Source organism: Nicotiana tomentosiformis, chromosome 1 (genome assembly GCF_000390325.3).
Source record: "Nicotiana tomentosiformis chromosome 1, ASM39032v3, whole genome shotgun sequence".
Lineage (NCBI taxonomy): Eukaryota > Viridiplantae > Streptophyta > Magnoliopsida > Solanales > Solanaceae > Nicotiana > Nicotiana tomentosiformis.
Genome location: NC_090812.1, coordinates 155,903,334 through 155,975,422, shown reverse-complemented (window position 1 = coordinate 155,975,422; position 72,089 = coordinate 155,903,334). Strand labels below are relative to the sequence as shown.

The following is a 72,089-nucleotide window of genomic DNA, read 5'->3' as shown; positions in this document are numbered from 1 at the left end:
TAATGTTGTGTGTGCGTGTTTTTTTTAATTTTCGTTTTATTGCAGAGTCGAAAGGATGTGGAAGGATCTTTGTTTGTTGTGAAGAGGTAAGTATTTTGCGTTTTTGGAGTTGTAACTCTTTTAGGCATTTTTTCCCTGATTTGTTTTAGGGTTCATTATCTAATATTGGCATGAAATGAGTTTAAATGGAATAACGTGGTCAGCGGTGAGGATTCGTATAGCCAATCCCAACATGTTTGGGAGTAAGACTTAATTGTTGCTTTTGAGTTTTGATTAATTAGTGACCTTTTTGAGGTGGATCATTTCTTTAGTTCAAAAGATTTTAGATATAATATGGTCAGAAACTTGTACAACAGAGGGATAGGTATGAGCTTTAAAGAAGCTGCAAGTTTGTAGAAATAATCTGCCTTAATAGTCAAATGATTTACCAGTATTGAGATTAAGATGAGCAGAAATTGAGTCAGAAAATGTAGAAGATTCAGATAGCCGACCCTAACTGGCTTGAGACTGAGACTAAGTTGATTAATTGATTGAACAGTTTCCTTTTTTGTATGGCAGTGTTGTTGGGCCAGCTCATGCGCATCTTTAATTCTATCAGGTACCTGCTATCTCTCAAGTCTCACTAGCACAAGCACATGTACCGGGTAACTCTGAGTCACCAAGTCTTAAGCAGATGGGAAGAAATCACCTAGTGGTTTTTGTCCCCGGGGATTTCAACCTAAGACCTCATGGTTGCCTCTCACTTCATTGGCCATTAGGACACAAAACTTGGGTGCAAAATAAAGTAGGCACAAGCACTGATGGGGTCTCATATTGATTGAAAAGTTTCTACACTTAATGCATTATTATTTGAATGGGCACCCAAGGGTGTGGCCTAGTGATCAATGAAGTGGGTGAGAACCATGAGGTCTCAGGTTCAAATCTCAGTGGAGGCAAAAAACACTAAGTGATTTCTTCCCATCTATTCAAGCCTTGGTGGATAGAGTTACCTGGTACCCGTTGCTGATGGGAGGTGACTGGTATCCCGTGGAATTAGTCGAGGTGCGCACAAGCTGGCGCCGGACACTACGGTTATCCAAAATAAAAGAGTTGATTTGAATGGCGTGCCTCTTTGAGATATTTATTGTTTCTTTGGTGGGTGTTACAGGAGTGCTCAACCTCGGTTTCAGTTCATTGTTATGAACCGCAGAAATACGGGTTAGTTATTTGGTTTATGTTCTAAAACTTTCTGCTAGGACTGTATCTTTCATGGAACTTTTGCAAGGTTCTTTGATGCTTTAGGTTCTCCATCGTAATTATCTAGATGTTTGACATTTCTAAGCTGGACTAGAGAAACATACATTCTATGGTTAGTTTTTGTGTTTGTTCTCTTTTCCTGTGGAAAAAGTGCATAAACTAGTAGTCATGCACGACTGACCTTTTGATTTGAAAATTGAACCATAGCAATATAATTCATGCTGTTTGTAATCTTATTGATGAATCTCAAGGGGGGTTAAGTAATTTTGGAGAATTCTGAAGTAGTAAACTGACATACAGTTAGTGTCAAGAGATAGTAATGAAGTAGTCCTCATTAGCTGGACAATTTATGACATTATGTCTCTTAGAGTCAATGAGAACTTAGTTAAGAACATAGCACAATGGAAGCAGAGGATCTACATAGGTAATACCAATTAATTAGGATTAAGACATAACTATAAGAATTTTGATTGCTATGACTCTTTTCTGGTTAGGAGCTTGTATATTCGAGTCAGTATGAGTGTATTTAAAGAATTTCTAGTTTTGAGAAACTCCTAGTATTGGAATGAAGTAGATCTGAATAGAGTAGAATAGAAACAAAGGATTCATATATTTGACCCAACTAGTATGAAATTGAGGTGCAGTTAATTGAATGATTGTCTGAATCGGCTTAAGTGAATTAGAATATTCTAAAGAAGCGAATTGAGGGATATAACTCTTGTAATTTGTAGAAGTGTGCCAAACATTTAGGGGTGTCCCAGAATATGAAGTGGCTCATTTGATATTTCTTAGGAATTTTTATAATGGAGACACATATTTTGTCCTTGCTTTCATGTTTAGAACATATTAGAAAATTGGCTCAATATCAAGTCTTGAACTATTTGAGTGCTTCCCTTCTTCACTTGGTAGTTAAATATAAATATGAAGAATATTTTATCAACTGCCTTTTGTTAAGGTAGTAGGATTTCAGGACCAATTTAAAAATAATTCTTACAGAAGGAAAAAAGGGAGAAAAAGAGAAGTGATTTCTCTTGGGATAGAATTGAATACTAAAATGATTCATCTGAACGTTTTGTTTTGCAAGAAAATTAGAAGGATGAAACAAGAAAACAGAGGAAATGGCCTAACGTGAAGACTAGTTAGCTTACAAAAAGTACAAAGAAAGTTTGAAGCTCATTCCTTGAGCAGGTGATGAAATAAATTCTAATCTCGAGGGAACTTTTCCTGTACATCGATAAATGCTCTCCCCTCAAGCATTGGTAATTAAGTAATCTCCCTTAAGCATATTAACCATATCTCTGGTCAAGAAAGAACCTGTGTTTTCAGATGGTAATAAAGTGTTTTAAGGACCATTTTTCAATCTGCATGTTAAAAAGTTACTAGATTCCATTAACTTTTAATGTGAAATACACATATTCTGTCTGATGAACCAAAAGACTGAATAGTCATGACCAGTCTTTTTATATTGTCATGTGCCAGGACTTCTAGAGGGACAAGAGAGGTATAGTGATTATCAAATCCCCCTTTTTCCTTCCCACATATGGCTTTGGATTTTGGAGTTCATCTCTAAGTTTTTATCATAGGTATTATGGTTACTCCGTTTGTAACTAGTGATTATCTCTTCGGTATCAAAAAAAAAAAAACTAGTGATTCTCTCTTGGTATTCAAACAGTGGTTTCCAATTCTTTGTCCAGAAGATGGACTTGTCAAAAAAAAAAAAAATCTATCTCCAGTGAATTTTTTGAGGGTATAGAGTAGGACACTCAGATATTGACGGCTGAATGCCTTGCATTTAACCCGTCTTTTAGGTCAATCAACTTTAGTTACTTAAATGGCGCTTTCCCCTTTTCTGGATGACAGTCAATTGTTTATAGAGACCCCCATTGGAATTTCTTAACTAAACTAGCAATATGGACTAGGATTTTTTGAGTACCATGAAATTGGAAGATCTTTTATTTTATGAAAGATGCCAATATACTTTTGATGCCATCTTAATTTTATGAAAGATGTCAATATACTTAACTGGCATCAACATTTTGTTTTAACCTCCATAAATTTGGTGTTGAGACTTGCTGATGAAAAGGAATTTAGTGTTTGAGACTTAAATAAAGCTATTGACGTGAAGTTGATACAGCAAGTTGAGATTTTGCTTTCTATATGAGCATGTATGTTTAGTTCCTTTGTGTTAAAGATATGATTCTATTCCTACAAGCAGATAATTTGGTGGAGGATCTCTTGGGAGATTTTGAGTTTGAGGTCCAGGTCCCATATTTATTATATCGAAATTCTTCCCAAGAAGTAAATGGGATTTGGTTTTATAATTCACGTGAATGTGAAGAAGTTGCAAATCTCTTTAACAGGTAACCTTTTCAATCCTGTTTTCTCTCCATAATCATTCTTATCTAATATTCCGCATTTCCACTCTCCCTGCCCCCTTTTTCTGTGTGAGGGTATGTTTAGCTCCCCTCAATATTCATTGTGTTAATTCTATGTCAAAAAGAAATTAAATTTGCATAATGTGGCATTTTGAGAACTCAATTGCTTATGCAGTCAATCTTTTGGAGTATGTGTTTGTAATCTAATTTATGCATGATTTTGGAATAGAATTCACTAGTTCTGCTGCCTATAGTTTGGACCCGTCTTGAACCTCAGTCTATAACATCTGAAAATGCTGCAGTGAGTGGCCTAAAGATGAGCAGAATGGTATGTTTGGCTTAGTCACTGTTTTGGTAGGTGAATGATTAGATGATGTCCGACTTAAAGTTGCAGCTTTGTTTTCGTTGTCTTTTCCTGATCAGTAAAGAGAAACTGTTTTACTTTGGCTTGGGGGTGTTCTCATTTTTATTTCCAAAATGCCTAATATGTTATAGTACTCTGGCTTGGGGATGTTCTCTTTAACAACCAAAATACCTCCAACTCTTTTGCCCCTCAGGGTTTTGGTCTAGTGGTAAGAGTGCAACGCATTATGTATGGGTTGTGGCACGTCACGGTTTGAACTGTGCTGCAGACAACAGCCTGGTAGTTATTAAGTGGAGAAGGGTAGATGGGCCCATTATCCACCGAGTTTCGAACCATGTGCCATTGGCCCTCGTGGATTTATCAAAACACCTCCAACTCCTCTCTTTCCATACTACCCACCATATATTATTTGAAATGGTTCCCTAGATCTGCTTCTCACCTTTTCAAATAAGTTTCTCCTAGAGCTATTGAGAAGTTGAGTATATGTTCTTTATGAACTTGAAACTTTTGGGCAGAGGCATCTATCAACAGGGAAAGAAGAAAAAAACTTTTAGGTAAAGATTCAAGTTTGTATAAATGCAAAACAACTTCTTCATACCTTCCCACTTATCTATTTATTTATCACCTTAATGAGAAGGGAAAAGCTCAGATAAGTACCCCTTTTTGCTGTTCTGTGCACTGATTTCCATCTCAATCCTCTCTTGCCTTTTCTTTTCCTTATGTATCTTATTATGCCTGATAATCAGTTTTGACTTTTACTGGTGGTCAGGATATTGAGTGCTTATTCCAAGGTGCCTACCAAGTTCAAACTACCATCAAACAAGAGGTATTCCAGTTCATATTTATAAAATCAGAATATATTTATTGATCAAAATGATAGGTTCTCTTTGAGTGTTAACGCATTAATTTTTATACAGTTCAGCGTTTGGTCTATATCTTGACTTATGTGACTTATGTTTCAGATATAGTAGTTTAGCTTGACATTTAACAAGTTTTGGGTCTTCCCTTTGTTTGCTAATCTTGAACTGCAATGTGACTGAGAGAGCATAATAAATTAACATCGACACCTTCCTAAAGAACCTGGCCAACAAGATACTGCTTAAATTCAGGGGTCGGATAGTTGAGTTCCAACTGCTGTTAAAATTATTGTAGATGCTCATAGATTTGGTCGAAATCTATGTGCTCAGAATGATCTTGACAGCAACTGTGAAATAAGAAAGTTATCGTAGTGTCACCTGAGGTGAGCAGGATAACATTGGTATCTAATGTGAAACTATGCTTTTAGTGAAATGCGAATTGCTAGTAGTGTTGAATGGGCCTTTGAATTGTTGGCTCTTGTATACTGTTTGAATAGGATTGGTCCTAGCCGGACCATGGGTGTTTTCGTCTAAACCAACTTGCTCCTTAAATACTAAGCTATATGCATGGTGAAATTGGCTGCGAAAAGCTAATCAGACATTACTTTGTGAAAAGTGAAAGCTTTTATTGCAAAATAATCTATGACTGAAATAAAGCAATTGCAATCGAGTGGCTAGCGAAAAGCTAATCAGACATTACTTTGTGAAAAGTGAAAGCTTTTATTGCAAAATAATCTATGACTGAAATAAAGCAATCGCAATCGAGTGGCTTCTGAGAGGAACTTTTGGTTTTGTGTAATCTTAATACAGTGAATTTGAAGAGCTGGAAGCAGTTCCAAACATGTTGGTAATTGATGGTCCCCTGGAGCCATCTTCATCTACTACATCAAATACTGCAGATGTCCCAGATGATCGTTCCTTTGTGAATTTCTTCAGTGTACCATCTTTCTTCCCTTGGATTTGCTCTTTTTTCCTTTTTTTTCTCCCACATAATGTGCCTGTTATGCAGTATTTATCTTTCAGGAAATAGCGTCTTTTACATGTGTCAGGTCTTTTGGAAGATCTGTAACTACTTTCTTTCATTAACGTTTGCTTTACGATCGGTTATTCTTATAATAGGAAATCCTGTAAAAGTGTTAGCCATACGGCCATACCTTTGTGCGATATGTATACAATATGTAAATAGACCATATGGTTGTTTTTAGGAATTTTTACGTGACATTTCAAAACATTACGAAATCCATCTGTCAAGGGAGACCAACTGAGATTCCCTGTTATTTCACTTAAAGAAGTAATTGACTCATGCAATGCTTATTCCACCCTTCTATATTGGGGTCATGTAGTTAGTAATTTAAGTGGAGATACTTCTCGACTAGAACTATGTTAGAGATGATTTTTTTTTTGTATAATGTTCTTTAATTATGTGTTAAAGTGACTGAATTCTGAGCATTTCATTTTGTAGACTGCTATGAGAATTGGGAGTGCTACAAATGCTGCAGTTCAGGGACAGCCGTATGACTTATCTGCAACAGTCTTACCTCCTTTTCATCCTCCTGCTGCTGTACCTCCCTCTTCATCACCTGCACTAGCTCCATCTCTTCCCCTTGCTACATCTTTCCAGTTGATTCCTACCCTTGATGCCTCTGAAGGAGACGCCAGTGATAGAAAGTTTTCTAATCTAGTGAAGCCATCGTCATTCTTTGGTCCTCCTCCTTCCTCTTCTCCACTGATACCTCCTGTTTCTTCATCTGTGCCTACTGCTCCTCCACTTCATCCCCCTGGGGATTTACAACGCCTTCACAGAGCTCCTTTGCTTCAACCATTTCCTCCCCCCACTCCCCCGCCATCTCTCACTCCAGCTTCTGCTCCTAGGCCAAACAACGGACCCTTGATTAACAGAGACAAAGTGCGTGAGACACTTTTGATGCTTGTTCAAGTAAGTGTCCCTGAATTCGTTAGTTTGCTATGTGAACTTATTTTATGGCAATAAAGTTTAGTTTGCAATCAATTGCATCTGCCCTCATAATGAGAATTAATATTCAAAGCAAAGAGGGTCTGCTGAGGGTGCGTATTTAAAAAAAAAAACTTCCAGCAGCTTATGCCACTATGCTGGAGAAAATCACATTATGAACATTAGTAAGAGTAATTGAGAAGGAAAAAGTAATTGAGACTCTCTGTTGGAACTGGTTTTTGGTAGCTTCTCTCATTCCTCTAGGACCTTATTTTAATTATCTGAGTCACAGTCTGGATGCCTTTCCGTCGGGTAACATAAGAACGTTTATACTTTTGAAATTAAGCACCTTACTTCCTCAAGGGCCGATCGTGAAGCTATAAGGTGGGGATTGCTAAATAACAAAAAAGTAAAAGTTTTACCCTATCTGAAGGGGCATGTCTCAAACTCCAACAATAATTGAATAGTCTCTGGATGAGATGTCTAAAAGATCCCGAACCCCTAAATCTCTTCCCCATCCATTTCGGTAGCCGACGCTCTCCGTCCATGCCCAACTCTCTCTCGCTCCCTTTTCCTCCCTTTTCTGTCTTGACCTTTGCAGACCTCTCCTTCCCCTGATGAGAGTTCCACACTCTAATTTCCCTTCCTCGTGTTGTGACTGCATGAGCCACAGAGTAAGAGTACCACTGTCCAGTTGTCTGTGTCCTCAAAATACCTGCCACATTGGGGTTGCAGCCGCATCATCATCAGTGCCACCTTGAGTTCTATCAGTTAAAGTTGACAAAAATCTGTTATTTGCCTTCGTTTCTCATCCAAACAGTCACAAAAGGCTTCTTGGGGGGTGTAGGCGGCATTTTCGGCCAAGGCAGGATGTTAAGTAAGTATTTATTGAAAAAGAGAAGAGCGTTCATGCTTTTTCTTACGGATCCGAAGATCCCTATTCTTGAACTTGATCAATTGGTTATATTCCTTTTGCGAGGAACAATTGTCGAGTGAATCTTTTACTTCTGCCCAATAGACCCCCCTATCCTTATCCATCAAAAAAATCTATTGGTATTTTCCATTGCCAATATTCTATTTATCATCGATGACTCCAAGGCTATATTGTGAGTCGGGGGCCGCCAATTCACTTTTTAACCTTGAATTTTGGGGCAGAAAGGGTCAGAGTTGTCAGCAAATTCCTCCCCCATCATCAGCTAAAATTCTTCTCTGACGTCAGCTTCTTTATCTACCCCATTAGTGCCTCATACCTATGAGGTTTTGAGCACTTTCGGGCAGATAGTTGCTGCTTGATCTACGTGGACTGTGATGTCTTCAATATTATCTTATTGAAAAACATATTCTTCTAGAGTCATGTCTGTTCTCTGATAACTGATTTACTGAAGAGTCATTTTGGAATGGAAAATCCTATTTTTCACATCAATGTGGCCTAGTTTTGGGACCCCAGGAGAGTTAGTCACCTTATCCACAAAACCACTCTTGCATAGGAACTAGCACTGGCTTTGTTGATGGAACTATGCTTCCTCATTTCTTATGCTTAGTCTTGGAAGTGTTACCTTTTGAGATCTTTTTAACGAGTCAACATGATACCAATTACCAAACATACTGATCCAGTGTTTATGACGGGCCCTAGTTTGGGTGGGTTTACAAGGCTAAAATTTCCACCCCTGGATTGTCACTTTAGCTGCTGACTGCTGTTAAGACTGAAGGTTCAGACCCTTCCTATTCCAGTATTCATTAAAAGAATGTTTATTTATTAGAGAGGAGGACCTTGAGAAGGCTTTCGATCATGTCAATTGGGAGTTCCTGGACTTCATTATGAAACGGATGGGGTTTGGGGAAAGATGGAGGGGATGGATCAAGTTTTGCATTTCATCAGTCAGATTCTCTGTCCTGGTTTATGGTAGCCCGTGTGGTTTCTTTGGCAGCTCCAGGGGGCTCAGGCAAGGTGACCCCCTATCCCCATGCTATTCATTTTAGTGATGGATGCTCTGAGTAAAATGATGGATCGTGCGGCGAGTGGAGGATTCTTGAGAGGTTTCTCAGCTCCGATCGGGGTGCTCAGTGCCCGAAGGGTCTCTCATTTGCTTTTTGCGGATGACACCCTAGTTTTCTGTGATGCTGATATGGATCAGTTGACCTACCTGAAGCAGGTACTGCAGTGGTTTCAGATAATATTAGGACTCAAAATCAACCTCGGCAAGTGTGAGATTTTCCCGGTGGGTGAGGTTGCTAACATTGATGCTTTGTCGCATGTTCTCGGATGCAAGATGGGCTCTCTCCCCACTACTTACCTGGGTCTACCGTTGGGTGCTTTGAAAAAGGATACTACTGTTTGGAATCCAGTCATTGAAAGGGTTGAAAAACGAATTAGCAGGCTGGCAGAAACGGTATTTGTCAAAAGGCGGTAAGGAAGTGCTTATTAAAAGCACTTTGTCAAGTATCCCTACCTATTACTTATCCCTGTTGCAAGCACCTGTGAGCATCACAGAAAAACTGGAGCGACTTCAAAGGAATTTTCTCTGGGATGCGGCAGATGGAACTAGAAAGCTTCATCTAGTGAATTGGCAGACAGTCACTTCCCTAAGAAGTGGGGTGGACTTGGAGTAAAAGATTTCAGGGTATTCAACAGAGCTTTTCTGGGGAAGTGGCTGTGGAGATTCGGGGTAGAAGAGCATGCTCTATGGAGGGAGGTCATAGCAGAAAAGTATGATTCCACGGGAGGGGGTTGGAGGACCAAGGCAATCACAGCACCGTTCGGGTGTGGCATGTGGAGGAACATCATGAAGAACTGGGAAGCTTTCTATGGCAACATCACTTACAAGGTTGGAGATGGAAGGAGAATCAACTTTTGGAATCACAAGTGGTGTGGAGAGGCTACTCTGAGGGTCTCTTTCCCACACGTCTACAGAGCTTCAAACCAGAAGGAATTGATGGTCCAACAAATACGCAAGGAGCATGAAGGGGGATAGTATGGGACCTCTCTTTTAGAAGGAACATGCAAGATTGAGAGATTGCGGAGCTCCAAAATTTATTGGCACTGCTATACGGGCAAGATATGCCCCATCCATCTTATGATTCTTGGAGATGGGGGTTGCGTGATTGTTCACCGTAAAGTCCTTCTACTAGAGTATGTTGGTGAGACAGGAGGCTACTTTCCCATACTCATCGATCTGGATTCCTAAGGCGCCCACGAAGGTGTGCTTCTTCGCGTGGCTAGCAGCGAGGGGAGTGATCTTGACATCTGAAAATATGCGAAAGAGAGGAATTACACATGTTAGTTGGTGCTACATGTGTAAAAGCTTAGGGGAAAAAGTTGATCATCTTATACTGCATTGCCCTGTGTCCTGGGGTCTATGGAGGGCAATCCTGAATCTCTTTGGTGTTCAATGGGTGATGCCAAACACTGTAAAGGAAATGCTATATAGCTGTGCCGGTTTCCGTAGAAGAAGCAAAAGGCGTGGAAGTTCGCCCCGTTAGCTCTCATGTGGTTAGTCTGGGGAGAGAGAAATAGGAGAGTTTTTGAGGGGATTGAGTCTTCGTTTTCACATCTTAAGAATAGTCTTTTATCTTTGATCGCTTTTTGGTGCACACATGTAGCCGACTTGTGTTGAAGATTGGACGTCATTTGTAGGGAGTCATGTTTTGATGTAAATTCTCTACTTTTTGTATACTTCTTGTAAGCGGGAGTTTTTTCTCCCTTTTGATTAATACAATTTACCTTATCAAAAAAAAATTATTAGAGAGGAGGAAAGAGCTTTTCAACTTGAAAGATGAGAAAAGATCTTTAAATAGAAAGAAATAAAATGTGGATAAAATGAAGTATCAAGCAATATAACAGTAGACTATAGCTTTCTAACCACTCTACATATTCGGTAATAGTAATTCATTGATAGTTTTTTAAACTTTGCACCCAAACAAGAAAAACAAAAAAACCAAAGGTACCGCGACTTATAAGACATGCCAAGTAGTTGATTTGTTATCACCTTGTTTTTGAAAAAGTTATTTATAAAAGCTTGGCCAAAAAATATAAGTATGGCAAATAGTATGACTGGAAATTACAAGTCCAGACAATATGTTAAAAACACTAGTAGATTTGAGATTCAGGGACTAGGTGTTGAGGAACTTGCCATGGTAATAGAGACTTCATATTTTGCTTTCCTTTCCGAAGCATTTCCTTTTTGGTACTGAAAATTAGTTATGGAGTCCACAAAATTAAATAGTTGAGGGAGTAAGGTAGTATTCCGAGCTCATAATTTATTGATTTCTAGTTTATTGATGTAATTAGTTGATTAGCTAGAGGATTTTATGGTTACTCCTGTAATAATATTTTTCCCTATTAGGATCCATGATTTGATATTATATCATTCACTGTTCTCTTTATGCATCTGATTTTGCCTTCATTTCCATAACAGGATGATCAATTCGTTGACATGGTATACCGCGCTATTTCGAATGCTCATCATATATGATAAACAGAGGAACTGATTCACATAATGAAATCTCATTAAAACAGTGTTACTGGCAGAAAGATGGCTTCAAGTGTCTGTCTATTGGGTTTCATCTGTTTATAATAAATTTTGAGACCCATTTTGTATAGTAGTATTAGACTACTAGTCAGTTTACTTGTTCAGATTTGTAATTTACCTTATATGCAATGTCTTTTTTACTAGTCAGTTTTATTCTTGAGCTGTGTTCATTAAATAATAAGCAATCATGTTGAATGTGTATTTGTATTTTCAGCTTTGGTCTTCACAACAATTGGGGTGAAATTCAAAATAGCCACGGTTTCAAAAGTAATTGAAATTTAGCCACTTTTCATGTAAAGATAAATTTGAACGAAAATATTGTTCAAAATTCGAAAAATATTCTAGCATATTGGAATTTCAGTATAATATATTGGATTTTCGGAAAATATTCACTAGAAGTTCATATACATGTATTTCAATTTTCACTATATTATGTTAAAACTTTCCGTGCGTTGAGTTCCAACATAATATGCTGGAAGTTCATACACAGGTGCACCGATCTCTAGTATATTATGCTGTAATTTTTTGTGTTGTAGCAAAATAATGGTTATTTCTTAATAACTTTGCAAACAATGGCGAAAATCCAGTACAATGGAGAACAACGGACTATATCTTACAATTTTCCTGCACCATGTATTATTCTCTGGAAAAAATGGGACGGAAGCACGAGCTCGAACAGATCTAATTTTTAACCATGGATGAATTTCTGGTCTTTATCCAAAAGAATTAGAATTTATATATTTAAAATTACATAAAGAGTATTAATTATATGTTTAACGTTCCAACATATCAAAGGATATAGTTTTTACCAAAATCCTTGGACAGAGAGTACATACTTTCAATTCTTAGGAATAAGACAAGAAACCAAGAGTAGAATAACTCAAATAAAAAAAAGGTAGCAGACTTGAGTTGGGATGTTGGTGATTGTGTCTATGTAAATGAGAAGGAAAGAAAGGAGAAATGCGAAAAACGAAAAAAGGGAGAACGTTTCTTACTAAAATTCTCTATTAAGCTGAAGGAAAATTTTAACTACACCCTCTACCAGTTATTTACGAGAATAACCAACAAGATAAGCTACTAAACTAAATGATATGAACTTGTTTAGTGATGAAAAATTATCCTGCTGATATTCTGCGTTGTCAAAAAAGATCGACATAAAACCAGTGAAATCCTTGTTGGTAACTAATTAAAAGCAAGCAAAAATGAGGGGGAAAAAGCTCTTCCGCCACTTTGTATCCATAAACAAATTGCTAACGAAACACTACGATACCACAAGGGTAAGGTCTTCTCCGGTAAATATTAACTCCCACTCGATGTTTACATCAAACATACTAATTTATCATATCTAGGCGATAAATTAAGGTGCAAATGTATCTCAATCGAGTATAATTTGACAATAATTGTGTATGTAAATATATGTCTCATGTATTCATTGAGCTGGTGCAAACATGGGTACGCCTTGTCGTAAGGTAGAGCGCACAATCCCCAAAATCTTTTGCCGATTTCTATCAACGTGGGGGCGTCTATTAGTAAAAGGGCATAAGTGGAGAGTTTGACTGAATCAATTACAAGTAAATCTCAAATTAACAATAATAAAAATAACGAATGTAATCCCACACGTGGGGTCTGCACAGCAGTGTGTACCCAGATCTTGTGAAGGTAAATCTCAAACCGAGTAACATGGGATGGAAAATGGTTGATAAAGAAGGTAGGAGCAAATATCAAAGACAAACTAGTTCACCAATATCCTCGTTTTGCAGTTTGAATTCGAGATGTGGCCTTTCAATACAATATGCATACTTTCAGCATGGAAGGAGCTATTTCAAAGAAAGACAATTAATACAAAAATCTAGTTTGTCAGCGAACAAATGATCCTCTAACAGAGCAAATTCTCCTGAACCTTTTCAGAACATAAATGCATTCTTGTCAAAATTGATACATCAGAAAGATTAAATTTTAGAACTGCTAATTCTATGAGAAAAGCCGCCTGTGAGAATTACATCCTCATCTCAGCCGAAAAAAAATGACTGCGTTACCCTATTGATTTGTCAAAGCAAAAGTGGAACTTTTCCATCGAATTCTAAAAGTTTATAATATGATCGTTGGACCACCAATCAATAGGAAGCAACTAGGTCAAGACAATCTTCCTCAAGGATACAAAAAAGAACACCTGCTTCTTGATTTGCAAGCACCTGATGCAGAGAAGTCCTGCTTTAGGAATTAAGCAGCTTTTACTTTCCGTGATGGGGGACGACGGAATAGACTAATAAGATCGTCAAGACCCTGTTTAGCAATAACATCATATTGGTTAGATGAGTTTATATTCAGTTTTCTTTTCTTTATATTTACAAATTTTAGGTGGTACAATAATCAAGGAAGTTTTCGTCTCTGTTATAAACTGGTTGTGTTCGGAACAGCAAAAAATTTGTAACCAAGATAAGGGAATCAGGATCAAGTAAAACCAGAAGACGTACCCTGGTGGTGATAAAAAGAAAACTGAAAAGTGTAATCAAGTATGATCCTAGTACCAACAGCAAAAGCAAGTCAAATGTCACGCTGGCAACCTGCAATGAGAACAATTTAATCAGTTATTTGTCCAGGTAAATAACTGAAGAAATGTAGATTTAACTGCAGACGATTAACAAGCAGACACAATTGACTATATAGATATGGGTGTTAAACAAAAAGTATGGACCAGTAAGGCATAAAATAAGCAATCAGTGAAATAGGAAAACTTTGAGTTAAAACAATAGGTCCTAAATGTTGAAACCACAGTGGTCAGAGATAATTCCTTTTTTTCCCTTGATGAAAATAAGTGGTTGGAGATGCTCATATTCATCACAACATGAGACATGGAATACTGGTGCAAGAAGAGGGCTGTGCAACTATGACACTCTATGCCCATATAATAACTCTTTGGAGTGTGAAAAAAATAGAGTGAACTATATGCAAACATGTATACTACTGTAAAAACTGGTCCCTCGAAAAGCAAACCTCACAATTATTCCTGAGTCTCCCTTATCTTTCTGCATCCCACAAGCTGAAGAGTACTCATTTGCTTCTAATGGTAGGTCAGAATTAGTAACTTGTTGGTAACAGTGGGGGCACTCCGAGAAAATTAAACAAAAATATTTTTGTTCATTTTACTTAATTACATATTTGCATTTTGAAGTTTTACAGAATTATACAAGTATTAGCCAGGGGCAAGGCTAAAAGAAAGGGTGGATATATATATATATATATATATATATATATATATATATATATATATGCAACTTGCATTTCGAATTGTTACAGACTGTACAATTATTTCCATAATGTTAGGATGCCATGGGCAAAGCCAACAGATAATGTGGAGATATTTACGCACCTGATATATATGCAACTTGCCACTAGTTGAATCGTAAAAAGTGAACATTCCATCTAGAGTCTCATGCTGTATATTCACCTCTGCAGTATGATCAGCTAATTCCTGCAGACATTGAAAATATACAACCAAGAAATTATGAGACTATTTGGAAGGGAAAAAAGAAACAATTAACTAAACACAAAATTTAAGCATAACATGCCTCTAAAATACCTTTTCCAGTGCCTTAATAAGCGGGTCATTTTTTGAAAGAAAAGGTGCCACTCGAGGTGTTGTAGATAAAAGATCTAGCCAAGACCTTATGTAGGAAGGATTGACGGCTAAACTACTATCGTCTGCAAATATGCTTATGCTTTTCTGCTCCTGGTTATAAATGTGTTTCTGCATATAAAGAATTTTGTTAAACAAACTTGTGAAACTACTGTTGTCTGCAAAAATGCGGCATTCCTAATACATGAAATAGCTCACTTCATGTTAAGACAAATGTTTGAAATAAGCAAAATACCAGAACACATTTCTGATTACCTAAAAGAAGGTTTACGAAAAACTGAGTCACATGAAGCTGCAGAATAAAGGAGAAAGAAACATATATGAAAAATGGTTTTTGGTAATCTAAAGTTCTGAACCAGCTGATCAATCACCCCACTCTTCTCTTCAGAAGTAATTCAGGATATCAAAATCATCTGTTCTCTATAATAGAAGACATGCAAAACAACATCCTACATATATTAATGCAAAATGATCATCCTCTGAAATACAGTCTCCCCACCCCAAAGAAAAAAATGATGCAGAAGATGCATATCACAATCAGGAATTTTCCTTGACACTAAGGAACAAGCAATGTAATGAAGACAATAAATACAAATCTCAAATATATATACTGACAGAACTACTCAAAATTCAATCTCTCTCTTTTTGACAAGATAAATAGTTTAATTAATGATGGGGGAACCCCCATATACAAGCCACTACTCAAAATTCAATCATGTTGCTCATTTAATTAATTAAAGGAAAAGATGCAATAATACTCGTGAACCAGCAGAGAATTTCCAGACTATTAGGCCTGAGCTCAATTGTAAACTTAGGAAACCTGAAGAGAACTTCAAAGAGGAGAAACTCTGGAGTTATTCTAGATTAAGGGTAGCTGTTGAATTATGATTTAAACTGATTTTGTTAGCTATAGACTAGTTCCACTAGCATAACATCAAGAGATCCCAAAACCACAAGAAAAACCAAGACTGCAACCACTATCTGCCCAATAGTCTCAGAAGTATGATCATACTTCAAATTAAAAAGTTATGCTTTTTGATGTTGAACAGAATATGTAGATGAGAATCGACTGTCTCAAAGGGAGCATGCATGACAAGACCAGACCTATAAGAGGCCAAAACGTTCCTGTCTTTCTTTTTCAAGTTTACTGTTAGACTGCCACTGTTTATTTCTCATATAGAAGAGAACTTCATTATTGGAAGTTAAAGGTTTATCAGTATAAGAAACTAGCAGTTGCAACTGAGACAAAAATTTCGTACTACAGGGGAAAAGAGGTAGGCTAAAGTCCTTACCGCTAAACTTTCAGCAACAAGCTTGACACTTCGAATGATTGAGGCTTCACTGACAAAATGTCTACACAGGAAACCAGGAGTTCAGCAAATGGCAATCAGAGAAGTTACAAAAATAGAACAAAGAGGTATTAGAAGCTAAGCCACAACCTGTTATCAGCCAGATGTCCTGTGCTTTCCAGTAATTCAGGTGCAGCAGAAAGTTCAGACAGTGTTGCTGCAGTGACTCTCAACCTTGAAAACTGTTCATGCTCCCAGGCTACCTACACCATTTAGCAGCTTTAGCACAGTAAAAAGACTATACATCGCATATAAAGACAATTAAACAAGTAAAGAGGGTATATCTGACTGCTTTATTAACCAGTAAAAACAAGCTTAGTAGCTTAAACAGGGAAACTCTAGAGACTATTCAGATTTAAGTGGGATATGTAGTGTCTAGTCTAAAGAAAGTGACTGTCAAGTAATAGTCAATAAAATAGCTTAGGACTAGCTCTCTAGCTGGCTTATGTTACACAAAATAACTGCGATTGTCAAAAACTTATACACAAATTACATCAGTAAAGGGCTTAACTTTTATCCATGACAAAATTACAGATTAATGATGCATACAAAATCATAAATGCATTTGTAGTTACTAGGCAATATGGAAACAGGAAAATAATCTTCCGTTTCCTCAACTTCATGCTACATTCTTCATCCAACTCCAAAGATTTCCTAAAGCTACTTTGCAGAATAGATAAGGAAAGGACGGCTGCAAATTCATTCTATTAAATTTATATCAAATCTTTTCCAAGTTTACTGAAGGGGAAAAAGAGCAATGAGTTTCCGCAGAAAACTGTTTGGAATTATAAGATAAGGTGGGGGGAAGTAGGTAAAGGAGAGTGTTATTTGAGCATGACAGGGATAAGCAGGTTGAGTCTAGGGGTGATCATTTTGGAGCAATGAAACGCGATTAAATATTTTCTTTCCAGATTCTTCCATCAAGGTTAATTATTCATGTAAATGATAATACATGGAGATTGGAGGGTGGTTAAAAAGGAGTATGGAGATGTCGCTCTTTGCATAAGATCAGATGTGAAGGTTATCTCCACTCTCGGGAAAAGATGCTGCATAAGAAGCCTTTTTCTATGGTTCTTTTACTTTTGCCTAGAAGTTCGATTTCAACATGGTAAATCGAGCATTTCACATAGCTCAAACAAATTATTAGTCTTAAAGACAAATATGCTTTAGGGCAAAAAGGAAGGGGGGTAATGACCACTAAGTTACTAAAATCGCACCAGCCAATCACCGAATCTGCACAAAGCCAGAGGGGTGGGGTGATGACCACCAAGTTACTACAGTCGCACAAATAGCATCAGGCAACCATCACCTAAGTTGCTCAGCCACGGGTGCGGGTGTCCGACACGGGAACGGATCTAGAGGTCGGATCCTTCGAGATGTAAATTCTAAGACTCGGGGATACGGATCCTAGTACGGATACAGGTGCGGAGATCCGGTTAAAAATAATACAAAAATATAAAAACTCTAAATTACGAGAAATTTGTGGAATACTTACGTATAGCTTGTAAAGTGTGGATTTCTTTTTTATTCTCAAGTTGTAGATAAGTAAAGGATTGATTTCCTAGATAAGGCATGCTATTTTCTTCAAATTTACCCTAGTTTTGGTTCTGATTTCGGGAATCAAATTGTATCTCGTCTCGAATTTTTTCGTTCATCGCGGTCAAAGTACTCAAAATTGTTTGACCAGATCCGGTACGGATCCCATACCCACACCCATACTAGTGTCGTGTCAACACGGGTGCGGCACTGTCGTGTCGGAGCAACTTAGACCATCACATATGCACAAATCCATGAAGTGTGAGATCTGTACTTGTGACCAAACTGCAGATTGAACACAAATCTCATTCTGGTATTCTCATGTTTGCAACAATAATAACTACTTCAATCACACCTAAGGGCAGGCCTTGAGCCACAATAACCAGTTTTATTTTCTTTTTTCAATACCAGCTTTTACATTACCATAAACAGTGACAAGGGTTTCATTTCAAGTGAAAAAATTGTTGATGCCATTAGAGAGAAAAGCAGTAAGAACAAGTATGGTCCAAAATAAATGGGTATGCTTTCTAGCTCTGGGTGAAATAAGCAGTCCCCTTGTACATGTTTGTACAAATGTTTAGGGCTGGAAAGAGAGTTGCAAAACCTCGCTTCACAAAAGTAAACGAAAGCTGTATCACCACAACAGAAAGTAGCCTACAAAGCTTGAACTGCAGACATAGCCGAAAAAATTAATTTAAACATCATTTCTAATGTAAGATTCTGAAGCTCTAACATTGGTCCAAAGGTTTGAGAATAACCAATCAACAATCCATCAACCACAAACTAGTTGGTGAAATGAATCTTTGTATTAATTCCACTCCATACAGTACATTCCACTCTCAGACCATATTCGAAGGATTTATCATTGTTAGACAATTTTCCGCTGACCATCAGCCTACCACAATTCTCCCCTTTTATCCAGACTTAGAACGGGATGAGAATCTCAGATAGGTGGAGTTCCAAGAGTGCGAGAACAGGGCAAGAAAACAATGCATTATGTCTGACCCTCTAAGCAGGGATATGAATTTTTCTTTAAGCGGTATATGTACTTACTCGAGGATTCGAGATGTTTATTTTCTTGTGCTTAATACCAACTTGAAGGCCCAGTTCTTCTGCTACGGTAGAGAAACCCTGCAAATATCAGTTCTTCAGACAAGAAAGGGCAGCAGTAGAAGTGATAAAATCTAAAATTCTCCTAGATTTCTCCCTTAGACGCCATTTGCATACCCGGAATATCTGCTGTATGTAAGCATTTTCTGGAGGTTTGGACACATGAAGATGTAACTCATTGCCAAGGGACCCAACACTATTCAAGCAGATAGCATAGTCTATACTCTCACGTAGACGCTGGTCAAAACTCCAAAGCCACTGAAGAAAGCTTACACATTCAAAGACAGAACGAGACAGCTGCAACTTAAAAGGACAGGACAAAAATTTTGGGAAGGAGTGGTGCACCTTCTGAGTTCCATTGTAGTTATACGGTCCACCAGATGTCAATCCAAAGAGTAAATTATATCTACCTCTAGTTTTAGGATTTGAATATAGAGCAGAAAACAACCTAGCAATTTCAAGAAGTGCCACTACACCACTTCCATTGCTATCACTTCCCACTGACAATGTCTGTAAATTCAATGATAAAAAGAAGTGATTAAGGTCATTTATTGTAACAGCTCAAAACTTAATAGAGTAAGTCATAACTTACTGGCACAGCCCCAAATGTGTCATATGAAGCCACTATGGCAATAGTTGGGAGTTGATTTGAGTCTGCATCAACTTTAAGTCCAGGTAACCATCCCTGACATTTAACAAGTACTGATAAATGAACTTTCAAACAACATTCTACTTCATTGATTAATTAAAGTAGCTGTTAACCCATGCCCTGCCCATTATTTTTAGAAATTAGTCTGTATAATTCTTAGTCTAATATAATTCAAGAAGGAGGAGATATAATAGGATTATGGTAATATAAAACAGAAAACCTTTTGGGTTAGTACAATAAGGAAATGCATCCATAGAGACTGAAAATGATTTCATTACCAAAATAAGAAAAAAGTAATTCAATGTATTAAGCTTGATTTGAGTGACTATTATAAGTAAACAAAAGAGTTCAATGTACTGAATTGACTTGCTTGACTATATTATGAGGAAAGCAATGCATAGAAACAAATAGATTTGAGTACATAGAGATTCATAGAAAATGAATCCAACAACAACCACGCCTTAGTCCCAAACAAGTTGGGTTGGTATGAATGCATTCATCTATGCTTAAAATGATTGAACTACTAAAATAAGAAAGGCCAAATAATTGAATGTACAAAGCTGATATGATTGACTACTATAAGGAAGCAAAAAGAGTTGCATGCACTCAATTGATTTGCTCGACCATTATAAGGAAATCAAAGTACAGAAAACAGAATCCTAAGTACATAGAGATTCATAAAAATTGGAAAAAAAAAAAAAACTGAGTGTACAAAATAAAGAACCATAACAATTATGAAAAAGAAATTAAAGCTAAGACCATATGTAGCCCCCCACGAAAGCTCACAGCAGCTACGCCTCGATCTCAAGCAATTGGGTTCGGCTATACGAATCTTTACTGACAATGTCGCTCAATTTAAGCAGTAGTTAGCTGAGAGGTGTCAAATCAAATTTGAAATGACCTGATGCGGTATTAGCTTATATTAATATGCATTGATTTGAGCAATATAAACATGTTATTTAACAAAACAGGTCGATTTTTTTAAGACGGATGAGAAAGGTTGTATGTCAAGCATTTTAGAACTAACACCGTAGGCAATTAAGTCAAGTAAATATTCCTAAACAAACATCAATTTAAGAGTCGTAGTAAATCCAACTGCTCCTACTTAAAAAACCAGGAGGTGAACAGCTGCGAACTAGAACCTGAATATTTGCAATGTTGGGGGACGCAATTCTCTTAGGATCTGAGGCAGCAACAACAAGCTTGTAGCTGTAGACATGTGATTAACTGAATCATTAACAAGATATTGACCAAGAAAATACCAAATGGGATTAGATAAAGAATAAAATTGAATGGAATCATTTAACTATATGATAATGATTAAAGATGGCTTAAAAATTCACAAGCACTGTTTTTCAGATGAAGTAAGTGGTTTCCTTAATGGCATCAAGTAGATGCAAATAGTACAAAAGATAGTAAGAACAAAAGTGAATGTGCCCAATTCACAAGCACTTTTACAGTAGACAGTCCAGACTACGTAAAATATCTCTACGATACATTCTAATCTTTTTAATGTTTTAGCATACATACATCAAACAAAAGAGGCAATTCTTCTCTCGAAAACAAAAAATGAGATTCCAACTTACCCGCCTGTGGTAGCTGTTGCAGGTTGACCACTAGCATCATTTCTCTTAACTTCAGCTAGTACAGCATTGATATTGTCATCCTCGAAAGCAAAATATACAGGATACTGCACCAGAATTTCAAAAGGTTGAAAATTCACTATTTTGTTAGACGATAAAAAATGAAATAAATTCAAGATGAAGGATATCCACATAAATTAGAACTATTCAAACAACAGAAGTAAGGCAATGGGAGTAGCCTCCTTGAACAAAAGATAGGTGGTAAAAACTATTTCAGGGCAAAAGAGACTAGTACTAATTTCTTTATCTTTGGGAGAGGACTTATTACTGGGTATGTTGTTGTTGTTGTTGGGAGAGGACTTATTACCAAATTTAATGTGAACTAGACACACTCATAGATCACATGCCAAATAGTAAGTAAAATAGTTCAAGTTGCTCTTCATCACTCTGAGGAAGGATGAATCAGTATGCCAACAACAGAAAGGTTGGACTTAAGGGCTGCCACATTACATAATATTCCTTGTTTATTCTCATCTCTAGCCAGAAACAGAAGCTTCAAGCGCAATTTTTAAAAGAAACAAAAAGACATTTCCCTCTATTCCCCTCTGAAACACAGTCTACAGACATCTCCACCCCTCCTTGATTGAACTCTTCTCTTTCATAGAAACTAACAGAATCAATGTTCCAGCATTTTCTTCTACCAACTAAGGAGCAGTCATGACTTGTCTGGTCTAGATTATATAGATTGCCACTGATTATTCGAAAAAAGTGATTGCAGGAAACAAATTGTCATTTAAGAATTATTTGCTTTGTTACACTAATAGCTGGTTACTAGTTCATGCGATTGAGTTATCCGTTCAGTAACCAAACAGGAGGTTGTGAGCACCCTCCACTTCCAACTAGGAGGTTGTGAGTTCGAGTCACCCCAAGAGCAAGGTGGGGAGTTCTTAGAGGAAGGGAACCGAGGGTCTATCTGAAACAGCCTCTACCCATGGTAGGGGTAAGGTCTGCGTACACACTACCCTCCCCAGACTCCACTAGTGGGATTATACTGGGTTGTTGTTGTTGTTGTTGTAACCAAACATCAAGCTTTTGATAAGGAGTAACCAAACGTCAAGTATGACTATAAAAAAAGATCTAATAAAAAGTTCAAACTAATTAAGGTAAAATAAGCACGCCCAAGTAGCCCTAGACAAATATAACTCATGGTACATGATGAAGGATGTACTATGCATAACATGCATTGTGCCACATAGATATGCCAAAAGGACAAAAAAGCATGGATGATTCATTGCACTCACAGGGATATTAGAATGCGTAAGCAACCGTTCCAACTCAGCCAATTTGCTCATCAGGCTGTTAATACCCTCATCAGCACCAAATGCGTTGTCTAGGTTTTCTGGACTAAGTTTGGGGGGGAGTAAAAGCAGTAAACCCCCTAATAGCTTTTTCTGTTCAATATATTCTGCAATAAGAGATATGGAAGGGCAAGCCCATCAGAAGAGACAATCTAAATACGTATTGCATGAGGAACAGAGAGTTGTACTATAACATGATCAGCACAATCAAGGTTAGTGATGTTTCAAGCAAGGAACGCGCTAGAAAGTAATAAAATGTGTAAATCTTTTTATTTGTTATAAGAAAATACCACCATAAGAAATATGGTCAGATTAAAGTATCTTAATCTTCTATTACTAGAAAAACTAATTTCGACAAAAGTGGGTTGCTCTAGTGGTGAGCACACTCCACTTCCAACCAATAGGTTGTGAGTTCGAGTCACCCTAAGAGCAAGGTGGGAAGTTCTTGGAGGGAGGGAGCCGAGGGTCTATCGGAAACAGCCTCTCTATCCCAGGGTAGGGGCAAGGTCTGCGTACACACTACTCTTCTCAGACCCCACTAGTGGGATTATACTGGGTTGTTGTTATTGTACTAAAAAAACTAATTTCTAATAATGTTGGACTGAGACGAGATTAAATAGAGCAACATGGATAGTAAGAATTCATATAGCTGACCCAAACTTGTCTGGAATTGCAGTGTTGTTGTTGTAGTAAGTCACTCTTTTGTATATTTTTGGGAATTGAATCACGACCAAACTTGTAGGTCACGGGTTCGAGCCGTGGAAGCAACCACTAATGTCTATGTTAGGGTAAGGTGTCTACATCATACTCCTTGGGCTGTGGCGCTTCCCCGGACCCAGTGTGAATACGGGATGCCTTGTGCACCGGGCTGCCCTTTTCACCATGACCAAGCTTCAATGAGTGAATCGTTAACAAATGTGTTGAATTCATTCTAACATGGTTACTTTGGTGAAGAAAAGAACAATAATCTTCTCGGTCAGTTTGTGAGGCCTAAAAAAAACTTATCCACTATGTTTATACCTTCTTCTATATCCAGCCTCCCCGCCCCCACCCCCGCCCCCACCCAAATTACTGGCTTCTCTTTTCTCCTCTCATTCACATGGCCTTACTCTATCTTCAAAACAGCTTACTCATAAGCATTGCCGCGAGAACATACTGAAAAGGATAGATCAGCATTTGTTGGGGACATATCTCTTTGTTATGCTGATGTTGCACTTTCACTATAAGTTAACAAAACTAAAACTAGCTTTGCTATCTAATCATCACCCTGCGTCACATTTTATCAGGTTTATGCATTGCAAATTATTAGAGAATCTTTGAGAAGACAGAAGAGAAATCACAAACAGCTCAGGTCTTCAAAAGGGTGTATGCTGAAACTATCCATGCTATTTGGTTACAGAGAAATCAGAGAATCTTTGAGAAGAGGGTAAGAGATTGGGAAAGCACTGCTAGAAGTGGTGCCTACGTGTGCAATTCCAGGGCATCTGCTGGAGTTAGAAGTTTGTTACAGTCTTTCTTCTTTGAGTTGGTTAGTTTATGAGATGTTGCGTTCCTTGTCTTGGTGTTCTATCTGTAATTACTGAAGGGATAGAAGAAACACTCTCTAATAGCTTCCGGTTCCCGTAGCAAGTATATAGAGTTCTTAATTTGTTGGTTGGTTTTTTTGGGACAGCTAGCTGAGGTAGCTAAAGCTCTGGTTTTATAATTGCTACTTTGGTGATAAATAAAATAGTTTAATTACCCCCAAATAAACAATGATGAGCTTCTTAGCTCAACCATGGTCAGCAAGTGTCTCAATCATTTTAGTGATCCAATGTCTAATCTTTCAACCAATCCTGTTTAGTTTTAGAACTTGAAAAAAAAAATATATCAATCTACTACATCTCAATCTCAGACGAGTTGGTCAATAATAGGAATTCTCTATATATTTTGCTCTATTCTAGTTGGTTTTCTTTTATGAGAAATCATCGAGGCCTCTATTTTGGTCCATTTTATCCCAACACTTGCAAGTAACTCGTCACTTAAGGCAAAGAGTTTATTTCTCTCTTATCTCTACCAGATCTAAAGTGTCGCAACAACGGAGCTTTAACCTTTGACTAGTTGAGATTGGCGAATAACTTGTCATGCTTTATGGGCTTGACTCTTGTGGGATGTGCTCAGCCGCCTCCAACTCTTTCTGTGGGTCAGACAACTTCGTTGGGTCAACACAACAGTAGAGATCAATTAATCTAACTCTTGAAGACAAGGGAAGCACTGATTCACAAAGGAGTCCGGCATCGAGGCCATTTCTCTAGAGGTTGTTTTTTTTTGTTAGGTTATTGTTTGCAGGTTCAATCTCTCTTACTAGTATAGAGAAGAAAAGTCTACCTTTCTCTATATTAGAGCACACGGGAACAACAACCCAGTAAAATCTCACAAGTGGCGTTTGGGGAGGGTAGATTGTACGCAGACCTTACCTTTACCCCGGAGGAACACACGGGGAGTCAGTGTTTTAAAAAGCGATGAAGCGATCGCTTTAAGCGAGAAGCGACGCAAAGCGATGGCTGCTCGCTTTTCCATGTCTGAGGCGACTCGACCACACGAAGCGCTCGCTTCAGTCGAAAAAGCGCGAAGCGACCTTGAAGCGAGAAGCGCTGAATCGCTCGCTTCTGTTCAGAGAGGTCAATTTTTTTAAAAGAAAAAGTTTGGGTCTGTTTTTTTATTATACAAAACAGATCCCTAAGACCAAAGTGAAAACCATTTCTCTCTTCTTCCCAAAATCAATTGTTGTTGAGTACTGCTAGGGTTCAAGTCGCCAGAGACCTCCTCCAATCCTCCAGGTAATTTTTCTTCTTTTTTTCTTCTTTCTTCTTCTTCTTCTCCTTCTCCTTCTCCTTTTTTTCTTTCTTCTTTCTTCTTCTTGTTCTCGTCCAGGCGTCTGCTCACAGCTAGGGCAAGCACGATTTATTTTTCCTTTTATTCTTTTTATTTAGTATTTATATATATATATATATAAAAAATTAACTTTATAAACTGAAATACACATAAAAATTAATAAATAAAGGCTAAAATACTAATCAAATAAACTGAAAATATAATATATATATATATATATATAAATTAATTATATATAAAAAATTAACTTTATAAACTGAAATACACATAAAAATTAATAAATAAAGGCTAAAATACTAATCAAATAAACTGAAAATATAATATATATATATATATATATATATATATATATATATTATTTTCAGTTTATTTGATTATGTTTTTTTCTTATATATAAATTGAACTCTTTGATTATTTATATTGTGCCTTTGCAAGGTTTACATTATGTTTTTTAAGAATTGCGCTTCACTTCAATGAAGCGTGCGCTTCGCTTTGCGCTTCGTTTTTTAACGAAGCGAGGCGAGCCCTTGTCGCTTTTTTGCGCTTCTCGCTCTCAAAAACACTGCGGGGAGTCAAATCTAAAAGCCAATATATGAACAAGAGAGCAGTCGGGTAATAAAAAGTAAATCAATCAAATAGCTAGTCTTTCCTTTCTTTCTCCTTCCCCATTTCAGGTTTTAGAAGAGTTAATTTCGTGCAAGGCACATGTACAAATTTTTTCCCTTTCTTTTATGGCTTGTAGTAAGACTGTGGGATCCAAATGTAAATGGGTATACACCGGGAAATTCCAGCCAAGTGGGGATCAGCCATATGAGCTCTTTATGTATTCCACTCTATTCGAGTCCATTTCATTCCAGTTCAATGTAGAAACTTCTAACCCTAGATATTCTCTAAATCTCACATTTGTACCTAATAGACTTTTTTTCCATCCCTACTAGATTTAGGCCTCATTTTTTATTTAAGATTAAGACGTCTGAATCTGATTACACATCTGAATATCAAGATGTGTATTAAGATTAAGACATCTGAATTTGAATACACATCTGAATGTTAAGATGTGTATTAAGATCTAAATACTAAATGATTCAAATTGTTTGATTTTTAACATCTAAATGTATAAAATTTATCTTTATTTGAAAATTAATAAACATAAAATTTAAATGAAATACTAATTAATCTAATATTCTATCAATAAAATATATAATTTTTTAAAATATGATAGTTGCTGGTGGTGATGGCTAACGGTAGTGCTTGTGAATACCGACTAGAGGCGGTGGTTAGTGGTAGTTTTGGTTGATGGTGGTGGTTCAGGGTAGTAGCTAATAGTGATTGGTAAAGGTGAAGATTATGATTGAGGATGGTGGTGGAAGGTGGTGATAGTTAATAATGACAAGTGGTGGTGGTAGTTGTGATTGAGGAAGGTGGTGGTGGGTGGTGGTAGCTTATAATGATGGTCAGTGCCGGCTGTAGTTGTTGATGGTGATGGGGTGGTTAGTTGTAGTAGTTGAGGTGAATGAGGATTGATTGTGGTTAAAAATGATGGTGGTGGGAATGGTGGGGATGGTGGCTTGTGATAGTCAATAATGGTGGCGGCTATGATTGAGGATGATGGTGGTGGTTGAGTATGGTGGTGGTGGTGGCATGGTGATAGTTGATAATGGTAGGCGGTGGCGACAGTTAATAATAAATATGGATGATAGCATCTTAATGAAATTAAATCTCTGTTATAGATCTTAATCATACATACCTATTAAGACCCGTTAAGTGGTTGTGAAGTAAAAAAAACAAACACACTTAATGATTAAGATCTGAATAATTAAGATTCAGACTTTAAAAACAAACGCACTTAATAGCTGAGATCTAAATAATTAAGATTCAGACCCCCATTAACTGCAAACAAATGAGGCCTTAGCGTAGTATAAGAACAAACTAAGCTTTAACCCCAACTGTTTGGTGTCACCTAGTTGAACGAACAGTATCCTAAACAACAATGAAATTTTGAAGTATCTCATTCTAATACTGCTAAATAACTTGTCTTTTAAGGCAAATAGATACTTCATTAAGACTATAAGTTCTCTAAATCGCACACTTATTCCTATTTCGACCTAATATAAGAATTACAACAAGCTAATCTTTAGTCCGAACTAATAGGTAACGGCAATATTGAAATTTCAATACAGTAAGCCATTCCAAAAATGTCTCTTAAGGTAAACTAGAAACTCTCTAAAGTTTTCAAATCTCATACTTATCTCTACAAAGACCTAATGTAAGTGTAACAACAAAAAAGTTAAGAAAGAAGCAAAAAATCAAGATAAAAATGAAATTTGAATGCAGTAAATTAAACTGCATCTCTATTGAGAGTGAGGCTTCCGAAAATTCATAGTTGCCCCTGCCTGAACCTAATGTAAGTAGAACAACAAATCCAACTTTAATCCCAACTATTTAGTTTCACCTTGTTGAAAAAGCAAATATTCCAGACAACAATGAAATTCTAAAACATTCTATCATTCTAATACTCGTAAGTACTGTGTTTTAAAAGCGAAAACAATAGCGACAAGGTCCATAATATTTAAAGAAAAAGTGAGAAGTCAAGCATGCTATATTCATGGAAAATTAAAGAATGCCAGACATATATGAATTTAGTGAAATAATGATCAAAGGTAATTCAAATAACTAATTCAGCATTCTATATACAAAAATGTTAATATTAATCCAACTCGTCAATGTTGAGATTCAAAGAACCACTCCTTTTCTTTTATATAACTTTCCACGTCATTGTTTGAAGTGCATGGCTTCGCCCATAAAGTGATAACCTCTTGCGAGCATCGCTTTTAAGTGACAGAGCAATGACTTTTAATAACAATACATGAGTAACGTGTCATTTAAGGCAAATCGGAGACTCCCTAAAGTTATAGGTTTCCTTCTCATGCTTATCCCTACCACACACATAATGTAAGTAACGAACTAAGCTTGGTATCTCCTAGTTGATAACACATTTAGAAAGAAAATAACATATTGAAGCAATAGATGGAGTTGCACCTTTAATGAGAGTGAGATTCTTCGGAATCTCACACTCACTCCTACCAAACTAGCATAATCACAATTACTAAACTATAATCCAACTAATTAATATGGCTTGGTCCAAATAACATATATTTAAGTTCAGAATCAATATATGGAGCTGCATCTTTAATGAGAATCAGGTTCACTAAATCTCACGCTTATCCCTTCTTCAGTAACAACAGCTAAAACTAAAGGATTTAAGTTATATACATTGATTGTGTAATGATCTTTTTACAATATCAGTGTACTTTAACATGTTATAAGATGCTACTTACCATTTCTTTTAGGCTATCAATCAATAATATTAAATAGAGTTATTTGTAATTACCTTTTAAATGACCTGACTGTATCACGTCAGTGCATAGAACAAATAGTCTATTTGGCCAAACTTCCAAAATCTGCTTATTTTGAAAAGTACTTTTCTTTATAAGTGTTTTTTGACAAGGTTCTTTTAGAGACTATTAGTTTGTGTTTGGCTAATCAATTTGAAAAACACTTTTGTCAATATTCGAGGAACAATTTGTGCTAGGCCAAGGTTCTAAAAGTACTTCTCGGATAGAGCTACTTTTTTCAGCTTCTTAAAACAGCTTCTACTACTAAACACTACTTAAGTTTTTTCCTAAAAACTTAGCCAGTTACCTCAACCCTCTAAATTAAACACTTAAAAAAATTTAAAAAAAATAAAACACTTTTAGCCTCCCAGAAGCTCGGCCAAACAAGCTAATAAACTCAAAAGTTAATCCTAACAAATAGATATTTCCTAAAAGCTAAATTCCACCCAAAAATGAATGATATTTCGAAACCACGGTCGTGGCAGTACCTTTAATGAGAGTGGGATCCAATTCCCTAACCGGAAGAATGAGAACCGTACGAGAGAGATCGGAACCGGAGCCACCAGAAGCAAATAAGGACGAGCCAGCGTGGTGATTAAGAACAGCGAGCCGAGAACCGAAGGGGACGCCGGAAATATCGTACTGAACAAGCCGGTAGACGTCGACGACGGTGACGGCGTCGGAGAGCTCAACGAAGGCGATAACGGCGATGATTAATACGATCACTGGGTAGTACATCGGGTCTATTACTGCTGGTTTTCTATGAGAATTCGTCATTGGAAGTGTGTGTGTGTTGTGTTAGGGTTTTGCAAAACATAAATGTTGGTTTTGAATCTAATTTTTTTTATTTTTTCTGGTTTTGAATCTGATTGATCAGTAAAATAATGTTAAAATAATATTTGACAGTTTGTATAAGTGTCTTGCCTGGTTTGCAGTGACGAAGGTGAATGATAAAATATGTTTTTATAGGGATTATATTATAATTACACTAAGGACCCGCTTGGACCTAAAATTTGATGTAAGATTTGTTTTAAAAAAAAATTACTTTTTTTTAATTAGCGTTTGTTTATAAAATTTCTAATTTTCACTTGAAGATTCATTTTAAAAATTTTCGAAAATTTAAAAAACTCCAAAAAGTTATTTTTCAAAATTTTCACTCAAATCACTTACAAAACTTCAAAAATAACTCAAACTGAAATTTATGTCCAAACACAACTCTAAATTTGAAATATCATTTTCACTTGAAAAAATTTTCACCATTTTTTCGAATTTTACAATTCTTATGTCCAGCATCCTCTATAATAGCATGTTTGGCCAAGCCGGAGAAATCAGTTTATTTTGAAAAGTATTTTTTTCAAAAGTGCTTTTGAAAAAATACTAGTTTTGATTTGGCTAATCACTTTTGAGCAATAATTTGTGTTTTGCCTCAGAATGTGCTTTTAAGTATCAAATTACGAATAACGACATGAATAAATTTATTTAATAGTTAATATTATAAGTAAATAAATAATCTCAAAAAATTATTATTACATGCAATAATTAAATCTTTTCATTTTATTTAAATAAAATATGAAAATAAAATTAAAAAGTACTTAATTCTTTTAATATAAGTTAAATATATTAAAAATTATTCAACAAATATAAAAGTATTCACCCCTAAAGTCACTATGTATTAGAAAGTTATCCTAAAAATAAGAAAAAATACGTATACATTAATATCCTAAGTATTAGGTTTAACGGTTATTTTAGTATATACTATATTTTGTTAAGGGTATTTTTGGTAAGAAGAAAAGTCTAAATTGCTTCTACTTTGCTAATGGGAAGAAGCTACTTTTTTTTGCTTTTCAGAAACTGCTTCTCCTTCTTCCCAAAAGCACTTTTTCCCCCCAAAAAAACTTGGCCAAAAAACTCAAGTTAGGAAAAAAGTATTTTTGAAAAAAAAAAAATTGGCCTTTTGAGAAGCTTGGCCAAATAGGCTATAAGTTATCAATATAAAAAAATCAAAGTTTTTTCGAAACTGATTTTTATATTATGTTATAATATTTTTTTTATAATAACACTTCACTATAAAATGAGTATGTTATACAGAGACTTAACTATATATAAAACTAATGGTAAATTTAATTAATTGGGTTTTTCTAATTTAATCTCAGAAGGGGATAAAATGTGATGTAACAATTGAGAAATTTATATAGAAATCAAAAACATTATCATCTTTACGTTCAAAAAAATTTGAAGAGGAATACATTAATACAACTTATTGGAGACAAGTATTAGTGTTAGGTTATTTTAAGGTGTGAATGGGAAAAGACACCTTTTAGGTTGCACATTTCCATCTAAGTCTTTCATGGTCTATAAATTAAGAGCCTTGTCTCATTTTACGCACTGAAGAATATAAAAACTTCTCCACCTTTCTCTCATTGTTGCATGGTTTTTTAAAAAACAAACAGTGTGATTTACTCTACCATTTGAGTTATGTATATGGGTAAAACTAAGCTCGATGTTCGATCAAGCTGCCGAAACGGTAGGCCAAGGTTGATAAATCTGTAATTGGGTAAAAGTCATTGTTTGAAGCTCGATTTGACGTTCCACGCGTTCAGCCAAGATCAGAATATGATATTTAAGATCGGACCCAAAGCATTTGTCAAAACTAGACATCGAAACCATCACACTAGCCCTCGCGTTTATCGAAGGCACAATCGGGCATGTTTCTAACGGTCTCGTAGAAAACTTTGTCAACTCATCCAATAGAGATCCTTAATTCTCGCCATTAACCAGTCATTATGGCAGAAATCACGGAACAAGTCAAAAAAGGAACCGACGGTCACCAAAATCAAGGATTTTTGTCTTTTATGAAATAATAAAATAATACCTTAAAAGGTAGGCATCCCTTAATATATAAAGGGGGCTTGACAATTCATAAAACATATTGTAACATATATCAAAAGGCAACATACTGTTATTTCTAGCTTTGTCACAATTCATTTTTTACTCTGGCATCAATAATATTATTTCAAGCTCGAGGGAGATTAACCTCACAAGGTTAAGATTGCTCAACTTGCGTGGTTTGCGTTTATCTTTCTGTTGTTTATTTCCATATTAACCTGATATCTCATTTTGTATCAAATTAGATCACGTATCCTTAAAACCTTGTATAAATTCAATTGTTATCCGATTTTGAGGCTAAACAGTTTGGCGTCCACCGTGGAGCTAAGGATAATAGTGGTTATTTGATACAAATCTCCATAACACACACAATTTTACGCTTGTTGTTTGAAGTATCTTTGATTTTAAGCTAAAAATGACAAACTCTCAATTAGCATCCCTACATATCGACAACGAGTCCGGTCATCAGGGTGAGAATAACAACATGGCTCCCGGTAATGAAAGGGCACCCGCTGATCCCGTTGGAATTCGGACCGCATATCTGATTGACGTTAATTCACATATAGCTATCGACGCGAACTTGCTTACCGACCCCGAAAATAGCACGCACTGCTATAATGTAAATCCATTTGGATTAAAAAAATACAAATGACACTTATCAACGCCTAGTGAACCGGATGTTTGAGGAAAAACTAGGAAAACGATGGAAGCTTACATTGATGATATGTTAGTTAAGTCCCTGCGAGCAGAGGACCATTTAAAATATTTGCAGAAAACCTTCAGCATATTAAATAAGTACAATATGAAGTTGAACCCAAAAAAGTGTGCATTCGGAGTCGGATCAGGAAAATTTCTTGGGTTCACGGTATCCAACATAGGAATCGAGATCAACCCTGACAAGATCAAAGCCATCGAAGACATCACGATCGTGGACAACGTAAAGGCTGTGCAAAGGCTAACCGGGCGCATAACCGCCCTGGGGAGATTTATTTCGAGGTCGTCCGACAAGAGCCACAGATTCTTCGCACTATTGAAAAAGAAGAATAACTTCTCATGGACTCCGGAATGTCAACGAGCTCTAGAGGAGCTCAAAAGATACTTATCGAGCCCGCCGCAGCTTCACACACCAAAGATAGACGAACAACTGTGCTTGTACTTAGCGGTCTCGGAGATAGCGGTAAATGGAGTCTTGGTTCGGGAAAAGAAAGATATGCAATTTCCAATTTATTATGTTAGTAGGGCCTTAGGTTAGGCCGCTAGGTACCCTCACCTAGAAATGTGGCAGTCGCTTTGCTAAGTGCTTCTAGGAATCTAACACCATACTTCCAATGTTACCTCATATGTGTCGTACCTACTTATCCGTTAAGGAACATTATGCATAAACCCGATATCTTAGGCCGATTGGTCAAATAGGTCGTGGAAGTAAGTGGGTACGATATTGGGTACCGCCATCGGACCGCCATTAAGTCCCAAATTTTGGCAGACTTCGTGGCCGACTTCATGCCGGCCCTAATACCCGAGGTCAAAAAAGAGTTATTGGTTAACTCGGGGACATCTTCGGGAATCTGGACCCTCTTTACATACGGGGCCTGGAATGCAAAAGAGTCCGGACTTGGTATCGTACTAAATCCACCAACATGTAATATAATTAGACATTCTATTAAGACTGAAATTGACTAACAACATGGATGAATATGAGGCCATGATTGTAGTCCTCGAATTAGCCAAAATCTTGGGGTAGAGTGATCGAAGCCAAGTGTGACTCCCTCATTGTGGTAAACCAAGTTAATGGAACATTCGAGGTCAGGGAAGAACGAATGCAGAGATACTTGGACAAGTTACATGTAACATTACATCGGTTCAAAGAATGGACTTTGCAACATGCACATCGGGATCAAAACAGCGAGGCTGATGCCCTCGCTAACTTGGGATCGGCGGTCGAAGACAACGAGTTCAAATCGGGAGAAGTCGTGCAGCTTATGAGATCAGTGGTGGAAGAAGGTAATGTCGATATCAACTCAACGAGCCTAACTTGGGACTGGAGAAATAAGTACATGGAATATCTCAGGACCGAAAAATTTCCCTCGGACCGAATCGAGGGCCCTGCATACAAAGGCAACCTGATTTAACTTATACGAAGACGGTACCATGTTCAGAAGAACATTCGATGGTCCACTTGCAATATGTCTGGGGTCGGGGGATACTGAGTACAATCTAAGGGAAATTCACGAATGTACCCTTTGGAAATCATTCGGCCGCCGAATCACTGGTTCGTAAAATAATTAGAGTCGGTTAGTACTGGATCGATATGGAAAAATATACGAGGGAGTTCGTTCGAAAATGTGATGGATGCCAAAGACACGCTCCGATGATTCATCAACCTGAGGAACTGATGGATTATGTTTTGTCACCTTGGCCGTTCATGAAGTGGGGAATGGACATCGTCGACCCCCTTCCATGGGCACCCGGTAAGGCTCGATTTATATTATTTATGACTGACTACTTTTCTAAATAGGTGGAAGCCCAGGCATACGAACATGTTAGGGAGAAGGAAGTCATCGATTTCATTTGGGACCACATCATATGTCGATTCAGGATACCGGTCGAGATTGTATGCGATAATGGGAAACAATTCATTGGAAGCAAAGTAACCAAATTCTTTGAAGACCATAAAATCAAAAGGATCCTATCGATACCCTATCACCCCAGTGTGAATGAACAAGCTGAATCTACCAACAAAACCACACTCCAAAGCCTTAAAAAAAGGCTAATCGACGCCAAAGGAAAATGGAAGGAAATGCTACCTGAGGTCCTATGGGCATACCGAACAACCTTAAAGTCCAGCCCGTTTTCTTTGGTTTATGATACCGAAGCTTTAATACCAGTCGAGGTTGGGGAACTAAGAATCAGATTTCGATATACAACAAAGAAATTGAATGTCGAGGCTATGAATACGAGCCTGGAATTATTAGATGAAAAGCGCAAAGCCGCCCTCGCCCGTTTGGCCGCCCAGAAACAACGGATCGAAAGATATTACAATCGAATGGCCAACCTTCGTCACTTCAATACTAGGGACCTGGTACTAAGAAACACAGTGAGCACTTGAAAACCGAACAGAGGAAAACTAGGACAGAACTGGGAAGGACCATACCAAATTATCGAGATCACCGAAAAAGGATCCTACAAGCTCGGAACAATGAACAACGAGCAATTACCGAACAACTGGAATATAACTCACTTAAAGCGATATTATTGCTAGTGTACGACCCCGATTTATTTCTTTTATTTTCACATTTCTAACTAACACTTTCAGGTAACCAACAAAGGATGGTACGAGATCCTAGGTCTGAAAGCACGCGTTGCACTCTGTTTACCTTAAATCGTCTTTGTCCCAAATGGGTTTTCCGGCAAGGTTTTGAATGAGGCAACAAGTAAATCATGCTAACTTAGAATAGAAGGTTGGCTACGAACAGGTGATAACGATCACAACAACATTCGAGGCTTCGCTCCGGTCAGCCCCGAACGCTGGGGGAAACACCCTCGTATATCAACTTTAACAAGGAAAGAAACTTCGTGATTAATAGGGCTCGATCAATAGGATTTATTGTAAGGGCCAAACGATCAAATGAACCGTTCCCACACAGACCGATCAAGCCCTAGCACAAAACATGTATACATGTACAACCATTGTGCACAAGAATAAAAAATAAGACTCTTTCTTGTACATGAACATTTTGTCCTTTAAAATATTTCTTGATACCATATTGTTTAAGGAATTTTCTACAATTGATCCCCTAAAGGCATCGAGCCTAAGGGCAACTTTGATCAGAGTTCGAACATTCACTCAGGGACTAGGCATCGAGCCTAAATGCAACCTTAATCCGAGTTCGAACATTCACTCGGGGACTAGGCATCGAGCCTAAGGGCAACCTTAATCCGAGTTCGAACATTCACTCGGGGACTTCCGACCGAAAAAAATCTCAGACGGTCCGAGATATCAGATCACATGGGCGCAAGACCTATTAGGCAACACCCGAATTTCAAAGGACACGGCCATCCCTACTCGGGGATTGTTAACTTAGGTATGCCCGGATAACTCAGGATAGCAAGCTCACTGGGCGACCCGAACCAAAAAGGCTAAGACCATATTAACATGGCTCAGAGACAACTGAGATTCGTAACAACAACAAGGACTTCAAAAAATTTCTTATAACCGGTTCTAAAGGCTACCCTCGACAAGCTATAAACCTAAATTATTTTAGGGAAACATATTTGGTAACATTGAATCCCTATAATGCCTTAACACAAAGTAATGTTAAAAGGCAAGGTTTGCTCGAACCTTCGAACATAACCTAATCATTTCATGCTAAGGCATTTTGACCTTTGCGAATACAAATAAAAAAGCAAAGGAAAAATTCAAAAGCTATGAAAAGGAAAAGCCTTATATACATATATATCAAATTTTCTTTACAAGGGTTGAATAGCCCCGATACATATTTTTTACAAAAGGTCGAACGACCTCAACCAAAAGATAGTACAAAAAGCAAAAATATCCTAAATGGCCTAATCTTCATCGGGGGCTAGATCATCGCCTACGGGGTCTTCGCTACCATCGGACTCACCCGACTCTTTAGACTCCTCGGAATCATCCTCGGGATAAGCCAACTTCCATGCCTTGGCTTTGCATATCTTGGCATTCTCAATTTCTGCCAATATGTCAAAATTCTGAGTTTGGACTCCCTCGAGGCCTCCATTCGGTACTGCCACCTCGCATGCTTCACCATGTTTCTCGCTTGATCCTGAATGGACTCGACATCGGCCTTGAACTGGGCCATTTTATCATCGGCCTCGGTCTTGGCCATGATGACCTCTAACTCGACTGCCTCAAGCTCCTTGGCCAGGTTCTCTTGACCAGAAATAACCGAGTTCAACTGACATTAGAGTCCCTCGATCATTTTGACCTGCACCGAGTATTTCTCCTTTATAGCCCGAAGCTGAACCTCAGCCAAAGCCAACTGTGCCCGGGGCCCCGGGCAGTCTCTCTCTCCAAAGTCAGGCGATCCATGTTCTTCTTCCATTCTTCGACCTCGGCTTTGACCGTATCCACCTCCCCTCGAAGCTGCTCGATCTAGTCAAGTTTCTTTTGAACCTACGAGTTTGGATCGTTAGCTACTGAGTTTGACTCATCATCACTAACTTCGAAAACTCTTCTTACCTGCTCGAGAGTCAGCATGATCCTTCCGAGCCGCTTCTAGCCCAGCTTGGGATTTTTCACTAAGAAGTTTGTAAGCATCCTTCTTATCAGCAAGCACCTGAGTCTCGACGTCGTGACATTTGAACTCTTCCCGGTATCGGATAAAGCCCCCGTGATGAAGTACCGAGGCCTGCAAGCACAAAAGAAAATGTTACAATTATTCACAATTAAATCTAAGTACATAACGAAGTGACATTCGAAATTACCCGATTCAGTGCATGTTGAGCTTCGTTAAACAGGCAGGGTGCTTCCACCTTGTTCCTTTTAGCTTGATCCTCTTCGGTCACCAAGCACCGAAGGTAACTGGAAATACCCACCGGGGCAGACAGGACCCGGGCATCCTCCAGGATGGACATAAAAATTGGTCATCTCCGAGTAGGATCAACACTCGGAGCTGGGAATCGGTTCACTAATTTTGGACTTGAAGAATACCCGCCAGCTCCCGGGGATGGCATCTTCTTCGGTACCGGTAAATCACCCAACCCGGTGACATCCTCCGAGATGGTAGAATCCAGGCCATCGAAGAAGTTCTAAAAAGAATTTATTACTCCTTGGGTCCCCTCGCTGAGGTTACCTTTCAGCGTTTAAAGCCTTGTTTTATCATAGAATTGGTAAACGAAGGCGACCCGGAGAGATCAATCACTCCAAGCACGTCCTTAGACAGTTAGACGCATGCATTGTCTTCTGACCGAGAAGTATCGGTCACAACCTCTTTGTTGACTTCCCCATCTCGGGGCAACATAGCCTCGACCCTCTCTAGTTCGGAGGCGTCGACCATTATTTCTTCTTCGGCCTCCGTAGTTTGAGGCAATTCGGAACAGTTTCTCACGCGGGGCATCAAATTAGATGATTCTTCTTCTTCGGACTCATCCCTCAGCCGATGGACTGAGTCCGATGGGAGTTCTCGGGCGCTTGTATATCCTTTAGGCTTGCACACCGACCACTTCCTCGGTTTCTTCTTTTCGGGGCTCGAGGAACTCGAGGCTTTTCTTCTTTTCTTCTCTTTATCCTTCTTTAGAGCTAATCAGTGTATATATCGTCATCAGCGGATGACGACCTCATTTCGACATTTTTTGATAAACCTACAAAAAGAAAGTAAATCAATTCAGAGATCACGAACGTGAAAGTAATATCAAATATAACTTAGAGAAAAATTCTCACCATGAGAACGGGCCTCCCATTGTCCATTCGAGAACCCATTCCATGCGCGCTCGGAATACGTTCGTTGTTGGAATACCCTCGACCTACTCCTTGAGTCGAGGAACTGCATCCGGTATTTAGGCAACAACTGCATCATCACAAAATATCGACGAGGAGGTAGAATAAAGAAAAACAATAAAAGCAGTCTTAAAGGCAAAATTATACTTACATTTCATGTTTTATTTCTCAAGAAATGGCATATCATCGGCCGAGATTAAATTTGGGGTCTTCACTCGAACAAAGCGGCCCAACCAGTCTCGATCCCGATCCTCGTCGATGCTAGAGAATGGGGCCTTAGTGGCCCGATGCGCGAGCTTGATTAAACCTCCTCGATAAAGTGGGGGGCTATACAAGCGCATAAGATGGTCGATGGTAAAAGGACACCCCTCGAGCTTGATCACGAAGAAACGAAGCAGAATCACAATCCTCCAAAATGAAGGATGAATCTGCGCGAGAGTCACCTCATATCTTTTGCAAAAGGCTATCATAATTGGATCTAAAGGACCCATCGTGGAAGGGTAAGTGTAAACACTTAAAACATCCTCCACGTGGGCGGTAATAGATTCCTTGGGGGTAGGGACAACCACGAGCTTATCGACCCAGTTGCAGTCCTCATTGACCTTTATCGAGGGTACTGTTAGTAATTGAACATATATATCTCGAGACCAGTTCGTAATGACCTGGTACCGATGAGGTATTCTCAACCTTGAAGTTGGCCTGGGTTGGGCACCCCGCAAGGATGAATGATTTTAGAGGGGTTCAGGTGTCGGTTCCTCAGTAGCAGCAGGCGGAACATTCTCAAATGGTTTCAAGGAAGAAGGGGCTTCATTTTGAGGAACGGATTTTGAGGTCTTTGCCATTTCTTAAAAATAGAGGAGAAAATAAGGTGTTGGTAAATGCTGGGGCGTAACTACCAGGTAACTTGTAAAAAATTTCAAAGAACCAACAAGGAGAGAAGTTCTTAAGCTTAAGCGAGAAAGTCAGAAGATGAGGATGATGAAGTTTTCTTAAAACACAAGAGCAAGAGTTAGAATGAGAAAAGTTCTAATGAATGGATTGGAGGATATTTATAGGTTTCTCAAACGGCGGTTCACATTATGGCGGTTCACATCCCAAGATGGCCGACCGTTAACTAACACACATTTAATGTCGTGAAGACTGGACTGACAGGACGTTACAATTAGCTTTTGTTGCTTACGTTTTGTCGCTTATATCATGATTTATTGAAGTAAAAAAGCTCATATCATTTTTCATCACCATGTATCCGAAAAACGAGGGGACTATCTGTATATGGGTAAAACTGAGCTCGGTGTTCGATCAAGCTTCCGAAACGGTAGGTCAGGGTCGATAAATATGTAATTGGGTAAAAGTCGATTTTCGAAGCTCGATCTGACGTTCCACACGGTCAGCCAAGATCGAAATATGATATTTAAGATCGTACTCAAAGCATTGTCAAAACTAGCCATCGAAACCATCAGATTAGCCCTCGAGTTTATCGAAGGCACAACCGGTCATGTTTCTAACGGTCTCGAAGAAATCTTTGCCAACTCATCCGACATAGATCCTTAATTCTCGCCATTAACCAGTCATTATGGCAGAAATCACGGAACAAGTCAAAAAAGGAACCAACGGTCACCAAAATCAAGGACTTCTGCCTTTTATGGAACAATAAAATAATACCTTAAAAGGTAGACCTCCCTTAATATATAAAAGGGGACTTGACAATTCATAAAACACATTGTAACACATATCAAAAGGCAATATACTTTTATTTCTAGCTTTGTCACAATTCATTTTTACTCTGGCATCGATAATATTATTTCTAGCTCGAGGGGGATTAACCTCACAAGGCTAGGATTACTCAACTTGTGTGGTTTGCGTTTATCTTTCTGTTATTTATTTCCATATTAATGCGTATCAAATTAAATCATGTATCCTTAAAACCTCGTATAAATTCAATTGTTATTCGATTTTGAGGGTCAATAAGTTCGCCAAAGTTTTGTGATTTGAAGTGATGTTATTATAGAATAGTGTTTTGTTCTATCTTGAGAGAAATTAATCTAAATATCTCGGGTAACAGTGAGGATATTAAATTTTTTTAAGGACATAAAAAAAATTGTAGGTTCAGAATATTTTTATATTTTTTCTTTTGTGTAAACTAACGTTTTTTATTTTCTAGTTTTCTGTTTATGAGCATAATTTTGCTAACAAACATAAGAAATTTAATATTTATTTTTTGTGTTCGTCTTAACATCGGTTTGTTGGAGATTAAATGAAAAAGAGAAATTGAAGTATTTGAAATTACATACAATATTTTATGATGGCAGAATTATATTCAGATAACAGATATTGGGAAATCGAACACATCTTTTATTGTAGTGTTTCACTTTGGTTAACAGAATTCCGTTGGATTACTTCACTTTGGTCAATACTCAATTTCTTTTGTACATCTTTATTTACGACAATTGTAACAGCAGGGAAGCACGTCCATGTGCAGTTGTACCATAACATCTCTCACTTCTTCACCAGATTGCAATGTTTCTTTCATTTTTCGAAATCTATGGGTTTGAAAAAACGGCAAAGAAAGAAAATGGCACGACACTTTGTTTGGCAATTCAAAGTTGATAAACTTACCGCCAAAGGATGTGATGCAGTGGATGTGACTGCTCTTCTCAGGTCTCGGATTCAAACTCTGGGTATGAAAAAACTCTTGGTAGGGAACGCCTCCCCGAATGATGCCCTATGCGACGCGAATTCGGATATAGTCGGGCTCCAATACGGATACCGAATATCAAGTGGAAAAAAAAAAGTTAGATAAACTTTTTGTCAGCAATGGAGAATTAATTTGACCAAAGGATGCAGGTTGAGAGTGTGGACAAATGGAATATCTCCGTTATTACTTATTAGTAATAATAATTAGTGATTCAAATCATTGTCGCTTCAAGAGAGATCCAATATCAACATCAGAAGATCTCTAAAAAACATGAGAAAAATGGCAATCTTTCATATACTAAAATCAAAGAAAGTGGACGAAAGGGCATTTTATGAGACCAACAAGGTAGTGGAGAAAATTGGAGTTTCAAAAATCACCACCCTTTTACTGTCTATAAATTTAGAGATTTGACCTTATTTTTTATAAATCAAAAAATTTGAAAACCTCTCCCCTACATCGTTGTATTATTTTTCAAAACAAAGATAAGGTATCAAGTGTGATTTGCTCCGCCATTTGAGTTCGCCGAAGTTTTATAATTTGAAATGCCGCTATTACAAAATAATTTTCAGTTCTATCTTTAGAGGAATTAATCCAAATATTTAGGCAACAATGAGGGGATTAAATTCCTTAAGGACACATAAGAAAATTCTGGACTTGAAATATTTTTGCATTTTTTGTTTGTGTTAAGTTTTTGATTTTATGATTTTCTGTTAATAAACACAATTTTACTCGCAATTAGTTCCACTAACTCAACTAAATTTCGTCAGAGGTTTGGTAAGTACTTGTCTTAGGAAGAACACTCGACACATGATTCGAGGCAGATGTAGAACGAATTCTTCCGTGAGTTTATAAAAATTATTGTTTAATTTGACTCGAGCTATATATACATATATAAAAAGAACTCACTCTAAAAACTCTATATGCGAGATTTGTCTCTTGCACGTTATGCGTAATTTCTCCCATCACAAGCTCATAGCATATTGAGTGATTGAAGCATTATCTTCCCATTTATATCTATCATGTCTTGAAGGGCGTATATAGGATTTTTATAAGCGATATCAATTTTTACAGAAAAATAAAGAATAAATAGCATTAATTAGTACATTTTTAGACAAAAATAGCTTTAGTGCATTGATTTTGTTTAGTCATAAGTTATATTGAAGATTTGAGAGAAGCTCAGTGAAGATGGCGAAGAGAGGAATGAACGAGAAAGTTCTAGAAAGTGTTCTCCATTTGAGAGAAATCTGGCCTATATTATTGCAAATCTTAAGAGTACAATGAGCAAATCCCCGTATATATACACTCTATAATTAGCAGCTAATCTACAACTGTATCTACCCTTTACACTAGCCAATCCGACAATTAATTATAACTAGCTAACAACCTACTTAACAGACTTAATCTCCACTCACGTGACTGGCACATGCTTGTTCCTTTCTTCAACATTCCCCCTCAATCTAGATGGTGCAAATAGGTTGAGCACCCCTAACTTGCTCGTTAGGTATTCATGTTGTGATCTTTCCAGAGCCTTTGTAAACAAGTCTGCTTCCTGATATTTTGACATCACATATCTTGTTTTAACAACTCCTTATTGAATTCTTTCTCTGATGAAGTGCAAATCTATTTCTATATGTTTTGTTTGTTAATAGAATATGGGATTCGCAGTAATTTGGATTGCTTTTATGCTATCACAATGTAGCTCTACTGGTAATTCAACCTCTGCACCCAGCTCTTTGCACAACCCTGTTAACCATAGAATTTCTGAGACTGCAGCAGTTATGCTCCTGTATTCAACTTCTGCTGAGCTTCTTGATATTGTGCACTGCTTCTTTGATTTCCAAGACACCAAAAAGTTTCCCAGCTTCATCACATATCCTGTCACAGACCTTTTGTACACTGGACATGATGCCCAGTCAATATCACAAAAGGTTGTGAGTCTTGGGGACTGCTTTGAGCTCATTAGAAAACCTAGGCCTGTAGCCTTTTTTTTGTGTCTCACAAGTCTTATTGCAACCTCCATGTGTGACTTCTTTGGGCAATGCATGAACTGGCTCAGCATATGCACTGCATAACAAATGTCTGGCCTTGTCATGGTAAGGTACAACAACTTCCCAACTAGTCTCTGATATGGTCCTACATCTGGTAGCTTCTCAACTTCTTTCAGATTCAAGTATTGATCATATTCCACAGTGGTAAATCTCTAATTGCATTCCATTGGGGTTGCCGATGGCTTTGATCCTATCAGTCCAAGGTCAGTGATCAATTCCATTGCAATCTTTCTTTGATTCATCAGTATTCCTTCTCTTGATCTTGCTATTTCAATTCCAAAAAGAATTTCAGCTCCCCTAAGTCGTTGATTTTGAAGTTACACTGCAATATAGATTTTGCCTCTGAAATTAGGCAATGATCATTCCCAGTTATGAGGAGATCATCCACATACACCAGGTTGATTACTAGACTGGTCCCTTGCTTCTTTGTAAATAAAGAATAATCAAAACGGCTCTGCACACACCATGAGTTGATCAAAGCTTCAGTCAATTTGAAATTCCACTGTCTTGAAGCTTGCTTCAATCCATAAAGGAATTTATGCGGCCTACATACTTTCCCCCCTGGCTGTGAAATCCCTGAGGTAGGCACATGTACACTTCTTCACTGAGGTCACCTTGAAGAAATGCATTGCATACATCCATCTGATGCAAGTTCAAATTGTGTGTTGCTGCTAAGGCTAGGACCACTCTGACTGTTATCATTTTGACTACAAGAGAGAAGGTCTTATGGTAGTCAAGTCCTTCAATCTGATTGTGACCTTTTTCAACCAATCGAACTTTTAATCTCTCAACCTCCCCATTGGCTTTATATTTTATTTTGAATACCCACTTGCAACCAATAGAAACTTTTCTTGTTGGCAAATCTACTAAGGACCAGGTTCCATTTTCTTTGAGGGCAGTCAACTCTTGGTCCATGGCTTCAACCCACTTAGGGTCTGTTGTTGCTTCCTCATAGCTCATAGGCTCCTTCAGGCTGGTGATTTTGGAAAGATAAGATGTGTACTTGGTTGAAACACCATCATGGATCAAGTATTCTTGCATTGGATACTTGCAAGAAATAGAAGTTGAGCTTGTCAATGACCCATTGCACACATAGTCTTGCATCCAGACAGGTTCCTTCACAGTACTGCTTGACTTCCTGAGTTGATCTTCTAGATAGAAAGGGATGGCTGCTTCTGAAAGTGTTTCTCCTTGATGTTGTGCATATTCAAAGGCTGGTAAAGGCATTTCCCCTAGCTGTTGTGCATCTTCAAGGGCTGGTGAAGATAAAGGAGATGGTGTTTCTGCAGCAGGTGATGCCTCATGAGGGAATTCACCCTCAGATGGAGGAGTTGGTGTATGCGGATTATCAGTAATGTCAATGGGCATATCATGATTGTTGGTGTTTGGTTCTATCACTCCATTGGGAAAAACCTGCAACTTTCCTTCCTTTAAGAGCTGAAAAGGAAATATGTTCTCCATGAACTTCACATCCTTGCTCACAAAAAAAGTGTTGGTCAAGATATTATATAGCCCGTAGCCTTTTTGAGATGAAGACTATCCCATCAGAACATCTCTAATAGCCCTTGCTGCAAATTTATCTCCTCCTACCAGAAGTTTAGCAAAACAAAGACATCCTATGGTCCTCATATGCTGTAAAGATGGTGCTCTCCCATTTATCATATCAAATGAGGACTTTCCTGAGAGCACTGATAAATAAAGTCTAATTAATTACATAAATTGTTGCATGCACACTCTCTCTCCAAAACTTGTGAGGTAAATGACCTTGCAATCCAATTTCCCTAGCCAATTCTAGTATATGTGTGTGTTTCCTTTCCATCACCCCATTTTGTTGTGGGGTGTGGACACAAGAACTTTGGTGAATCATTCCATACGATTGAAATAAGCTATTGCATTCAGAATTGAAAAATTCAGTTCCATTGTCACTTCTCAGAATTTTGACTGTTCCACCAAATTGAGTCTTTATTAAGGCAAGAAACTGTTTTACGCATACAACCACATCACTCTTGAGTCTTAACAAGTAAATCCATATCATCCTACTGTAATCATCTACTATAGTAAGGAAAGATTTGTATCCATTGTGACTTGCCACTCTATATGGACCCCATACATCTACATGAATCATCTAAAAAGGTTTATTTGATCTACTTGTACTCTCTGGGAAGGGCAATCTTTCTTGTCTAGCTAGAGGACAGATTGTGTAAACCCTTGTTCTATCATTATTGGTCTTGAACCTCATGTTTGGAATTTGTTTTACCACTTTGTCTGAAGCATGCTCAAGTCTCCCATGCCATATTCCTAGATCTTCTTCTCGTATGGAATCACCATATACTTGCACAACCGCAACCTTGACTTCATCCTCCTGATGCTGCAGATTGTACAAGCCATAAAGTTCTTACCAATCCCCTTCACGTTCCCATTATGAAGGTCCTGCATGATCCAAAAGTCAGGATAGAAAGGCAGGAAGCATTGTAAGTCCCTTGTAAGTTTAGAGACAGACAATAAGTTGTATTTAAAATCTGGAATGTAGAGCACATTCCTAATGACGCCACATTCACCTATTTTACTTTCTCTAGTACAAGCAATATCTAATGAAGTACCATCATGTAGATAAACTTTAGATGTAGACTTTAGACTACCAATGTTTATCTTGTCAAGTAATTCTCTGGTGTGAACCATGTGATTGGTTGCACCAGAGTCTACTATCCAATTTTCATTCTTTGTTTTGTCAGGTGTTTTAGTGGTCTTAGATGTACCTGCAAAATACTTTGAATTATCACTTGCATCTTTGGTAATAAACTTTAAAATTTGATCATATTGTTCCTAAGTGAACACGATTGGTTGAGCCAATGTAGAGATTCCTTGCGACAAAGTTGCTATTTTGTCACCACCCAATTTTACCTATAGGCCGTGATGGCGCCCAACATCACCGCTAGGGAAGCCAACTAGTGAATTAAATACATATTTACTCTTTTAATAAATTTCTGGGTAATTAAATTTCCCTTATTTGCAAGATTTAATAAAATAAAAGGTCTGAATAGATAAAATCAAGAAATAATTCAAAATCACAATTCTACTAGTGTATGTGCCAAGACCTGGTGTCACAAGTATATGAGCATCTAGTAGATTATACAAACTTCTAACCATTGTCTGAATATGAAATAGACAGAATACAAAATACAAAAGAGAGAGACTCTAGAGCTGCAGAACGACTCAGGAAGCAACTCACCACTAGGCCTCAGGATATCCAGGGTACACGCCCATAGGACCACTTGATGCACATGTCTTAGATCCTTCACAAAAAGTGCAACAAGTGTAGCATGAGTACATAAACAACGTGTACCCAGTAAGTATCAAGTCTAATCTCGAAGAAGTAGTGACGAAATGTCTACTTAGACACTTACTATGGGTCAATAATACTTAGATAGAAATATTTAAATAATCATAATTTATGTGAACAATAACAAATTTTTCTTAGAAGGCAAAAACAAATAATTCTTCCATAATTTGATAATTTCCAAATAATCATTTACCTTCACAAGCTGCAATAAAATAAATATCAAAGCACCGAGTAATTTTTATTATTAAGAACGATTTATGTTGAGGTCGTACGACCCGATCCAGAATAATGTGTACACTGCCGAGGGTCGAGCGACATGAACCATAGATGCATCTATTACTTGCCAAGGCATTCGGCCCGCTCCACAAGAAGAGGAAGATATTTTTATAAGCATTTGACTTAAACATTATTGAAGTTTTATACAAAAATAATATGAATTTCACTAACGGTTTTCCACAATTTCTCCAACAATTACTAATATAATTTAGGCACTTTAAATTAACAAGTATGATGCAAAAATTCCAATTAATTCATGAATTGGTTCCTAAAACTACCCGGACAATAGCATGATAGTAGCTACGCACGGACTCTCGTCACCTCGTATGTACATAGCCCCCCACAATTAGAAATAAATATTTATTCAAATCACCTATGGGGTAAATTCCCTCTTCCAAGGTTAGACAAGAGACTTAGTGATAAGTGGGGATTTTGACTACTTATTTGTGCTTTTTTGACCTTCGTTTTAGTTCAAAAATGCTTAAAAGTATTCCCGAAAACTAATAAAATATGCTTAATTGCAAGAGTATTGGAAAATGAGCCAAAGTGATGAAATTCAACTCAAGAATGAGTGATTTTGAACATGGACAAAAATCAAGCAAAAAAGGCTAAAGTGCGGACCGCACAATAATTGTGCGGCCGCAGAAGTCAAGGATGAGAGAGTTGGAAATTCAAGACAATCAAGATCTGCGGACTGCACTATAATTGTGTGGCTGCAAAAATCAAATGTGCGTCCGCACCCAAAATTGTGCGATCGCATCCAGAATTGTGCGGTCCGCAGAACTCAAGATGTGCGTCCGCATCCAGAATTGTGCGGTCCGCAAAACTCAAGAAGTGCGACCGCAGTTCAGAATTGTGCGGCCGCATAAACCAATTTTGTCAAGAGTTGCACCAAAGTGCGGACCGCATACAAAATTGTACGGCCGTAGAACCTCTGAAAGGGCAATTTTGTCCGAAAATTTCAGATGTGCATAAATAGTCTTTTTTACGAAATTAGGTTAAGTTTTGAATATCTGAAAGTTGGTAGCCGTTTTTCTTTACTGTTTCAGGAAACTTTATCATAGCTTGTCAATTTTACATTGGATTTTCATCTATTTATCATTAAATATGAGTTTAATCATCTTTTAGTCTTTATTTTTTTCATCACCCACTATGAGTAGCTAAATTTCTAGCTAGGGCTGTGACCCAACCCTAGTGTGGATACCTACTGGGTGTTTGATTTAGGGCTTGTTTATAGTTGGGTATGTAATGTTTAGCGTAGTTCTTGCTATAATTGTAGAATTAATGGATGCAAACATTAATTCAAGTCTATTTGTCTTAGTCTCTACTTGATAAAGAGAGACTGAGAATACTAGAAAAACTTGGCTAACAAGAAGTTGGGATGAACTCAAAAAATTGATAGTCTCAATTAAAAGGTTAAATCTAGATATAGTAAAACCCGACTTGAGCATCTATCAACTATTTTGTGCATTACCCATTTGGACTTGAGAAAACCAAGTTGGGCAAAACCACTCTATTACCGAGAGGTATTGAGTGCGTAATTATGTGTTGATTGCTATAATACACCCCGACCAACAAAACCCGCTCTAAAACCCACAACCCGTTAGGCAAACACCTAGGTGGAAGTCACAACCCTAGATCTTTTAAAATACTTGAAAAAAAACACCAAACATATTATTCTCTAGCTTTACATTTGCAAGTCGTAGCATAATTTAGAAGTAGAATCAAAACACAGCTTGTGAAAGTGCATCTTAGACACTTTACGCGCTTAATCCGAATATATACCTAATCCCATCTACGTTTCCTGTGGATTCGATCCGACTCCTAGTTGGGTATTATTATTGCAATCGACCGCTTCACAACCCCAAAATGAGGTGTGATTTGGGCGAGACCACTTACCTCATCTCAAAGCTCACTTTCCGGTCACAATTTCGCATTAAAGTCTCAATTTGGTGCCGAAAAGACCGAAACTAACTAAATGTTATATAATTTAATCAATACATGCTCAAAATTTCATAATTTATCTATTAGAGTAATTACCCAACCTAAATTGGTAAAATTCCTAAATTTCACCTGGGGCCAACATGCCCGAATTCCGGAAATTTCCTGAGGGAATCGTTACCCATTACCTCAAGAACTCAAATATATAATTTTCTTCCCATTCCATAACCATTTTCGTGGTTAAAATCTCATTTTTATCAAAACCTAAGTTTTTCATCTAACCTCTTGATTTCCATAATTTACATGTTATAATCTACTCATAATCTATGTATTTAACTCACAATAGGTAGAATTAACTTACCTCCAAGTTGCTAAGTGAACACTCCTCTCAAGAAGCTCCAAAATCGCACAAAATTAGAGAAAATGGGCTCAAAATGGCCGAGCCCCGCTTTTTAGCATTCTACCCAGCAGGTTTTCGCACCCGCGAGGAAAAAGGAGCAACTGTGGTTCCGCTTCTGCGGACAATATCATGCAGGTGCGGACCAAGGCCAGATTGTTCATTTTCGCACCTGCGCCCTGCTGGTCGCACCTGCGAGCCCTCCTGCGGCTAGAAGCTGGCATATGCGAGCCCGCGCCTGCGGCTAAAGGCTCGCACCTGCGGTCCTTGTGCTTAAGGCAAGCACAAGTGCGAATGCTGTCACACATCCTTTTTCCCGAAGGATAGGGAGTTTTTCCAATTAAAGTGACATTGTTCAAAATGAGATTATTTATTTAATCAGAGTTGTCACTTGGGATAATTATTATGGCGTCCCAAGTCACCGATTTATTTTAAAATTCCAAATCGAGGAAATTGACTCTATTTATGGTCCGTGAATACAAAAAATCGGGTAAGGAATTCTGTTAGCACGGGAGAAGGTGTGAGGTTTTTTCGGATTTCGTGGTTTTAGCACGGTCGCTTTAATCATACCTGGCTCAATTGATTGTTTAATTACGCATTTTTAAAACCTATATGTATTTTTACCTTTTTTACCGCTTTTAATTATGACGTTTATGGATTTAATCTTTGAAACAAATTACATGTGTGTAAATCCGCTTTATTTGGGGTGCTAAAATCACGTCACACGAACGTGTGCACAATTAATTACTCCTATTAATTATTAAGGATTGTCTGGCCAAAGTTGCGTGAACGCGTACCTTGATTGATTTTGGAAATCATAATTATGTCACGCGAACGTGTACACAATCACGATAGTAAATTAAAAGCCCGTCTAAGTATTCTACGAATGTTTCATGAGTTGATTATTTTCCTAAGATTTTAGATTATTGGGAAAGTCCAAGAATTATGGAATTATTGATGGAAAATATAGTAAATTAGTTGTGGAAATGAGAGCTAGCTTATTCAATTATTTAAGGAAATGGGATAAAATTGTTATACTGGGTCGGATGAACTTTAGCTTAGTCCAAAACTAAACTATCATATGTCAACCACTCCCAACTAATTGCCAAATTTTCACGGCCTAAGACACATTTACAAATAAATCACATGGCCTAATTTATTAACTAATTAGCCAAATATAAACTCTAAAATTTAATCAGCAAAAAATTCAAAACTCGCGGCAAATCAGGTTATAAACCAATGAAAATTCTTCAACAAATATCACAAGCAAACACATAAATAGAGATTCATGAACAAACATAATGAAAAGATCGACCAAAAAATATAAATCGAAAGAAGCAAGAACGGACCTCAATCAGCCGCAATTTTCATTTAAAATGGATCTCTCAAATTCAAGTACAATGAAGAGATTCGACTTCATACTTCTGCTAGAGATTTGAACCAAGATCAGAGGCTTCTAAAGGCGACATCGCCGGAACCTTGAACCGGCGAACTCGAACATCACCTCACTTTAACGATGGTTTCAGAACTGATTTTGGACTGATTTTGATGTTATTTTCGAGCTATTTCGCAACTGGTTTTGCTGCTCCTTTTTTGCAGGATTTTTCGAAAGGAAGAGGAAGAACAAATGACACGAGTAGAAATTCTCTTAGCGTAGAAGAAAAAAAATATTTCTCTCAATTCCCTCATCTCTTCTATTCTCTCCTCCTCCTCACATTTTCTCTTCTATTTATAGAAAATATTTCGGAATTTTATTATTTGTTTGATTAAAAAGAATTTCCACGTCCCATTTTTCTTCTTTTTTAAAAAAATAATAAATTTCCCACTTTTCTTTACTTTTATTTTTTAATTTCCCTCTTTTTACTTTTATTATATTTAAATTCTCACTTTTGTACTTTTCTTTTCTTTATTTTCCACTTATTTTACTTTTCTTTTTTAAATTTGCACTTTCTTTTACATTTTTTTTTAAATTTACACATACATTTACTTTAATTTTTAAATTCCAACTCTCTTTTACTTTTTATTTTTAAAATTTTTACATTCTTTTACTTTTTATTTTTTAATTTTCCACTTTCTTTTACTTTTTTTATTAAACAATTTTCACCTACTTTTACTTTTTAATTCCATATTTCTACATTTCCTATTTTTTATTCCATCTGAAAATGTTAAAAAAATATTAATTTTTTTAAAATTTATTTTATTTTAAAATAAAGATAAAAATAAAAATAATATTAATAGTAATAATTGACCTTTTAAATTATTCTTCATTTTTACCTTATATATAAAAAATATAACAAAGCTAAAAAATATATATTATATTTTTAAAAATATTTACAGAGTAGACGGTGATAAAAATTCAAATATAGTAAAAAATTAGGTGCTTACAACTGTCCCTCTTTGCTTGGAAACATGAAGCGTTTTCAGGCAAAGACTAGGTGAGCCATGTGACTAATTTTGACCAACCGTTATTCAAAAGGAAAATAAATAAAAGATATGGTGCAACCGAGTCTTGGTTTTGGCAACCTACATATCCCTAGTTATCGGAAAATCAGGTTGCGTGTAGTTCAAGAGAATGGTAGAATGATGAGTTGAGGAGTTGAGTGAGGTTCCGTCGAGGCTCCGATCCGCGGTCCTTCTATTATATCAAAATAAAAAAGAAACTAAACAAGCCTATCAGTTATGAGTTACAAGATTCCTATCTATGAGTCTTTTGAAACTTGATCTTGAGTCTTGATTGGCTCTTCATGCACACTCTGATCTTAACCTTGATGCTCACTAGCTTTAGGTGCTAGTTTATTGTTCTATAGCTTCTTCTAATCAAAACGGGACACCAATGCTTGTGGCTTTAGTCATGTCTTGAGCATTCCACATCTTTTCAACTGCTTTTACATATTGGATTCACTTATTTTTTATTTTCTTTTATTCTGAATTGAGACCTTTTTTTTTGTCATCTCGAACCCTATGCCTCGAGGTAAAACCTACTCATACACCAAAACAAACAAACAAACAAACGAAAGGATTCCGTCCCAGTTTGCACTAGGAAAATTTCATGAGTTATTGTAATAAAATTCTAAACTACTTCTTTATTGAAAGCAATAAAGGCCGGGAGTGATGTACCCCGAAAAAGTCATGATGATTTTTTTTTGGATGTTGTTCCTTTATTGTCAAAAGGATGTCTCAACTAAGGATTGGTGTACCTTATATTGGGAAAATGTGTCGAGGGAATGGTATACCCTATATTGGCAATGATATCAGGGAGTGGTGTACCCTCCAGTTAAGGTCAAATCAACTAGGGAGTGGTGTACCCTATGTTGGAAAACATAATTAGGGATTGGTATACCATATACTGATAAGAAGATCAAGCAGTGGTGTACCCTGCATTTAAGCTCACATCAACTAGGGAGTGGAGACCCTATGTTGGAAAAAATAGCTAGGGATTGGTGTACCATATACTGGTAAGGAAATGTAACCAGGGGGTTAGTACCCTGTATTACAAAAAATGAAATGTAACCAGTGGTTGGTGACCTGTAATACTGAAAAGGAAATGTAACCAAGGGTCGGTTCCCTGCATTACTGAAAAGGCAATGTAATTATGGTTTGGTGCCCCTAGGCAAAAATATTCTACCTGGGTTAGACTACGTAAAACAACCTGAGCGAAGAGTACTTCTACTCGGAACTATGAGCTGGATCCCCCTAGGTGAAAAGGTTCTACATGGGTTAAGCTACAAAACGCAAGCCTGGGCGAAAATTACTTCTACCCGGAACTATGAGCTGGATCCCCTTAGGCAAAAAGTTCTACCTGGGTTAAACTACGAAAAACAAGCATGAGCGAAGAGTATTTCTACCCGGAACTATGAGCTGAATCCCCCTAGGCGAAAAGGTTCTACCTGGGTTAAACTACGGAAAGTAAGCTTGGGCGAAAAGTACTTATACCCAGAACTATAAGCCGGATCTCCCTAGGCGAAAAAGTTCTACCTGGGTTAAGCTACGAAAAGCAAGCATGGGCGAAAAGTACTTCTACTCAGAACTATGAGCTGGATCCTCCTAGGCGAAAAAGTTATACCTGGGTTAAGCTACAAAAAAATAACCCGAGCGAAGATTACTTCTACTCGGAACTATGAGATGGATCCCCCTAGGTGAAAAGGTTCTACCTGGGTTACGCTACAAAAAGCAAGCCTCAGAAAAGAGTACTTCTACTCGGAACTATGAGCTGGATCTCCCTAGGCGAAAAGGTTCTACCTGGGTTAAGCTACGGAAAACAAGTTTGGGAAAAAAGTACTTCTACCCGGAACTATGAGATGGATCCCCCTAGGCAAAAAGGTTCTACCTGGGTTAAGCTATGAAAAGCAAGGCTGGGCGAAGAGTACTTCTACCGAGATTTATGAGCTGGATCCCCCTAGGAGAAAATGTTCTACCTAAGTTAATCTATTGCAAAACAACCTGAGCGAAGAGTACTTCTACCCGGAACTATGAGCTGGATCCCTTTAAGCAAAAAAGGTTCTACCTAGGTTAAGCTACGAAAAGCAGTCCTGGGCGAAGAGTACTTCTACCCGAAACTATGAGCTGGATCCCCCTAGGCCAACCCTAGGTGAAAAGGTTTTACCTGGGTTAAGCTACGGAAAGCAAGCCTGGGCGAAAAGTACTTCTACCCGGAACTATGAGTTGAATCACCCTAGGAGATAAAGTTCTACCTGGGTTAAGCTACGAAAAGCAAGCCTGGGCGAAAAGTAATTCTACCCGGATTTATGATCTCGATCCCCCTAGGAGAAAATGTTCTACCTATGTTAAGCTACTGTAAAACAACCTGAGCGAATAGTACTTCTACCCAGAACTATGAGCTGGATTCCCCTAGGCGAAAAGATTCTACCTGGGTTAAGCTACAAAAATGAGAGGTATGAGCAATAGTGATGCATGATAAAAATAAAGGAAAGTGGAGATTTTGAGGAAACTTACCTTTGGTGATATTCATCCTTTAGGAATCGCCATTCTGCACTGCTATGTTCCTGCGAGGTTGGATGCCTTTTCAAAGTATCTGTTCGCTTCAAACGAGAGCCATGTAATCGGTCTTACAATCCTTTCTTTGACTTTATTTTGACACGAAGTTATACCGAAATGGATTCAAAGAAAAATAACAATGGAATGGAGTATGCGTATAAACAAGAAGTGTCCCTTTCGGGGAACATAAATTAAAGAAGGATTTATCTGGTGTGAATACCTAATTTTTGTACTGTTTTAACACCTCCTAAAGTTATTAGTGTTTTGTTGCTATAATTATATTTCCCAATTTTTGTGTCTTTGATTGCATATTTCCTATCATAAAAATACCAAAAAATAGTTCTTTATTTATTTGTGCATTTTAGGAATTAACTAACTATTCAATTGGTGAATTAATCTAGTTATTTTATTATTTGAATAAGTTACTTAATTAATTTATTTGTTTGTGTAAATTTAGTTTAATAAGTAGGATTAAGAAAGAAATTGGGCCAAATTTGAAAGAGAAAGTGGCCAAAAGTGCAAGATAAGGGGTTGTCCTTGAAAGGGTCCGAAATGACGTAGTTTTGCCTCAAAACTACGTCGCTTCATTAAGTGACCCAAGATCAAATCTAAATTATTGATCACCCCTTGATCAAATGGTCCATATTTGATCTCTCAAGAGGTATTTAAAGCCTCAAAAATCTGAAAAATTCCCTCATTTCTCCCATTACTCTTTCTCTCTTCTTTCCGCCGCCGCCGGAAATCATCCACTGGCGGCGAACCACCTCCAAACACCTCCAAATTAACACATATAGTCTCCACAACCTCCTCTTCCCGTATCTACATACCAATTCCTTCAAAAAACCCTTAAACTCCTTGAATTTTAGATCTAAGAAACTTTAGCCGCCACTTTTTGGTCCAAATTCATGAAGCTCCGGCCAACACCACCCTACAACACATACATGAATGGATAGAGCTCCACGAGACCTATCTTTTCCTACCCATTTCACCCCCAAAATCCCCGTCGCCGCCGGCCCGCTACTCACCGCCGCCACGGCTCCACTGCCTCACCACCGCCAAAATGTCCCGAACCCCCATCTTAGCTATATTTCGACTCAAAGACACTCGTTTCTTTTGGCAAGATGCTGAAACACATTTCATTCTAGAATCTACCCAAAAGAAACGTGCGTTTCGGAGTCAGGTAGTCGCCTTTAGCATCTCCGGCGTCTTCTCGTGGCTCGAACGGCTTCAAGCATACTTGTTAGGTATAATCGTCATCTATTTAATGAATTTCTGATATTTTTTATATTAGTACATTAGTTTCTGATTTTTGATTTTTCTGTTTTTGTTATTTCTTGTTAATTAGAGTTTCAATTTAGGTTTATTTAATTAGTTATCTCTATTTAGTTTAGTGGTTTGTTAGATTTGTTATTGATTTAAACACGATCTTTAGTGTATTAGTTAAATCGTTCACTTAGTTAGTCGATTATTTAGTTGTTGTTAGTCGTTGTTCGATTGTTAACGATGCTCATTATGTTTTGAGCATTCGTTTGTGAATTTAGTTATTTGTTTAGTAATTAGTTTTCACAAATCGAATTCATTCCCATCAAGTTGGTTTGAATACTTAGTTCAATTACGTTTTTAGTCTCGTCTATGCTTTGTCAGTTCATAGTTGCCCAAGTTTGATTTGTGTTGAGCAAGTAGTTTGTTGTTGATGGTTAAAATCTGAAGTTTAGTTAATTTATCATAAAATAGAGTAATAGTAGCTTACTTTTACTAGTAGGGTGGCTGAAAGGACATTTTTTCTCCTTGCTTCTGACACAACAGATTTTCAGGCTGTCTTTTCACCTTTGGGATAGAACTTGAACAGTGTTTATGCACACAAAGTTAGTCTTTTGGATAGATTTTTGGTGAACCAAAATCTATCCGAAAATCTGACTTTATTTGCGTATTGAAAGGGCTGCTTTTCTCTTATAAAAGAGACTCTCTTATACTTAGAATAGGGATCCTTACTCACTGAAAAAGGCACAGACACACTCGATCTTACACATTCCGAAGGATCTTTACACACAATATACATGAGAGAGACTTTGAGCACAAAAACAACAGAGAGTTTGAGAGCTTTTTAATGGAGTTTTCTGAACTAAAATATTAAAAAGAACAAAGGTCCTTGAAGTTTGTTTTTTTTTGGTTGGGGGGGGGGGTTCCTTCTTTGAAAGTTTGTTGAGCTTCGAGGTCTATTCGGGTTGGTTTATCTGGTTCTTTTTCAGCTGTTTGCTGCTATCCCTTTGTTGTTTGTTGCTGTCACTATTGCTGATTTTTAGTTCATCCATTGTTGTCATTCTTTCTGCTATCCAGGTAATTCCTTTAATGTACTGAGATCCTTGATCAATAATTAATGCAAGTGAAGCAATTTAAGTTCTTCAGTGTATTTTGAGCTTCTGAAAATATTCTGTCCAGACTGCTTTAAATATCCCTCAAGTTGACTGGAATAAATGTTCAAGTGTTCGAATCCATCAGAATGTCATCTTATAAATTTGTTTGCTTTCATGTACCAATAATAGATATGTAGAAGGTCTTTTAATTATTTTAGGTAACTTTATTTATCTATTATTGAGTTGAGGATTGCTTTGTTAAACTTTTGATGGCCTTTATGTTTAACAAGTAGATTGTGTATGCAAAACCTTAAAAGATTCCATCTTTGTGTGAGGTTTAAGTTCTGGAGTTTCATTTGCCACTGTTTGGATAGGAACGTAGCCATAGAGTTATTTTGAATGCCTATTAGGTTCATCATTGAGGTTTGTCTGACTCTCATTGGAAGTATTACTCTTGATACCCGGATTAGAAAACTTTAGTAATATTAAAGATTACATGGAGTTATTTTTTCAAGCTTATTGTTTGAAGTTTGTAAAGAAGTTTAGAGTTGGTAAAGGTTAGTTCTCCATGATATAGTATTTATTAGTTTGTTAAGATCATATGTATTGAGTTATGGAATTAGCTTGTGTTAGTAATTTGCTCACTGTCAAGAAGGTGTAAAGAATAAAATATTGAGCCTTAGACATCATGTTTGTCATGGTATTTAAAATTGGAAATCATTGTTATTTGGTCAAGGTGAATAGAGTTTATGTGTCTAAGAGTTGATCATTTTATTTGAGTCATGGGGTCATTTATTTGGAATTAAAAGGAATATTATACATTAATTTTGTCTTACTTTATTTATATATTTTTTTCTTTAATTGCTTGTAGTATTTTGCTCTATTCAATAAAAAATGCAAAAATGGATAAAAAAGGATCCGACAGTGGGTTGGCTGAAAGTTTAGTTTCTACTAGGCCCAACGCAAGTGACATAGGTCAGCTGGTTCAATTCCCTTTAAAAAATAAAAGTTGACTAAGTTCTTACATCCTAATTTATTGAAGTAGTTTTAAAAATAATTAGTTCCTTTTAAATTATTATAACTTAATAATTTTCTTTCTTATTAATTTCAATTATTTATCATGTGTTCTTACATGATCCTTGGTTAATTTTAATAATAAAATGGTCATGTGTGCACCTCCTCTCTTTGACTCCTTCAATATTAATTGTATTTAAACCATGTGTACCGACACGTTCTTTGTTTTAGTACATATAATCAAATAAGGACCTTGTGTGCTTGCACGCTCCTAGGCCAAAATTATTAATTATTAAGCGGTACTAGACAATAGTAACTTAAGGCAAATAATACACACTTTATCTAAAAATAATTCAAGCCAAATTTTAGTCAATAAAAGCGACTGTGCTAGAACCACGGATTCGGGGAATGCCTTACACTTTCTCCCCGGTTAACACAATTCCTTACTCGGATTTTGTTTTCGCAGACCAATAATAATAGAGTCAAATCTTCCTTTGATTAGGGATTCAAATAAAATGTGACTTGGAACACCAACAAAATCAATTCCAAGTGGCGACTCTTCCAAGTGGCGACTCTATAAATAAAATAATCCCTACTTAATTTTGTCACTTTAATTGGAAAAACTTTTCAATCCACATAATATTATTTTGCGGGTAAAAAAAGGGGGTGTGAGAGCTCTGGTGACTCTGCTGGGGAACTTCAAGAATTCGAGCTTGTACATTGACTTTATTTGGCTTTATTAATTTTTGTATATATTGTGATTTATTTGGGCCTAATGTGTTACTTGTCGAGTTTTTACCGTTTTGATATTGTTGAACTGTACATATAAATTGTATCCTCTCTCGCATCCATATGAGTCTTCTGATAATTAGTTATGTTGTGTTTGCCTACCAGCATCACAAAATTTCTGTCTTGAGATAAAGCCAGTTAGCCTACCAGCTTCTGGTGAAGGATTTAGTCACACATGTTTAGGCGGGAGAGCCGTTAGCTAGCCAGTGTTGTTCTACTACTGGTGACACTTGACGCTCCTCGGCTCGGGTTGTCCGCCCTGGTAAGCCAGGTCTAGATACCATCTCCTTTAGGATTTACAAACTTAGAAGAACAAGCCACAAGCAATGAATATCCCTAGTAGTCTACGCCTTATTTGTATCATGTGCATTTGACTTAGCAGCGCTCGACACATGGGCCGAGTTCTGTTTTAGGACAGGCTTTGTTAAGACCATTATGTCATGTTATGTGCTACTTGTTGCATTATTTGGGAGGCTTGCATGTCGACCGACTTTAGCATAAATCAGTTGAACGAACAGAGAAAAATAATGATGTGGTCTAGTGCATATGGTTTTTAAAGATTAATTTTCAAAAAAAAGAAAAAAAACAACAACATCATAGTCGATTTTAACCAAACTTCACGGGTCTGATTCTCACCGGATGTGAGATACGTAGGCAAACCTCATCGGTTCCGGCACCAATTTTCAAAAAAAAAAATCAAAAATATTTTCCTTTTCCTTGATTCCCTATTTACAATTTTTTCGTTAGAAAATCCAAAAAAAATAAATACTAAATCCAAAAATATTTTTTTTAGTCCCACAGTTTAACTTTTATTTATTTATTTATTTTTATTCTTTTATAGAGTCAAAACCCGAGAAATCAGAATTTTTGTGTGTCAATAATATATTTGATCAAAGCCTAACCCCGTGTCTAGGTAGATAGGTATACCATGAGTGGGGAAAGAGGTAAGTCTAAAAAGAGGCCCAGATCAGAAGGGATACCAGTTTTTCTGATTGTCGATCAGATACCACAGTTGTTGTGGGATTGGTGGAGAGACTTTAAAGAATATGAGCGAAATCAGATAAAGAAATACTTGGGACATTTGGTTCACATGATTACGATAAAGCCCAAGAGGGATGTGATTGAAGCTTTAATTCCGCACTGGGATCCTAAAAACAATGTGTTCCATTTTATCGACTGTGAAATGACTCCGACCTTGGAGGAAATCACCCATTTCCAGGGCTGGGGCCGCAATCTTCGCCGCCAAGGGCCCATAGTACCAAAAAATATGAATGAGGGTAGGTTTCTAAAGTTCTTGAACATAAATTACGGACAATATGAAGGTTAAGGAGGCAAATGGGTTAAGTTGGGCTTTTTGTTTCAGTTGTATGGCTTAGAATGCAATTTCGAAAGGAATGTGGGAAAATTTAAATCAAAGGAAGATAAGGAAACATGGAAGGTACATAGAAGGTTTGCATTTATGGCTACTCTTTTGGGGCATATAGTTTTCCCGGAAAGGGATGGACGGATTGACATCCGCTTGGCAGGTGTAGTTGAGGCTTTGACCTCAGAAGGGGATGATTATACTTTGGTTCCTATGATTCTTTCTTGCATTTTTCGTGCTTTAACTAGATGTAATATGGGCGCGCGAAATTTTGATGGTTGCAACATTTTGTTACATAAATGGTTTTTGGAGCATTTCTATCGTTATCCTACGATCATTGATTTTAGTGAGCTATGGCCCAATCATACTTATGATCACTAGAAAAGAATTGACGAATGTGACTTACCAGAGGGGATTGGCGCCTGGGAAGAACTACTTCTTACTCTATCTGCCAAACGGATCACTTGGAACTACGATTGGTTCTCGTCTAAAGAGGTCATTTATGAGTCTGGATACCATTCTTATTTGGTACTCATAGGATTGGATGGTGTTCAGTCATATGCTCCACTTTGGGTAATGCGCCAATTTGCATGACTACAGGTGGTGCCACCAACACGAGATATGAGCAAGTTCTGTTATGATTTTGGTAAAGATCAACCTCATGACGAAGAAGAAATTATGAAAATTTGGTATGCAAGTAAAGTATCGGAGTTGAATGATATGGTAGAAGACCGAGATCATGGAGAGGTGATCCCTGAATATATTACCTAGTTTCATGACCCTTCGTCGCTTAGAGATAGGCCTGAAGGGTCCAATAGGAAGAGAAATGATCAAAGAGCTATAAAAAGGTTAAAAGAGGAATTGGAGCATGCCCGGATGACCATATCCAAACAACAAGCCCAACTGCAAGCCGTAGTCGCTCAGATTCATTTAAATATTGAGAAAGATTATCAATCTACCTTACGGGTCATGGATAAAGATCTAAAGCATGCTAAAAATGAGCCGGCCCACTTAGAAGAAGAACGGGCAAGCACTATTGGTTTAGTCAGAAGAGTTGAAGCAAATAAAAATGCTGAAATACATAAGTTGCAGGAAGACTTGAGTATCATTGAAGAGGATGCGCACCAACAACAATTGGAGTTTAATCAGCAGAGAGAGCAGTTTGAAAGAGAAAGGGCCTATTGGATACACTCAAAGGGTAAGTTTCATGCACAATTGGAAGAAATAAAAAGGCATAAGGGAGGTCATCAACATGCAAATTTTGAGGTAGAGCGGCGTTAGTGGATGATTGAGAGAGCTGTACTAAACCACCGTATTGAAGAATATGAGGGACGCGAGACTAAGATGGGTAACGCCCTCAACAATACCCAGATATGGTTGCAAAATTGTCACGTGAATATGGGGCAAACTAGAGAGCAAGTACTTCAATTGGCAGAGAAAGCGGCATATATTCATGACGATCATCATCATCTAAAGAATGAGAAAGCTGGTCAACAGGCACGTGCCCTCGTTCCATAATTGCCGGAAGTGTTTCAGAATTTGTACGAGATGTTGGGGGGAGAGTGGAGGCCAAGGGATGCAGACCATTGATGATATCAGTTTAAGCAAGAATGCCATTGAAGATTAAAGTTTTAGTGCAGTCAATTAGTTTTTAGTTTCATTTTCATTTGTCGTATTTTTAATTTTATATTTGTCGCATTTTCAGTCATACTTATGTCTTTATGTCAAATTGTTATTATTTTTCCTTGAACTACGCAATGATCTGATTCATGCGGCAACATGATATGTAGGCAACCCACAAAAGGTTCGATCAAAATATTTTTCAATGATTCTAAGATGAGGGATCAAAATGAGGCGTGAGTGAAAAAGAAGAAGAAGAAGAAAATAAGAGCGTCAATAAAAAGCTACCTCATAAAACGGAATGAAACATGAAGCCTCCAAAAGCATGTTAGAAATAGTGACAATGATAGGAGCATGACACATTATGTGTGATTCATATCTATAAAATGCTTAACCCTAACACGTTTGCTGTCTCTTACGTAGTAAGCTTAAGGTGGTTGGTTTGTGGTGAAACTGGCAACACACCATTACTTGACTAGATCTAATGGAGCAGTAGTAATGGCCAACGATGATGAGATCGAGCTGATCAGTAACGACCCCCAGGGTCAATCAGTTGAACAAGAGTCGGAGGAAATAAGAAAATTGAGACAACAATTGTCTAATGTATATCAAGCTTGGGTGTCTGGTCAGCCTCCACCCCGTGGTCCCTCAGAGGGAACTTCCACCGTACTCCTGGCTACTCAACTACCGCTCCATGCAACGAGCGACCGCATCCTACCACCAAAGTATGTGCCAAATTAAAGCCTCCACGTTGCTCCTGGTACCTATAATATGCGACCTCCAGTCGCACTGGTCAGGATCACTCTTCTAGTCGTGTTTGGCGCACCGGCATACACAATCCCGCCTCCACCTCCTGTGATGAGGCCAATCAACGAGCCACCATCTCATGATTATGATGGACAATACTACTCTCCAAATATGGCTTTCGGGGTCTCGACTCCATATAATCAGACTCCTCAGTACGAGTCACCAGTGGAAAATGAAAGGCCTGCCAAGACGGTCGAGCTGGATGAGATGGCCAGGAAAATGAAAAGTCTTAAACTGAACATAAAAAACATACAGGGACTAGGGTGTAACAAAAGTGTTTGGTTCAGTGATTTGTGCATTTTACCTCACATCCATTTTCCACTAGGGTTCAAGACCCCAAAATTCGAGAAATATGATGGACACGACGACCCTATCGCCCATTTGAAAACGTATTGAAACCAGCTGAGGGGTGCAGGTGGAAAAGAAGAATTGTTGATGGCTTATTTTGGAGAAAGTCTGGTGGGGGTAGCTTCCGAATGGTTCATTGACCAAGATATATCTCACTGGCATGTCTGGGACGACATGGCCCAAGCCTTCATCAAACAATTTCAATACAACATAGATATTGCGCCGGATCGCAATTCCTTGTCCAATATGAAGAAAAAGCCGACTGAAAGCTTTAGGGAGTATGCGATCAAGTGGAGGGAGCAAACAACTAGAGTTAGGCCACCCATGGATAACCACGAGTTGATCACTGTTTTTCTAGAGTCCCAATAGCCTGATTATTTTCGGAACATGATGTCCGCAATGGGTAGACCTTTTGCGAAAGCGATCAAAATAGGAGAAATGGTCGAAAATGGCCTCAAGACTGGCAAAATTGTAAGTCAAGCTGCTTTTAAAGGCACCACCCAAGCTATCCAAAATGGGTCGGGAAGTTTGGCAAATAGAAAGAAGAGAGATGAAGGGTCCATGATGACTTCGAGATCCAGGGAAGTTCAACGAGGGGCATCGCACCCTTATGTGCAAGTTCAGCAGGGGCAATCCAGCTACCCTCAACATTACCACCCCCCGCTAATTCCACTGTACTCAGTGGGACCGCCACAATATACAATGTTTAATGCTCAATCATATGCTCGTCCTCCCAATTAACAGGTACGGGCACCAGCTCCAAGATTTCCCCGACCTCAGCAGCAAAATTTTTGAGCACCCTACAATGCTCGTCCTAGGCAGGATTATGGTCGAGAGTAGAGGCCGGTGGAAAAATTTACTCCATTGGTGGAATCATACTCTAGTCTGTTCCAGAAGTTGAAGAAGATATGCCTGATTGGACCCATCGCTCCCCACCATATGCATCCCGATTCACATGGATTTCAAGCAAATGCTAGATGTGAATATCATTCAGGTGCTCCGGGGCATAGCACTGATGACTGTTGGACCCTGAAAAGAGCCATAGAAAGACTCATTGTTGAAAAATTAATTGTAGTCACGAATGGCGAGGACCCTCCTAATGTGACCAATAACCCGTTGCCAGTACACAATGATATTCATTTTATGGAAATGATTGGCCGAGATCATGAATACAAGCTGGTTGGTCGAGCAGAAATGACAGTGGTAACGATTCAAGAGGGAACCAAACTGGAAGTAAGTCCAAGCCTAGATGCACCGTTGATTATGAAAGGCGCTCAGAGCTCAGAGAGGGCAACTTTATTTGTTCTAAAAATCTTGAGGTTGGAAGTTTGCTCCAATGTTCCAAGCCCAAAGTTATACGTCCTTGGAGGTCACCCCATCACAAAGGAGAATCAAGGCGGTATGACCGGTATAATAGAGACGATCATAATCAAGCCTGCCACACAACCCCGTGTAAGAAATACGAAAACCATCCCTTAGAACTACAACAAACTGTAGTAACCTATAAAGGCAAGGAAATCATAGAAGAAGTGGGGGAAACTGGAGGTTTGACTCGATCAGGGAGGTGTTACTCTCCAGAAGAGTTGAGGAAGGCTAAGCAAATTAGAGAAGGCCAAATGCCAATAAAGAAACCGGTCACTGAAGAAGAGGCGGAGGAGTTTTTGAAAAAGATGAAAGTTCAGGATTACTCAATCATTGACCAGCTAAGACAGACTCCTGCCCAAATCTCTCTGTTATCTCTGCTCATACACTTAGGAGAGCATGCCCGTGTACTAATCAAAATCCTGAACGAGGCACATGTCTCAGAGAATAACACCGTGAATTAGTTAGATAAGATGGCCCATAGATTTTTTGAGGTGAACATAATTTCCTTTACTGATGATGAACTTCCTGAGGAGGGAGCCGGTCAAAATAGGGCTTTGCACCTGATTGTCAAATGTGAGGGGCATTATGTGAAGCGAGTCATGGTTGTTGGAGGCTCGAGTGTAGATGTATGCCCTCTCTTTACCTTGCAAAGCATGAAGATCAATAAATACAAGATCCGACCCAGCAATGTTCGCATTCGGGCTTTTGATGGCTCAGCGAGAGATACCATTGGGGAGATCAACCTCACCATGACGATTGGGCCTGTTGATTTTGAAATTGTCTTCCAAGTAGTGGACATGGAAACTTCTTATAACTTTATTCTTGGAAGGCCATGGATCCATACGGCCCGAGCTGTGCCATCCACCTTGCATCAAATGCTCAAATTTGAGCACGACAGGCAAGAAATTATTGTTCACGGAGAAGACGAGTCATCCATTTATAAAGACCCGTTAATCCCATGTATTGAGGCCAAAGAAGGATGCGAGTCTATTGTCTATCAGGCTTTTGAAGTAGTTGTTGTGGACCATGTTGAGGAAGGAAAACCCATTATACATCCGTGTCTCTCCACCACATCTGAAATGGTGGTTGCACTTATGATGAGACAAGGTTATGAGCCAGGAAAAGGTTTGGGGGCATCATTTCAAGGAATTTCAGAACCCATTTCTCCGTTCAGTAATAGGGGTACTTTTGGTTTATGCTCCAGGCCAACACAAGCAGACGAAGACAAAGCCAAGCACCGCAAAAAGCACGGGTGGGTCTTGCAGCAACCTATCCCTCACATTTTCTACACTTTTGTCGAGCCACGATTCAAACATGGTCAAAATTCCTCGGCGCATGCAAACATTGATGAAATTTTCCATGGCCTCAGGCAGATGTTTTCTGAAGTGAATATTATCCAGGATGGTGAAGGCACTAGTCATGCCGATATGCAACTAATTGGCCCAGAAACCATGCTCAATAACTGGGAAGCAACTCCTCTACCCACAAGGAAAGAGTCTTGGTAGTTGACTTTTGCAACTTTTTTCTTTTGTACTTTGGGTTACTTTCAGGGTTGTAATCCAAATATCTTAGTATGATTGTTTTATTTTGATGTTAACCCTTCTATCCTTTCAAATTCAATAAAATGCAGTTCAGTTTCGTATTAAATTTTGTATCTTTTCCTTTTCCTAATTCCTGCCATTTTATTTCCATTTCAGTTTTGTTAATGTCGGTTTTAATAACATGACATGCATGCGGAATTCACGCCCAGATCACAAAAAGCTGTCTAATTTTGAAATAATGCATCAAGAGGTCGAATATGATGAAGATAAGGTTTTTGATGAAATAAAAAAAGAGTTGGAACAATTTAAAAACAAGCCTAGTCCTAACCTCAATGAAACTAAGCCAATTAATATCGGAGGTCATGAAGAAGTCAGAGAAACAAAGATAATCATTCATACTGAACAAAAAACCAGAGATGCCTTGATTCAACTTTTATTTGAGTATAGAGATGTGTTTGCCTGGTCTTATGATGATATGCATGGTTTAAGCGCCGATTTAGTGGTTCATAAGCTTCCCACGTATCCTGATTTTCCACTAGTCCAACAGAAGCAACGAAAATTTAAAACAGATATGATTGATAAAATCAAAGAAGAAATAATGAAGCAATTGAGCGCCAATGTTGTCAGAGCTGTACGATACACCACCTGGGTGGCAAATGTTGTGCCCGTGCCAAAGAAAGATGGAAAAACTAGAGTATGTGTTGACTACAGAGACCTGAACAAAGCAAGTTTGAAGGATAATTTTCCTTTGCCAAACATCCACATTCTTATAGATAATTGCGCAAAGCATGAGATACAGTCGGTCATGGATTGCTATGCTGGGTACCACCAGATTCTAATAGATGAGTGTGATGCAGAAAAGACCGCTTTCACCACTCCGTGGGGTACCTATTGTTACAGGGTCATGCCATTCGGTTTAAAGAATACATGGGCAACTTACATGAGGGCCATGACCTCCATTTTTCATGACATGATGCACAAAGAGATTGAAGTATTTATCGATGATGTCATCATAAAATCAAAGACACAGGTTGATCACGTGAATGATTTGAAAAAGTTCTTCGAACGACTTCGAAGGTATAACCTTAAGCTCAATCCAGCCAAATGTGCGTTTGGGGTTCCATATGGGAAACTCCTCGGTTTTATAGTCAGTCGTAGAGGAATCGAATTGGATCCATCTAAGATAAAGTCCATTCGAGATCTGCCACCCCCGAAGAACAAAAAGTAGGTAATGAGTTTGCTCGGAAGGTTGAACTACATCAGTAGGTTCATTGCTCAGCTCACAACCATGTGCGAGCCCATCTTTAAGTTGCTAAAAAAGGATGTTGCAATCAAGTGGACGGACGATTGCCAAAATGCTTTTGACATGATCAAAGATTGTCTATCAAAACCCCCTATACTGGTCCCACTTGAACCTGGTAGGCCTTTGTTTTTATATCTATTAGTGATGGATAATTCCTTAGATGCGTTCTGGGGCAACATGATGCAACAGGCAAAAAGGAACAAGCAATATATTATTTGAGCAAGAAGTTCACCAATTATGAGGTTAAGTACACCTTTTTAGAAAGGACATGTTGTGCCTTGACTTGGGTCGCTCAGAAGTTGAGACATTATCTTTTGGCCTATACTACTTACCTCATATCCAGAATGGATCCTCTGAAGTATATCTTCCATAATCCAATGCCCACCGGCAGGCTCGCAAAATGGCAAATCCTGCTCATAGAGTTCGACATCGTCTATGTCACTCGCACCGCGATGAAAGCACAGGCTTTGGCCGATCATTTGGCAGAGAATCCAGTTGATGATGAGTACAAGCCACTTACCACATACTTCCCAGACGAAGAGGTCAACTCAATAGAGGAAGTAGTTCCAGACGACAACCCTCAATGGAAAATGTATTTTGATGGAGCTGTCAATATCAAAGGAGTTGGGATCGGGGCAATCCTCATCTCACCTATTGGACAGTATTACCCTGCAACAACCGACTTCGGTTCTTCTGTACCAATAATATGGCAGAATACGAAGCCTGTATCATGGGTTTGAAAATGGCCCTCGATCTGGATGTGCATGAACTATTGGTTATGGGAGATTCTGACTTGCTTATCCGGCAAGCCTAAGGTGAATGAGAGACTCGTGACATCAAGCTTATTCCATACAAACAATGTGAACAAGATTTGAGCAAAAGATTCAAATCCATCGAGTTCAGGTACAATCCCAGGTTTCACAATGAGCTAGCCGATGCTTTGGCTACTTTAGCCTCGATGCTCCCTTATCCGGGAAACACCCATATCGATCCACTAGAAATCCAAGTTCAGAATCGACACGGTTACTGCAATACAATTGAGACAGAACCAGATAGTGAACCATGGTATCATGACATAAAACAATTTCTAAAAACGAGAGAATACCCAGAGCATGCTAAGGGAGATAAAAAAAGAACTATAAGGCGGATCGCCAGCGGTTTCTTCCTGAATGGGAAAATTTTGTACAAAAGGACCCCAAATTTGAACTTGTTGAGATGCGTAGATGCCACAAAAGCTGAGCGGATCATGAGTGAAGTGCATTCGGGGGTATGCGGATCTCACATGAATGGATATGTTTTGGCGAAGAAGATTCTGCGGGAAGGGTATTATTGGCTTACAATGGAGTGAGATTGCTTCAGTTTTGTTCGCAAGTGTCACCAATGCCAGATTCATGGTGACCTGATTCACCCGCCAACTTCGGAGTTGCATCCCATGTCCTTTCCTTGGCCTTTCGTTGCTTGGGGAATGGATGTTATTGGGCCAATATATCCAAAGGCTTCAAATGGGCATAAATTCATTTTGGTTGCAATTGATTACTTCACCACGTGGGTGGAGGCCGTCACTTTCAAACCAGTCACCAAGAAAGCAGTGGTAGACTTTGTTCATTCCAACATCATCTGCCGTTTTGGTATCCCAAATACCATTATCACTGACAATGCATCCAATCTCAATAGTCATTTGATGAAGGAGGTATGCGAGCAATTTAAAATTATGCATCGCCATTCTACCCCTTACCGGCCAAAAGCCAATGGAGCCATTGAAGCGGCAAACAAGAATATCAAGAAGATTCTTAGGAAAATGATCCAAGGTTCGAGACAATGGCATGAAAAGTTGCCTTTTTCTCTTTTGGGATACCGCACGACTGCTCGCACATCTGTTGGTGCAACTCCTTATCTGTTGGTATATGGGACGGAATGTTACAACCCAGATTTTGGAGTTGTAATTTCGGCCAGGAACTGGTGAGAAAGGGTCCTTCTGATGGTCTGACGTAGAGACGTCTACTCGGGCAACTTGGGCTTTTTAATTTTAAGCATATATAAGGGGGTATAGGTGATGAAAAGCTCCGACCTGCCTCCCCCATGCGTGCTGCCACCAAGCCGCATAGAACGAGCTGCCTTGGGGGCAAACCCCAAGGGCCTGCCTAGATGACTCAAGGGAGTGTCGAGGGCATCCATGCGAGTTTGGGAACTCGTATGGGCTGCGCAACGCCTTAGGGCCTGCGTTGGGCATAAATAGGGCAGTGGAGGCTGCTATCGTGGAACGTCCAGCCCCGCGGGCTACCGAGTGTTGGACAGAGACCTCCACGCCGATTGGATACTTGACGCACCTGTCATAGGGGCATCATGTGTCGACTTGTGAGCATGGCTTTGGTTCAGCCATGCAAGCAAGGGTCCGTTGGCCTAAAGGTGCAGGTGTGGGCGACACTGCACCACTTCGGAATGGAAGCGTGCTGCGAGAGGGCTATGTATGGGCATGGCACGAAAGAGGCGCATGACAATGGCCAAGGACTAAAAGTTGCCTTACTCGGGCGTGGCACGAGCTAGTCGCGGATGCACTAGACGAGTGTCAAGCTTGAGGATTGGGCTGTGCACGCGAGAGCGATGCTCAGTCTTTGGCGAAGGACAAGACATGTCCTAAGCCAAGTCCCCAGGGCGCGCAAGGATTTGAGATCCTAAGGTGGAGCGCCACGACATGTCTAGGGCCAAGGGCCTAGGCATCTTACGGGCGGCACAAGTCGGGGCGAGGCCCCGACCTACAGGCACAGGATCGTGCTTGGGAAATCCTGGGACGAGGATGACAAAGGCTGGCCCGCGGCACGAATGGGGAGTCCGCGGGCGCCGCACGGGCGGAGCAGGTGCCGCTACCCAATGTAAGGAAATGGGCCCGTGACACTTGGTATCAGAGCAGAAATAGAATCACTCTAATGCGACTTGTTATCAGAACAGAAACAAAAACATTCTGATACGACATGGTAGTAGAGTTGATTGAGGCCATACTTTGCCATGGCACAACATCAAAGCAAAGGGTGGATATGGCTAGTGCATTTTGGATGTCAGTGCCGAGATCACGTCAAAGCAGAGATTGATGTTCATATGCCACCAAAGATTGAGAACCAGATACTAATGGTCGACGAAGGAAATGGGTGATTCCATTGTCTTTCGTCAGTCTAAGGTGCTACTGAATGAGGTGATATGCCGATGAGTCGGATGGCAAAGAGAATGCCATGTTTGCCAGGTCGTGCAACCATATTACGAAAGAGTAGGCCATGGACTATAAACTTGGGGCATGATCTTAGCGGAGATCTTGCCAAGGATGCGGGCAACGCATCAAGCTGAGTGTCTTTCCTTCGGGAAAAGACTTTGGATTGCTTGAGGGCATTGCCAAGGTGAGGAAAAGAATTTGAAAGCATAGCAAAGCAAGCGGAATGGGGCAAGTTCCCTTGTCTAGACGTAGTCATCATTCTGGAAAGGGGTATGTCGAATCATCGGGGACCGGGAGAGTCCAAGTGCGGTGCACACCGAACCGGGAAGCCGTGCTAGCAGGACCGGGAGAGTACCTGGCTATAGGGCGAGTATTGAAGTACTACCGGGAGCATTGGCTACTTGCTGAGGAAGTGACGGACGGAAGACACAGAACTTTGTTCGGAAAGGCAGCGACGTTATGACTTTGTGAATGTAGTACTCACCGAGGGGTCGTCTCAAGAGTTGGCCGAATGCCAAGTGAGACGACAGGGCTAAAATGTATCCTCCACATTGAGTGTGGGAGGATCCCGCCTATGCAAGAGGCATAAGGGCGAAGTCATGAGTCTGGGAGCGAACACATCTTCAAGGTTGGGGGCAAAGAGAGCCACGGGAGCAGAATGCTACGTGAGCTATGCCAGGGGCGTTTGAAGGTCAAGTAAGCGATGGAGCTACTTGGACCGCGCCAAGGAGGGCGTCATAATGCTACGGGAGCGAAAGGCTACGGGAGCCATGCCAGTGAGGGCATCTTGAGGGCTACGGAAGCGGATACTACGTAAGCGACGTCGAAATAGCACATTGAGGTGCTAACCTGTGAAGTAAAGCTTCAGACGGACATGAAGACCGTGAGGGTCATGGTGTGATTTGACTAGTGTGAGTCAATCACAAAGTTAGACACCAGAGGGTGCAAGTGCGGAGGCACTTTCCAAGTGAACACCGAATAGAGGTGAAGTGCAGAGGCACGCTTGGAAGATACTTGGGAGGAGAAGTGCATGGGGCACGACTCCTTTTGAGAAAGGACTTCGAGGAAGTCCAACCCACCGGACTAAGGGAGCTGGAATGGGCATACCTGAGGGGGCAGACTCCGGGATGTCTTAAACCATTATGTGTCATCGGGACGATGACATTATGAGTGTGGGAGGATGTTACAACCCAGATTTTGGAGTTGTAATTTCGGCCAGGAACTGGTGAGAAAGGGTCCTTCTGATGGTCTGACGTAGAGACGTCTACTCGGGCAACTTGGGCTTTTTAATTTTAAGCATATATAAGGGGGTATAGGTGATGAAAAGCTCCGACCTGCCTCCCCCATGCGTGCTGCCACCAAGCCGCATAGAACGAGCTGCCTTGGGGGCGAACCCCAAGGGCCTGCCTAGATGACTCAAGGGAGTGTCGAGGGCATCCATGCGAGTTTGGGAACTCGTATGGGCTGCGCAACGCCTTAGGGCCTGCGTTGGGCATAAATAGGGCAGTGGAGGCTGCTATCGTGGAACGGCCAGCCCCGCGGGCTGCCGAGTGTTGGACAGAGACCTCCACGCCGATTGGATACTTGACGCACCTGTCATAGGGGCATCATGTGTCGACTTGTGAGCATGGCTTTGGTTCAGCCATGCAAGCAAGGGTCCGTTGGCCTAAAGGTGCAGGTGTGGGCGACACTGCACCACTTCGGAATGGAAGCGTGCTGCGAGAGGGCTATGTATGGGCATGGCACGAAAGAGGCGCATGACAATGGCCAAGGACTAAAAGTTGCCTTACTCGGGCGTGGCACGAGCTAGTCGCGGATGCACTAGACGAGTGTCAAGCTTGAGGATTGGGCTGTGCACGCGAGAGCGATGCTCAGTCTTTGGCGAAGGACAAGACATGTCCTAAGCCAAGTCCCCAGGGCGCGCAAGGATTTGATATCCTAAGGTGGAGCGCCACGACATGTCTAGGGCCAAGGGCCTAGGCATCTTACGGGCGGCACGAGTCGGGGGCGAGGCCCCGACCTACAGGCACAGGATCGTGCTTGGGAAATCCTGGGACGAGGATGACAAAGGCTGGCCCGCGGCACGAATGGGGAGTCCGCGGGCGCCGCACGGGCGGAGCAGGTGCCGCTACCAATGTAAGGAAATGGGCCCGTGACACGGAAGCTGTAATACCGGCTGAAGTCGAAATTCCCTCTCTTCGGATCATTGTGGAGTCGAAGATTAAAGATGCAGAATGGGTAAAGACCCGATTAGAACAACTAATGTTGATTGATGAAAAACGGCTAGCAGTAGTGTGCTTTGGCCAGTTATACCAGCAAAGAATGACATGCGCTTACAACAAGAAAGTGCGTCCAAGGCACTTCGAGGTAGGCCAACTCGTTCTGAAACGTGTTCTTCCACACCAAGTAGAAGCTAAAGTAAAGTTCCCCCCAAACTGGAAAGGACCCTACATCATCAAGAAAGTGTTACCAAAAGGGGCCTTGCACTTGGTAGATGAAGAAGGACGGGTACCAGACATGACTATTAATG

General features: G+C 38.8%; 3 protein-coding genes across 3 annotated transcripts in view; 1 reads left to right on the top strand and 2 right to left on the bottom strand.

The window, feature by feature from the left end:
* The window catches only part of LOC104089810 (mRNA-decapping enzyme-like protein), an 11,965-nt gene extending 493 nt beyond the window's left edge, over positions 1–11,472 (top strand). The window contains exons 2-8 of the mRNA XM_070192630.1: positions 46–86; positions 1,148–1,197; positions 3,452–3,596; positions 4,745–4,801; positions 5,643–5,769; positions 6,295–6,768; positions 11,199–11,472. Of these exons, the coding sequence (XP_070048731.1) occupies positions 46–86; positions 1,148–1,197; positions 3,452–3,596; positions 4,745–4,801; positions 5,643–5,769; positions 6,295–6,768; positions 11,199–11,255 (951 nt within the window). The 3' untranslated portion in view covers positions 11,256–11,472. The remainder of the gene's footprint in view (positions 1–45; positions 87–1,147; positions 1,198–3,451; positions 3,597–4,744; positions 4,802–5,642; positions 5,770–6,294; positions 6,769–11,198) is intronic.
* A 1,660-nt stretch (positions 11,473–13,132) lies between these two features.
* On the bottom strand, positions 13,133–29,684 carry LOC104086629 (uncharacterized). Its single transcript, XM_070192629.1, has 14 exons — positions 29,292–29,684; positions 22,478–22,641; positions 21,180–21,283; positions 20,736–20,802; positions 19,537–19,629; positions 19,290–19,454; positions 19,062–19,202; positions 18,888–18,965; positions 16,389–16,501; positions 16,242–16,302; positions 14,893–15,060; positions 14,683–14,784; positions 13,787–13,876; positions 13,133–13,595 (listed from the first exon to the last, which is right to left on the bottom strand). Exons 1-14 carry the CDS (start codon positions 29,578–29,580, stop codon positions 13,533–13,535), a joined length of 1,698 nt encoding a protein of 565 aa, XP_070048730.1. The 5' UTR covers positions 29,581–29,684; the 3' UTR covers positions 13,133–13,532.
* A 12,814-nt stretch (positions 29,685–42,498) lies between these two features.
* LOC108948300 (secreted RxLR effector protein 161-like) lies at positions 42,499–42,948 on the bottom strand. Its single transcript, XM_018777269.1, has one exon. It carries the CDS (start codon positions 42,946–42,948, stop codon positions 42,499–42,501), a length of 450 nt encoding a protein of 149 aa, XP_018632785.1.
* Positions 42,949–72,089: the final 29,141 nt, after the last annotated feature.

Excerpts from the sequence above, each read along its gene's own strand:
- LOC104086629 (XM_070192629.1), bottom strand. The coding sequence starts at position 29,580 with ATGACGAATTCTCATAGAAAACCAGCAGTAATAGACCCGATGTACTAC. Across the intron at positions 18,966-19,061 it reads ACATACAGCAGATATTCCGG|GGTTTCTCTACCGTAGCAGA; the intron begins GTATGCAAATGG and ends TGATATTTGCAG. Across the intron at positions 14,785-14,892 it reads TTATTAAGGCACTGGAAAAG|GAATTAGCTGATCATACTGC; the intron begins GTATTTTAGAGG and ends CAATGTCTGCAG.
- LOC108948300 (XM_018777269.1), bottom strand. The coding sequence starts at position 42,948 with ATGACAAGGCCAGACATTTGTTATGCAGTGCATATGCTGAGCCAGTTC.